The sequence below is a fragment of the Sminthopsis crassicaudata genome, chromosome 6 (genome assembly GCF_048593235.1).
Source record: "Sminthopsis crassicaudata isolate SCR6 chromosome 6, ASM4859323v1, whole genome shotgun sequence".
In the NCBI taxonomy this organism is placed as follows: Eukaryota; Metazoa; Chordata; class Mammalia; order Dasyuromorphia; family Dasyuridae; genus Sminthopsis; species Sminthopsis crassicaudata.
Window position 1 is genome coordinate 41,188,678 of NC_133622.1, and position 72,089 is coordinate 41,260,766.

A 72,089-nucleotide genomic window follows, 5' to 3' on the forward strand; every position below is an offset into this window, starting at 1 on the left:
AGAAGAAATGAAAGCAAGAAACCTTAAATGAATTGGACAAAGTTCAAATACTAGCTCCACTGCTTACTATGACTTTACACAAGTCATATTCTTTCTAAGGGGCAGCTTCTTCATCTGCATAATAGAAGAATTGGACTAGATAGATGACCTCTAAGATCCCTTCCAGATCTAATCTAATGAACAGTATGAATAAACAGAAAGAAAAACCAAATTATATTATATTCAAATTATATTCAGTTAGAGCATGATACTGAAATATGTTGCTCTCTTCATGTACGACTAAGGTAGGTAAATAGGACTTGCCTTTTCACAGAACTCTTTAGAGATTCTCCTATCTCTGCGGCTGGATAGCCAAATTTGCAAAATCAATAACCTGAGCTTTACTCACAAATCTAAACCAGTAATTCTTAAGAGTAATTGGGTGCCTCTCCTAAATGTAAAGTGTTTAGACTTTTTGGCAATTCTTTTCTTCTTACCCACAGGTTTTTTTTGATCATTCCCAAGATTGTGACTATGTTTTAGATAGATGAAATTGCCAGAAGTCTGACTACAAATTTAAATTCAGTTTACTGTTCACTGTTCTGTTGTTCAGTTGTACAGCCATCTCATTACTATCTCCCAAAGTCTGTCCAAGTTCTTTTCCTGGTTTCCATGACATTTTCCACCCATCTCATCCTCTACTATCCCCTTTAGCTTTCAATCTTTCTTTAGGGTCTTTTTCCAGCAAGTCCCATCTTCTTATTATGTGGTCAAACTTATTTAAGCTTCAGTGTCAGTATGTGACCATTCAGTGAATAACTTCTTCAAATATTGACTGATTTGATCTTCTTAATGTCTAAGGAACTCTCAAAAGTCTTTTTAAGTACCACAATTCAAAAGCATCAGTTCTATAGTGTTCTTATAGTTCAACTCTCACAGCTTTACATTATTATAGGCAAAACCATAGCTTTGGTTAATTTGTCAGCAAAGGTAAATGTCTACTTTTTAGTAGGCTGTCCAGATTTGCCATAGCTTTCCTTCCAAGGAGCAAGTGTCTTTTGATTTCATGGCTGCAGTTGCTGTCTGCAGTGCTCTTTGAGTCCAAGAATAAAATCTGACACTGCTTCTATTTCTTCTCCCTCTATTTTCCAGGAAGTGATGGAACCAGTTGCCAAAATCTTAAGATTTTTTTTTAATCTTAACTTTCAAGCCAGCTTTAACACTCTCCTCTTTCAACTTCAAGAGGCTTCTTAAAGCCTTTTTGCTTTTTTGCATCAGAGTGGTATCATCTGCACATCTAAGTTTGCTGATATTTCTCCCAGAAACCTTAATTCTGACTTTTGATTCATTCATCTTGGCATTTCACATGATGTACTCTGCATATAAGCTAAATAATAACATATAACCTTATCATTTTCTTTTTCCAATCTTAAACCAATCAATTGTTCCATGTTTGGTTCTAACTTTTGCTTCTTGGCCCACATACAGATTCCTTAAGAGACAAGTAAAATGATCTGCTTATTCCCATCTCTTTGAGGAATTGCTATGTTTTTTGTGATTCATATAATCAAAAGCTTTAGTGTACTCAATGAAACAGAAATAAATGTTTGTTTGTTTGTTTGTTTGTTTGTTTTTTCCTAGATCTTCCTTGCTTTCTCTATAATCCAACAAATGTTGGCAATTTAGTGTTTAGTTCCTCTGCCTCTTCAAAAAGCAACCTGTTCTGATAATTCTCCATGTTAACTACAATATATAACAAATACTCATTTATATAAACTATTTTTGAAAATACCCATATCACTTTTATTATTTTATCTTTTATTAAATATTATAAATCAATGGGCTTTTTTAGTCTACATATTTAAATCACAAGTTGAAACTTTCCTAAAATACAGAGGTATATGGATATGTATTCTTCCTTCTTCTGTAAATCTCAGAACACATTAAATTTCCCTCAGTGGAAGGAAAGTTTCACATCATAGAATTCCGGAATCACAAAATATCTCTCACCTGGAAGAAATCTTACAGATCAATGAATCTAATTTCTTCTATCATTTAGTACACTAAAACAGCATAAACGTAACTACCAGAAGGTTAAACTTTTTATCAGTTAATAAACATTTATTAAATACTTAACTATATGCTAGGCTGTATGTTAAGCCCTAGGGGTATGACCAAAAGCAAAACAAACAAACAAAAAAACCCAGTCCCTGTTCTTAAAGAGCTCACAGTCTAAAGAGGGAGCAGCACTTTTTGTGATAACAAAGAATTGGAAATAAAGCAGATGCCCACAGATAGGGAAATGACTAAACAAATTTGTAATACATGAACTACATGCAGATATGATGTACATACAAAATAGATATCATTTATATAAGGAAAATCTATCAAATTTTTTTAATGCAAATGGTAATATTAGTAATCCTTTAGCTCAAAGAAATATGTAATTTCTAACCTTAAGGAATATTCTTTAAATATAAAGTCTGGGGGAAAGGATTTCATACCTATGTTTTTGCTTAAACTTTCAGTGTATGCATCTAAGCTTGCCAAAAACAAGGAGTATAAATGTGATTTCAGTTCCCCCACATTATTTACCCAATGTTGAAGAGGGAAAATTGCTTTTAAATAACTCTCCTTTATTTCTGATTGATGAAAAATTATTATTATACAAGTCAAGCAAAGAGGGAATCATTAGGTTCTGAATTCTTAAGAGTTTACCTACATGAAAAATGTTGATGTGAAGCTCTCAGAAATGACAAAGCTGTCTTATCAACACTCTATAAAAATAGCACATTATCTAAAAATCTTACTATGGCTTGCAAGTAAATCTGTTCTCAAAAGCTATGCCAATGGAGCATAAGGCTCTACTAATTAAAAAAAAAAGTTTCAAGGTTGATCTTAATGACACTGATCCTGCTACTTACGGATCATATTCATATGTAATCTGTCAACATTGTGAATAGAGCAGAAAGTAACTGGAGAAGAATAAACAAATAGTCGTCTGGTGAAAGAATAATCAGAAGGACATTACATGTCTTTCAGTATCTCCACTATGTACCTTCCATAGAGTGAGGCAATTTACCATTAGCAACTTTTAATCATGAATATTATTAATAAGAATGTTAGCTCCATGAACTTATTGCTTTTCATTTTGGTATTGTGTTCTAGAGCTTAGCCCATGATAGTTTTTTTTTTTAATCAATGTTTGTTTTCAATAAGAAGTCCTCATATACATCAAACTATTTATAGTAGTACTTTTTTATGATAGCAAAGAATTGGAAACAAAGCAAATGCCCATAAATTGGAAAATGGCTAAACAAATTGTAGTACATTAAAGTAATGGAATGCTTTTTGAACAATTTGTCCAAATTATAATGTAATGAAATATTACTGCATTGTAAGAAATAATTTATTTGTTAAATTTATGGGTAAGGGAAAATTTATGAACAAATGAGATAAAAAGCATTACAAGATTTTTGATTATATTAAATTATATAAATTATATTTTGATTTTGAGTATATTAAATTTTAAAGGTTTGTATAAACAAAATCAATGCAGCCAAGATCAGAACAAAAGCACAATGCTAAGGGGAAAAAATTACAGCAAGTGTCTCTGATAAAGGCCCCCCCCATTTTTTTGCACAAGGCAATTGGGGTTAAATGACTTGTTCAGGGTCACACAGCTAGTTAAGTGTTGAGTGTCTGAGGTCATATTTGAATTCAGGTCCTCCTGACTTCAGGGGTAGTGGTTTATCACTGTGCCATCTAGATGCCTCTTTCACTTTTCAAATATGTTGAAAACTGAGTCAAATTTATAAGAATAAGAATATACATCATTCCCCAATTGATAAATGGTCAAAGAATATGAACAGGCAAATCAAACCTATCTATATTCATGTTTTTTAAATGCTCCAAATCACTATTGATTCAAGAAATGCAAGATGAAACAACTCTGAGGTACCACTTCATACCTATCAGATTGGCTAATATGAAAGAAAAGAAAAATGATAAGTATTATGGGAGATTTGGGGGGGAAAATGGGACAAAAATGCACCATTGGTGGAATTGTGAACTGATCCAACCATTCTGGAGAGCAATATGGAACTATGTCCAGCAATCTATGTATGCCCTTTGACCCAGCAATATCATATATACCAATGTGTATATATATATATATATGTATATATATATATATGTGACTTTTTAAAAATGATTTTATCTTGCTGTTTAAAGTACTTTATAAATGTTACCTAAAAATTATTCAAAAAATCATTTAGATGACAGTGTTTATTATCCATATTTAATGGGTCAGGCAACTGTCACTTAATGGGAATATGCTCTTATGTAACAGTTATACTCCAGTTAAAAAAAAAAAAAAAAAAGATTATGTAGTGATAGAGAGAAAACTGACACATATAGGTTGGCTGACCCTAGTAAGTGATGTAAACTCTTAATGACTTAGGCAACAGTATAAGACTGTACATTGAAGAAAGGATTGTGATTCTCATTGGGCTAGGATATGGTCTTGGCTTGAATTCACAACTTTGTTATTGTTTGTTTTTACCTTTCTTTGTATTCCTAGCACTTATCCCAGCCCTTGGAACATAGTGGATCATTAATAAATGCTTGTTGACTGCTCACTGAAAGAATGAAATTAGAGATTTCTATTTCTACAGAGAAAAAGATAAATCATTTTTCTTCATTTTGAAAGGTCATTCCATAAACCAATAAGGCTTAACACAATATTTACATCTATCTATATATTCATATTTGTTCATCTCGAAATCACCAGGCAAGTCAGGCAAATTTCCATGAAGGCAGCTTGCTGGCAGACAGCATACAGCAGAAAATCGAAAAAATGCTGATTTCCCATAGATCAAATGTCTGACTGTCCTCTGAAGTGATGTGACCTGCTCACTCAACAGTCTGCCAGGACCCTCACAACTCTGTCCAATAGTATGTATTTGTGTATAGTGATTGTAGATTTTTTTGGAGAGAAATCTGCTCTCAGAAATGGTAGAAAAGGCATTGCTGACTTCAAAAATCTTTGCTGTATTTAAACTTCTTGGTCATTTTAAAAACAGGCTCTCTATTCCACTGAATATTAATGATGACAAAGGTATTTAATTTCAAGCAAAAAAGTACAACTGAGGGGATTAGAGGTAGATCTCTAATATCGTTTCCACCTCTAAAATTCTATTTTATCTGTGGTATAATTTACACAAATTTATGTTTTTCATTTGTACAGGAGTGGGGGAGATGTTTTCATAGTGTTCTTGCTTAACTCTACCTTCCTATTTCATTATTAATGAGCAAACAGATAATGAGTACTTAGTTTGGTGTAATAAAGAATATTTGGAGTAAGACTATCTGGGATTAAACTGTGACCTCAATTTTAGTCTTTTTATCTATAAAAGGAAGCTGTTAAAATAACTTACATCTCAAGCCCCTTTAGAGGCTTCCATGAAATAGCTATAGAACTTAATGTTTGCTGCATAAAGGGATATGAAAATAAGCAAGTTTTAAATCAGTCAGTAAAACTAAATCTAATGTTCCTATTTTATGTAGAGCACTAGGGCTACTAAAGAGATATAACACATAAAGGGGCAATCTTGTGTTTATAGAAAGAAGGTTACAATTTCAATAAGGAAAAATCTGAATTCAAATCAAAATAATCTAAATTCAAATCCAAAATAATCTATACAAAACGCTTTGCAAACCACAAAGTCTATATAAATGCTAACTAAATTATAGTTTCTGGCCTTTAAGTTATTTTATGCTGTGTAGAAATAGGTCATTCACTTAAAAAAGTAATATTTTAAGTGTCAAACATCTGTTACAAAGAATAGTTCGACTACTTGATAAAATAATTGAATTAGTCTATTAAAGGGTAGAACTTAGAAGAAAGCACATGAAGAAAACATTGTAGTCCAGGGTCTAGGCTTATTTTTTTTTAATAATAACTTTTTATTTTCAAAATATATGCAAAGATAGTTTTCAATATTCACCCTTGCAAAACCTTGTGTTCCAAATTTTTCTCCCTCCTTTCCCTCTACCTTTCTTCCCTAGACAGCAAGCAATCCAATATAGGTCAAGCATATGCAAATTTTCTAAACATATTTCCACCTTCATCATGCTACACACACACACACACACACACACACACACACACAAAATCAGGTCAAAAACAAAAAAGAAAATGAGAGGAAAAAAGTGAGAGAAAAAGCAAGCAAATAACTACAACATCAAAAAGATAAAAACAAAACAAAAAAAAAAAAAACTATGTTGTGATCCACATTCAATCCCCCAGGGTCCTCTTTCTGGAGGCAGATGGCTCTCTTCATCACAAGTCTATTGGAATTGTGCTAAATCATCTCATTGTTGAAAAAAAAAAAGATAGGCTAATTGTTATTACTGATCTCTGAAAACAGGGAATTCTTCTAATTCTACCATCAAAATAATCTTATGGATAAATAACATTAAGGGTTGACTAGGAGTTCTTTGGGATGTTTGTGTATACAATACACATAAATAGATGAGAGAGAAACCGAGAGGTTGCAGCTGGAAGCATTGGTGGTGAGCCTCCAGGTAGAGCCCTCCCCATTTCAAAGTGATGAGGTTTAGATTGGGGAACCCAAATGAAATTAGGGTTTCTGTGGTCAGGGAGTTAAATGAGGCCTAGTGGAGGCGCAGCGATCTTCTGTAAAGGAATTTACAGACCCGAAAACCTAGATTGATAAAAGAGGTTTATTATGGGGATTGGAAGTAAGGTTCAAGTCTGATTAAGGAAATAGGTGAGGGTAAAGAGAAGAGGGCACTGGAAACAGTATTCCAGTGGGAAGAGGCCCTTAGCATGTCAAGCATAGCATAGCATGACATGTTTGGAACCTCTGCAAAGAAAGGATTTTAGTTTGGCTCTTTTTACAATGAGAGATTTAGCGAAAGGGGCCGGTGGGTGAAGTCCCAAGTTGGCATCTCGATGGGTTTCAGCCAGGGTGCCAATTTGCTCCGTGGGGGTTGAGAAAACTGAGCAGATCATTAGAATGGGGGCTGGGACAGCCCAAGTTGGCGCAGATCCAATGGGGGCTGGGACAAGCCCGATTCTCCTATTGGAATTGGATGCTTTTGATTAGGATTTGTGAATCAAAGACCCTAGATTGATAATGCAGCCAGGATGGGTTGGGAATCAGAAAGGAATAAATCAATCTGAAAGGAATCACAACTGTAGTTTCTTAAAGGGACCACAACCTGCTTCAAAAGCATAAGTGATAACAAATGTTAAGTGATAGATATGCAGTGAGATCCTCTAAATGCAAAGGAGGGTTTTGAATCCCAGAGAAAATTGATCCTTATATCTCAGAACAAAGCAGGAATTCAGCTAACAAGGAAAAATGATGATTTCTGATATCAGGGGAGCTAACTTCTTGGATCATTTGATAGATAAAGCATAGGGTGTTGCCTGAGACAAATAGAGGCTGAGTAATTCAGCATGGCAGTCAACCAACATTAGAGGTAAAATTTGAACTCAGGTCTTCATGACTGTAAATCCCCCTATTTACCCTTTATCTTTTGTATCCTGAAAAGAAATCACCCACCTGACTAAGCAAAAGGAAACTGGTAAAATAAGTGTTTCTCCGTTTAAATCTAAATTTCAAACCTTAGGCAAATGACATTCTAGATTTCAGTTATTACACTGCATTAATGCAAAGCCCATGGGGACAAGAGCATCTTTTTTTTTTTTTTTTTTTAATCTTGTAGACTTAACACCTCACCCAGTGCTTTGCACAAAGTAGGGATAATAGCATTTAATGTTTAGAATACAAAGGCAGACAAAACTGGGCATATTTTATTTTTATTTTTGTAAATAGCCTTTTATTTTTTTTCCAATTACATTGTTTTTATAAGATTTTAAGTTTCAAATTTTCTACCTTTCTCCTTCCCATCCCTCTTCCCTAAGAGAGCAAGCAATATGTTATACATTATTATGTGCAACTATGTAAACATTATTTTCACATTAGTCATTGTTTACATTATCAAAGAAGAAACAGACAAGAAAACCACAAAAATAGTATGCTTTGATCTGCATTGACTCCATAGTTATTTCTTTAGATATAGATAGCATTTTCCACCATGAGTCTTTTGGAATTGTCTTGGATCATTGTATAACTTTTTTTTTTTTTTTTTTTTTTTTTTTTTCCCTGAGGCCGGGTTAAGTGACTTGCCCAGGTCACACAGCTAGGAAGTGTTAAGTGTCTGAGACCAGATTTGAACTGGGTCCTCCTGAATTCAAGGCTGGTGCTCTATCCACTGCGCCCCCTAGCTGCCCCCCATCATTGTGTTACTAAGAGCTAAATCTAACAAAGCTGATCATCACAGGATGTCTACAAAGTTCTACTTCTGCTCAGTTCATTCTCCAATTTTTCCAACTGTCTTTCCAATTTTTTTCTGAAATCCACCTGTTCATCCTTTCTGATCTGGCTACATTTTAAATGAGCCAGTAAATTAACAACATTCTGAATTTCTCATTGAATAAAACCTTGTAGATATCTGAAACAATTAAACTTTAAATGGTTCAAATTTCTTCATCAGAACAAGCTTCCCTACAAAGCAGGCTCAGTGAACTTCAGTTCATTCAATTCACTCAATTGGAAGACTTCAAATCAGTCCATCAACAAGTGTTATAAAATGCCTACTAGGTGACAAGTCAAGGGGAAGTCAGAGTCAAAAAGTAAACAGACCCAACTTTCAAGGAACTTACATTGAGGCGGAGGGTTTTTTTTTTCCCTTAGCAAATTATTTTTCATAATAGCTTTTTGTTTTCAAAATACACGCAACGATAGTTTTCAACATTCACCCTTGCAAAATCTTGTGTTCCACTTTTTTCTCCTTCCCTCCCCCTCCCTTAGACAGCAAGTAATCTAACATAGGTTAAACATGTGCAATTCTATACATATTTCCACATTTGCTAGCAAATTATTTTCTAGCAAATTTAGCCTCTTTAATTATTTAAAATTACAATTCTGAAAAAAAAGATTATTTATATATATACATATACACATACATATACATATACATATATCTATATGTATAATTCTGAGAAGGCGACTGTAGGTTTCACTAGAGTGCCAAAGGAACCAGTTTGGAGGACCCTTCCCGAATTCACCCAAGAACGGGGTGTAGGAAGGACCAGAATTCCAATGGATAGAGGCGGCCTTAGGCCCCGCTCATCCTCACTCCTATTGGCTCTTTCTTCCTCCCTCCTTCTTTCCATCCTCACTCCTATTGGCTCTTTCTTTGTCCCTCCTTTCCATCCTCGCTCCTATTGGCTTTTCCTCCCTGCCTCTGTGTGTCTCGGCCTTCCTCCCTTTTTTTCTCCCATTGTCACTCCTATTGGTTCTCCCTCTCTCTGCCTCTGTCTCTCCTTCCCTCTCCCTGTCTCTCTCCGTCCTTTCCTCCCTCTCTCTGTCTTTTCCATTCGTTTTCTTTCGCTCTCTTTCTCTGTCACAGTCTCCTTTCGCGCTCGCTCTCTCTGCTTCCTTTTTCCGGCACATGACCGGATGTAGGCAATGGGCGGGGCCGACGCTTTACCGGAGGCTCCTTGAGAGACGGGAGAGCCCTTGCTGCCGGTTCTCCCCGCGTCCTCCGCCCCAGCCCGATCCCCTCGCGGAGGAGCCTGCCCGGCGCGCCTCGGGTAAGGGGGAGGCCGCGGAGCCGCCCCGCTCTCGGGGAGATGCGACCGGCTGCTGACCGGCGCAGGCCCCAGGGGAGCGCCCAGGCCGCGCCTTCGCTTCCCGGAGCAGGTCCTGTCCGGGCCGGGACCAGGCCTTAGCTTCCCCCAGCTTTTCCACCCCAGGACACTAATCATTGTTGTCCAGGCTTTTCCTGATCTCCCCTGGGTTTTTCTCGGTGTATGATTGGCCCTTTGCTTCTCCAGCTCATTTTACGGATGGGGAAACTGAGGCAGGCAGGGCGCGGTGGCTTGCCTAGGAATACACAGTTAGTAATCATCTGAGACCCGATTTGAAGGCCCAGTACTCCATCCCATCTGTCCCCACAACAGCAGTGACAATTACTGTACCGGGCCTTGTGCTAAGTCCTTTACAGTTAACACCCAATTTGATCCTCATAACAGCCCTGGGAGGAGGGGACGTTATTACCCACATTTTATGGAAGGGGAAATTGAGTCAGAGGTGAATGTGGCTGGCACCCTCCCCCTCCAAGGGGGACCCTGAACTTGGATGTGGAGAAGCCAAAGAACCAAACCTGGTTATTTCACTGACCTCTTGTCTACAAAGTAGCATTTCCTTCCGTTATAATTTTTTTTTTAATTAGAAGAGGTCTATAGATTGCCAAGGATGTGCAGCCGGAAAGGGTTAAGAATATCTGGGATTTCCCCTGTGGGAACGCTGCCTGCAGGAAATCCCGTGGGGAGTCAGTTCTCCCCTCTGCCAGAAGTAAAGAAGCTGCAGGGAGGCCCCCCCCCCCCAAGACATTCCCTAACAAATAGCCTGGGGGTCAATGGCGCTGACTCCCGTACTCAAGCTAGAGGCTTTTGTTATCTTGCAGGCTTGAACTTTTCTAAAGACTGACTAAGGATTTGTATTTTTTCCATTTTTCCAGCTGGGTAGAGGAGTATTTTGTGTTTCTGTTGCATATCCCCTATGAGATGTTATACATTTATTTTATTATGAATTAGAACAAGTATTATTACAAGTAGAAGACACCTTAAGAGTTCATCTATAAAACCATCTATTTTATAAAAGAGAAAACTAAAGTTCAGAGAGTTTATAAGTTAACTGAGGTGTTACATTGAAGTAGTGGGCAGTTAAGTCTAAAATTAGAGATCTCCTGATAATATTCTTGCTATGGGGAAGCCATTTAGCCTCCTTACCATTATTCATTTTAAATCAACTCAAGTATTTCTTGATTGGCTTCTATATGTCCAATATGTACCTTTGTGACTATGGGTAAATCACTTTCTTCATCTATAAATGAAAAAGTTGGACTAAACTCTCTCAAAGATCCCTTCTAGCTATAAATCTATGGTTCTACTTACTAGAAAGTTTCTGCCTTCACAGAAGGCATGTAATTGAGGAGTTAAGATGAATACAAATGAAACAGAGGAAAATACTTAATGAATCCTCAGTTTAGTAGTGGCAGGCATTCCTCCTTTCAGAGTGAATACAACTTCTCTGTTGTGGTGGTGGTTAAAGGACTGTAGATGAGAAATATATGTGGTGGCTAAGCTGAGACTTGGGATTTCCATAGCTAGCTAAATTGGTCTTCACATGACAAATGTGAGTAGAGGCCTCCATTTGGCGCCTTCCCTGCTGAGTGGGCTTGCCCAAGAGGGCATCCCACCGCAGACAGAGCCTAGTGTCACCTCTGTGTTGTGATGAGGGATCAGACTGAGATTTTAGAAAGAGCACTATGATTAAGAATCAGATTGTACATTAAATACTAGAGAGCTCTAAGGGAAAAATCTATCTGGATTGCAACAGTATTGTGATGTTGGGCAGGTCAGGAAGCATCTCTGGGTCTTAGTTTCCTTATCTGTAAAATGAGAGTGGGACTGAGTGACGTCTAAGGTCTTCCTTCTAGCTCTAAATCTTTGGTTTGTGATCTGTTTGGATGTGGCTTTAGGAAATAGCTGTTTGCAAGTGGATTTTGACAAATGATTAATATTTGAATAGATGGTTGGAGTAGGGAATAAATGAATAAGTACTTAATATGTGAAAAGCTTGAGTTGTTTTTTAAAGATTGCTTAAAATACTGGGGAACACAAAGGAGCTTGGTATCTAATGGGAAACAACATTTTTGGATTTTAGCAGTGTCAGACGAAAAGATCCTATGGTCTTTGGGGTGAAGTGGCAAAGCAGATGGCACTGCCTCTTTGTTATGTCTATTAATATTATTGTTCTATAAGAAACAATCAGAATGATTTCAAAGAGCCTTACATGAACTTATGCTAAGTGAAGTGAGCAGAACCGAGAGATGATTATACACCGCAACAAGATTATATGAAAATCAATTCTGATGTGGCACTTTTTAACAGTGAGATGATTCAGGCCAGTTCCACTGGTCTTGTAACAAAGAGAGCCATCTACACCCACAGAGTACTGTGGGAACTGAATGTGGATAACAACATAGCATTTTCACTTCTTTTGTTGTTTGCATTTTGTTTTCCTATTCAATCTGATTTTCCTTCTGCAGAATAATTTTGGAAATATGTATAGAATTGCACATGTTTAACATTGGATTAGTTGCAATCTGGGGAAGGGGGTGAGAGGAAGGGGAGGAAAGTGGAACACAAGGTTTTGCAAAGGTCAATGTTAAAAAAAATTATCCATGTACATGTTTTGAAAATTTTAAAAACTTTATTAAAAAGAAAAAAATTTTAAATGTTATTTCCATTGATAAAATCATATCATTTTCTGATGATGAGCCATTTGACAGTGCCAAGGGCTTTGGTAGCAAGAATTTTGTAGAAGATCTTTGAAAGACATGAGTTAGCACCTGTAGGAAATAGTCTCAAACTACATCTCCACAAGGGTGGCTTCCCAGAATGATAGTTGTGGCCACTGGGCTGGAAGCATTGTTACTCCCAGTGCCCTTGAGTTGAGGGTCCTATCTCTGTTGGGATCTGGGTGCTGTGGCTGAGAGGGTTTACTTTGCTTGGCATGTCTCTTATCTTTCCTCAGGGTGTCAGACTGCTGTGTGGCACGTGTATCTGAGTGAAAAGGGGATGCCCCCATCACAAAAGTAGCTTCCCTTGGATGATTAAAAAAAAAAAAAAAAAAAAAAAAAGTTGGACTGGAAGTAGTAGTACTGGTCGCCTGGGAACTTTTCTATTTTCAGGGATCCTGTTGATCAGCAGTTGTTGCTAGTAATTATGGGAAATGTAGTCCTCTTCTCCACAAAGTTTTAATATGAATAGGCAAAAGAATGAAATTAGGAAGAGATGAGGATGTTGAAGTTTGTCCAGAACAGAGTTTCCATCATGAAATAGGGAAAAATAAATTTAAATACATAAAGCACGTTGAATTATAGGTGGCTTTAATATCTAGATAAGATTTGCTTTTTTAATGAATGGGAAACCATTGAAGGTTGAGCAAAGGAGGTTTGCGCTGAAAATTGCGTTTTAGGAAAACGTGTTACTATTGACTGCAATAAGAATGGAAAAAGTAGGTCAAGAGTGGGGTAATTACTAATAATCCAGTTTTCCCAGAGTTTTAAGTAAAGTCTAGATCAAGGGTAGAGTTTTATTATTGTTTGTTTAAAAAAAAAAATCTTAGATGCTGCAACACTATAAACAACATTTTATTTCTTTAGGCAATAGGGAGCTACTTAGAAACTTCAAGCAAGGGAGTGACATGAAGACTTGTGTTTTAATATTACTTTGGAAGCTGTATGAAGGATACACTAGAGACAGGGAAACCAATGAGGAAGATACTAGAATAGTTTATTCAAAAGGCAGTGATGGCATGGATTAGGGTAGTAGAATGCAAAAAAGAAGAGTAAATTGAGAAGAATTTCTGAGATAAAATCATCAGGGCTTGATATTTATCTGAAAATGGATAGTTTAGTGAAGAACTTCAAGATTTTGAGGACAGTGGTACCATCCACAAAGATGGTCATTTGATCTCTTGAAAACCTCTAATTAACTTTAAGGCTTTAGAGCTCTCAATTAAGAGACAGCTTCTCATTCTCTAGTAATGTTTGTGACTTGGACGGCTCAGTGAAATGGGTAATAAATAGAAGCACTCAGGAAACTGAAACATGGTTGAGTAAAGGATTCTGAATCATCAGGAAAACCAGGAAATCCTGACTATGCTTCTTCCCAATGAAAACTGAGGAAGAGAAGAAATGGAGCCAGCAATTTGCAAGGGCAGAAGTGCCATTATCTTGTAATTAGGACAGTGAATCCCAATAGGAAATATGAAGGTTTGTTTGGTAGATTCTTTAGACACTGTTTTGAAAAGCAATGATCTAAGCCTATTTTATGTTATTTAAAGATTTTTAACAGTTTAATCATCATGTTTAAAATGATCATACACGTATAACCTATATCAGATTGCTTGCTGTCTTGGAGAGGGAGAAGATAAAGGAGGAAATTTTAGAACACAGAATTTTGCAAACATGAATGTTGAAAGTTAGAAAAACTTGTTTTTAAAAAAAAATTATTTTACAAAATGGCAACTTTAAAACAAGTTTGAGTAAGAATATTTTAGAGTAGCTTTTGATAATATGAAATACTATTATGAAATATTTTCTCTATTGACTTTTAACTGATATTTATGATATCTTGAAATAATATCTATATAAAAACATTTTTCTAAAATTTTTCATTGGACATTCATAGTTTTTATTTTATTCAACAGAAAAACTAAATGGTAAATCAAAGATTAGTTTAAAATGATTCATTGGTATGCTGTATAGTATTCATATTCTGCATTTTTCAGCTAAGAAAAAATGACTGCAATCAAGCATGCATTACAAAGAGATATTTTCACACCAAATGATGAACGTTTACTGAGCATTGTGAATGTTTGTAAAGCAGGGAAAAAGAAGAAAAACTGTTTTTTATGTGCCACAGGTGAGTATTTCAATTTCTAGAAAGTACTCCTTGGATATGCTGTTTCTTTTCTGTAAGGGGAAATTTACTTCATATGTTAGACCTCATTTTCATTATAATTTTTAAAGTTACAGCTATAACCAATTAGTTTTCCATTACTTTGCATAAAAGAAAACCGTCCTTTTCACAGGTTTAAATACAAAGATTTAGAAGTGTTCTGAAGACAATGGTATTAAGTTTAAATTCTTGATTACAAAGTAAAAATTTCAGAAAGTATCACCTTTCCATTTAAAAACATGTACCACTTCCCTAACATACAGGGACTACTTGGGCAATATGTATGTAAGAAAAATATCAGGTCAAAAAACATTTCTAATGAAAATATTTATGTATTTTACTCAACAGTGACAACTGAACGCCCAGTGCAGGTGAATGTGGTGAAAGTGAAGAAATCTGATAAGGGAGACTTCTACAAAAGACAAATTGCCTGGGCTCTTCGAGATCTTGCTGTGGTAGATGCCAAAGATGCCATCAAAGTATGTCTTTATTGTTAGCATTTTGACCTGGATCTGGTTATAAAATGACTTCCACCTTATAAGAAAATTTTATGTCTTCAAGGCTTATCATCTAAGTTTGTCTTTTCAATGGCTCCTGACCCATGAAAATTAAGAATGATCATTTTAAAAAATATCCATTCTTCCATATCTTTTGCTTCACTACTGGTAGTAACAAATATTAACTGCTGTTTGACTTATACTATAATTAGACTTTTTAAATCTTTAAAAATAATTTGCTATCTAGTTTAGACTTTCTAGTCGGATTTTTGTATTAAATCTTTTTTTTTTTTTCTCTTGTCATTCTTTTTCATTCTATCATGTATGCTGTGTTATCCTTTATTCCAAAACATTGGCTTTTTCCTATTTCCTACATTTACTCTGGTTATAACACTGATATTCAGCAAAATTTGTGTAAACTAAAGCAAATGGAACCTTTGTATTCCCAGGACTTAGCATAGTTTTTGGGAAATAGCACTTAATAAATGCTTGTTGACTAATTTATTCATATATTTTTGTTAATCCCATAGTGTTTAAAATTTTAAGTTGTTAATATATATTATGCTAATGTAACAATGTAATAATTTTCACAAAAATATTAACATTGTTACTGTAATATATATGTTCCCCCTTTCAAGCATCTAACAAAAGAGAAAGCATGGAATAGATAGAGGGCTAGTCTGCCAGTCAAGAATCAAGCACTACCTCTGAAACATACTGTGGGGCTGTGGGCAAGTTAATTAACATCTTTCTGAATTTTAGGCAACTCATTGAGATTGAGTTACAGACAGTTTCACAGTTTGCATCATCAGGAGTTTCCACACTAGGAGTTCCTTTCAGGTTCAAATTTTTTTAAAAAATCATGTGCCTCTTAATATATAAATAACATACTTTTTGAGGAGTATCATTAAGGTTTAGGTGAATTTGCGCCTTACTACAAACATATTTTTTTTAAATCACCAAAAAATGACAATTGATAAAACAAATGAAATATAAACTTGGAGATAGTCCCTTGAATAGGGAACAAAAAGAGAATGAGACACATGAATTTCAGAAGGACATGTTTTTCAGTTACATGAATTCTTAACTTAGGAAAATACTGTTCATCTACATGCTTCTTAGAAAAACACAAAGATCTCTTCAGGAGAGTTTAGGAATAGAATAGAGACAAAATTTTTTTAGTTATTTTATATATTTTTTAAAATTTCAAAAGAATCTGAGGCAAGTGCCAGTTTTTGTGGTTTTCTATTTAGATCCTTCTCAGAAACACAACACCCACATTTATTAAAAAGACATATTAATTACTAAGCTATTTTCTCTTTAGTAATTTTGTACTTTGTAAACTCATTGATTTGCACAATTCACTCTCATTGCTGAATTCCTATTTAAAAACTTCCTCACAGCTGACACCTCACTGCTACCATATTTAAAAGATTTTTTTAGTTTTATGTAGACACCCTACACATTCTGGGTATCTGTCTATAAAATGTAAAATTTTTATTTATATGCTAACATTAGCTGTTTGGTATCACTTGATCTATGTGGTATTGCAGCTAAAATACTTAGCTTTTTTATGACATTGTGGGAATCTTACATTTTGCTAGCTATCTTTTCATTGGTAAGTACAAATTTTTAATTTTTGTGACTATCCATCAAGCTTTATCTTTTCTAGTTAATCTACAGATCAATAGTATGTGAATCTTGTATGAAATCAGATTCTATCTCTGATACATCTATTCTCTATCCCTAATACATCTCATAATATATGACTCTATATATATTTGTATGTTCTTACGGCAAGCACTTTATTGGTGAACAAAATATTAAAGATAGACATTGGCTAGATGTTTTGGTTGCTCCTCATGGAGATTCTATGAATGTCCAGATCCAGACAAATACATAATTATATATGTATAATTTTAGGTCTGTAATACCTTGTCAGCTGGAAAACTCAAGAAACAAAAATTATTTTCATTATCCTTCAGGACAAGCTGTCACTCAACAAACGTGTTTTAGTAATCCAAATTAGCTTTTATATATCCAGAGGAGCAATAATTTTAGCTTTGGAGAAAAGAAATGGCTTGATTACAGGGCCTGAAGAAGTGGTTTCTCTTTCCCCAATGTACACCTTTTATATCAGTTTGTGGGTTTAAGGTGTATAAAGGATAAACTATTTGGAGTAGCATGAGTATTTGATAGTTAACCCACAACTTTGGACTCCTCATCTCCCACATGTTCTAAATGACAATTTTTTCATTTTACTTTTAATTCAGTGTCATTCCTGAACTAACATCAACAAATAATTTCTTGGTTTTAAAATGTAATTAATAAGAGTGCTTCCTGCTTAAAGTATTGTTTTTCTTTGTGTTAGAACATATCTTCTCCATTATCCATATAGTAATAATGAAGAAATCAGTGGATCACAAATGCTTTTTTTTACATTTGTATTTATTTGCAGGAGAATCCTGAATTTGATTTACATTTTGAAAAAATATACAAGTGGGTTGCTAGCAGCACTGCAGAAAAGAATGCATTTATTTCTTGTATTTGGAAACTGAATCAGAGATATCTTCGAAAGAAAATTGATTTCGTCAATGTTAGTTCACAACTTTTAGAAGGTAAAGTCCAATTAAAATTTATACATAAAATCAAATGTGTTATAAATATGTGTTTTTCTGTAGCTAATTAAGGAACTGATTTAATTTAGGTAATAGATTTCTTATGTTCAATATGTGCTTCCAGAATATCTGATGTTGATAAAGTATTTGAGTTGTTTAAATAGGTAACACAAAAGACTTAATGTAACTGAAATTTAAAGATATACTAAAGAATATTTTACTTCTAAAAATCTTTTGCATTAAGACATAGTATAAGGAGAAAACAGCTTAAGTTTGAATTATTCTAATTGAAGAAAGTAGTTGAAATAAGTTATAGAAGCGAACAAAGCAAAAGAACAGAAAGCTAGAAATGAAAAAAGCTAAGTCAAATTTGATAGTAGCCTATGCAAAGAAAAAGAACTTATTTCCCTCCCTTCCCCCCAAATTTTATCAGGAGTGGAAATTGGTAACCTCATATTGCATTTTTTGTATTGGACTCTGTCCCTTTCTTTTGAAAACTCTGCTTTTTCACCATTCTTTCTTCTATGAATTTTCCTTGGCATGTAGTAAACTCTCAGCCATTTATTGGCTGCTTTTAGTTAGTGAGATAGAATCTGACTATGGATTTATGGCATATGATAATTTAGTTTTGAAGGAAAGTTTAAGGGGTTCTATACCTGGAAATGAAAGAAATCATTTGAAGTTCTTTCCTAGAAATTCAGTATGGGCCAAGAAGTTCATCTTAAATCTTGAATATCTAAAATGAGCTTTGATCCAACCCTCATTTTACAGATGAAGAAACAGACCCAGAAAAGCTATATAATTTGCCTGAGGCTGCACAGTGCTTTGGTGTCAGATTAAAATTTTTCCTAAAATCTCTTCTGATTTTGAATCTAGAGATCCTTCCATAGTCTTTCTTGGAAGAAGCTAGTAATTCTCTAGGTTGTGGTTTACTTGTTATTCAAAAAGTGTTTTGAATTGAGGATGAAATCTTTCCTTTTAAGTTTTTTCTCACCTTGAATATTAAATCAAACTCTATACCATAGGAATGGAAAAGGTTTCTTCTAATATGTTATTTTTAAAAAATCTAAAATCAACATTTTACTTTTCAATGTGGATTTAATGTCTTATTACAGAATGTGTTTCTTAATTCATTAAACTCTTTAGGTAAATAGATGATATTCTCCCCAGAACAGTGATTCTCAGCTTTTTTCAATTCTTTTAACACTTACCTTACTGTTCCTGTTTAATAGAACCATTGGGAAGAGAGCTATTGACTTTTAATAGGACATTGTCATGGTTCCAATTCTTATTAAAATCATAACCAAATAATGCTACAAACAAAAGTGAAAACATCATAAATACTAACACTATAAGAGACAAGCCTAAAAGAACACATAGAAAACTGTAGGGACATATTTTGAGAACACTCAGCCAACATCCTTAGAGATTTCTATTTTAGTTGAATTTTGGATGTAGTACACACACACACACACACACACACACACACACACACAGTGAAAAGAGAACCAACTCATTGAGAGACTAAAGACACTATTGCTGCCACATGGTAGAGCATGGCTTGAGATCTCAAGGTGCCCAAAGAGGAGATTTTTGCTCTATTCTGCTCAGGCCACCCACCCATGTGTCCCGTCTCTATGTGTCTCTCTTCATCTGTCAGTGCTTGGATATCTCCTGTCTGTCCCTGGCCCCTGCATGTTGCCTATTATCTCCTGTTTGTCCATCTCAGACCTCAATACATTCACCTTCCTGCCTCAACCCTGCATATACCCCCTCTTGTTCTGGTTTCTTGGTCCCTGGCTCCCATGTTCCTTGAACTATGTGTCAGTTCCTTCATCCACGGCACTCTTCTTTCTCCATGTGGGCAGATTTGCATTAAAGGTCCACTTACATAAGCAAAAACTATACTTCTTTTTTGGTTTTGGTAAGTCTTTGTTAAGAAAACTCTCCACTAAGAAAACTCTCCACTCTGGGCAACAGATGATCTTTATAATTGATTTTTTAAAAAAAATATAATTTGTTAAGTTTTATTGATGTTTTGTTTTTTTATACTGTGGTTATTTCCCAAACTGTACTTTCCTTCCTTCAACTGTTTATTTTAACAAAGAAGAACAGTTTGCAAAATGGACCAAGAGATTATGTCTGACAGTATTTGTTACACACATAGTTTCCTATCTCTCTGCTGAGAGGAAGGTTTTAAGTGTTTCATTATCTATTCTCTGAGTCCAAATTGTCTGTTAGCCTACCTTTAAAAATTGTCACTATTTTTTCCATAATCATTTTAACTTATCATTAAAATAGATTAGTGTTCATGCACTTAATTTATCAACACTAAATGAAAATACATAATTTGTTTTTCTTTGAGGAAATTATATAAAAAACTCAGTGGGGAGTTATGACTTCTGAGCAACATAAGATTTGAAAGAGGGATTTGTTAAGAGGAAGAAATTTAAGTTTTCCTGTTTTCTTTAAACTGTACATCTGTTTTTACTTCAATTAAAGCAAAGGCTTTTATTTGTATCCTTAAAATCTAGCCTCATCTAATATTGATTGTGCTCATTAAATTGCCTCAACATTATACTTTCTAAAACAACTGGAATCTGTTGACTAATCCATTGCCAAGGAGATACTATGTAAAGCATTTGTTCTTTGTGTGAAAATAAATGGGTAAGACTCCAAAATAACATAAATGATCTGTTCCTCAGATTTTTCTTCTAAGAACAAGAAGTCCCATATATTTTTATTTCCAAAAGTAATTTGAGTTTCAGGCCAGAAAACTAAGTTTGTGCCCTTTCCATTCCTTTAAGTAACTTCTCCATATGACTGACTTTTAAATTGTCTTTGAAACATTATGTTACCATAAAATTCAAATGAGTTACAGTATAGTATTTTAAAAAAAAACCACATTAAAACCTGTATACTTTGCTATCCAGCTAATATTCTTTGCTTACTTTCCTCTGCTTCTTTCATACCTTTTTATTCTCCAGAACTGCCTAAAGTTACAGAAGGTGCGTAACACCTTTTCTTATTCTTCTGTATAATTTAAACTATTTAACATTTGATGTTATGTACTGTTCATTTCATATTTTATAAAATTGTGTATAGAAACAGTCATTGTTACAGAATCCATAGTGCAACATAACTAATGACAGTTTTTTCATCATTGCCCTCTAAATGATTGTTTCTTATGAAAGAAAAGTCTGCTATAGTTAACCTCATCATTGTAAGAATTTATGCCTGTTTGTATAAAATACTATCTAAAATCATTTAGTCAGTCCTTGTCCCTAGATGCTATTAGTCATGTGTGACAATTTAATTTCCCATTATAAAGTTAAGATAATATCAGTAAAACAACTCCCTTTTCAGAATGTATGAAATCATGTTTATCTAGTGTTTTCCATAATGATTTGTGGCAGAAGCTTTAGCCTTTATGTAGCATTTGCTTAAATTTGTTCTTTTGAGCACTGAAATCTTGTGTTGTTTTAAGCCTGTTTTTGTTTTTTTGTTTTGTCTTGATGGCCAGTATTAAATTCATACTATGTATCAAAGATCATATTTACCCAGATGTACTTCATATACAAATTAGTAGTTTGTAGTTGAATAATTAGCATCAGTCAATTTTTAGTTTAAATTGTAAGTTACCCATCAAATATACAGAAATTAAATACTCCAGTTTTTAATCTTTAAAAATCTTTTATCCCATTGCTTTCCTACCAGGATCTTAGTATATTTCTAAAATTAACTAGAAATAATGATTTCTAAAAATCTTATCTTTATTCAAACTTTTATAAAACACTAGTTACATCTTTGTACATTTTTACAGTTTCTCAAATTTGTGTTATTGTCACTTTTCTTTTGTATATAATAATTGTGGAAGTTTCATCACTAGATCCATAGGAATTTTTTAATTGGGTGTAAAATGCCATTTAAATGTGTAAAAAGAAAGTTCATTTATCATATTCAGAGCCCTAAAATATATTATAAGAGATTGGCACTATATTAAATCTCTAATTTCTTATTTTAAATTGTTTCCAAAAGTAGGCTAAGATATTTTTCATGTGTTCAGCATTTGCAGTGTTTTTAATTAAGGAGTAATAACTATTTGAGCTACGAAAATGAGATTCATTTTCTACATAGTATAAAGGATTTCAGCTCTGGCTTTGAATATGATGACTAAAACATGTAATATTTGTAAATCAGTGACTTTAGTTTTATGGTTTGGGTTTTTTTTTTTTTTATTTGATTTGTGTCTTTTTACATAGTGCTTCATTTCCATAGGATATAAAATGTTTTACAAAAAAATAAGTTATTTTGGTTTGCTTGTATGGACTCTGAATTACTCGTTTATTTTCACTACTAAATATAACCTGTGCTTACAGCTGATCCTATCTAGCCCTCAAGTAAACTACTTTTACTTCATATTTTTGGCTTCCATAATTTTACTTTTTCCTTTACCACTCTTTAAGAATCTGTTCCAAGTGGAGAGAATCAGAGTGTGGCAGGAGGAGATGAAGAAACTGTAGATGAGTACCAAGAGTTAAATGCAAGAGAAGAGCAGGATATTGAGATAATGATGGAAGGCTGTGAATATGCCATTTCTAATGCTGAAGCTTTTGCAGAAAAATTATCACGAGAGCTGCAGGTGCTAGATGGGGTAAGAATTTCTTGCAAAATATGAATTACTATTATGCAGTGGATTGAGAAGTCTGGTTATTTACAAAGATCATTGCCTTTGACCACTTAAGGATTTATAGTACAATTATTACTTTATCTGTAAGTACATTATCTCTTTCATGAACTTAGCCATCTGTTTCAGAGTAGGCAGACAAAATATTTCCTTGGTGCCGTTTATCTATTATTATTATTGTTGTTGTTCTTAAAAGACAAAACTCTTTCTAGGGAACAAGGCCAGGGAGAGGCAGTTGCCCAGGTCTCCATTTTTTGAAGACAACTTTTTATATGTCATGAGAGGAAAAAGGGGAAAGAAGGAAAGACAGAGGTAAAAAGTCAGACTCATCAGAACAGGCCTGTGCAAAAGACTATCTTTTGGGTTGGAGAAAAATGAGAATAAAACTTCACCTGGAAGAGATGAAGGAAATGTGGTAAGAAGGGCATTTGTGAAAAAAGCAAGTTTTGAGGGATCAGGGGATTTGTGGAAAATAGTGAGAAAGACACAGAATTTGGGGTCAAAGGTTTGTTGCCTGTTTTCTCTGTAAGTCACAAAATCTTTCTGAACCTCATTTTCAGTATCTATAAAATGGGGGTGATTATAAAATTTAATTAACACAAAGAGAAATCATACTTGATTTTTCCTCAGCTTGGAGGGTATCCTCTATAAATGAGAACTGTAGGGATCTGTATTTGGTTCCTTCTGTTTTTTTGATCAAAGTAGTATTATCTGGTATTTTCATCTCTTTTGTCATTGTAAGGAACAAACCTACTTCAGGCCACTATGTTCAGGTTTAAGGTTGGAATGAAAAGAGGCACTCATAAGTCATTCACCAGTTGACAAAAGAAGATTAAGAATTCTCCTTTCACTAGATTGGGTAGAAAGACATGATCTTCCTCATTTTTATCTGGAAACAAGCCTTGTCAGCAAAGGAGGGTAAAATGACTTTCTAGGTTTGGGAATGGTCATCAAGCCTGAAGGTCATTAACTACATGAGAATGCCTTTTTTATGTCCTTATGTACCAAGAAACTTTGTCAGGGGCAAACCTGAACCTTGGCCACCTGAGCCAGTTAAATCTTAGGAAAAACATTGTCATCTTTAAAGGAAGAAGCTAGCTTAACCCGTGTAGTAAATGGAAACTCTGGTAGACCATGATCCTCTCACAGTCATTGTGATCTCCCTTTTTGTATTCCTAATTTAGTAACTAGGACTTTCTTTAAAAAAGAAAAACAAAAAAACAAGACTTATTAAATGTTAGTCAATATTTGGATTTTACTTATAATTTTGGTTTTGACCATATTGATTTCAACTAACATCTTGATTATCCCTATAAATTTTGGTTTATTGCTTTTTTTCCCCAAAGTTTATAAAGTATATATCCAGTTCACTAAATTTTACTTTGTTTTCTTGAGATAGGCATTCAACACTGTAACTTTGCCTTTAATCTAATATGTAATATCTGTATTGTCTTAATTTTTAAAAAAATTTTTTCATTAATATTTAATGTTATATTCGTTCTTATGTGGGCCTTTCACTTAACTATATCTTTATTCATTCTTAGCCTTATTTCATTACTTATATATAATTTGGGTATATAAAAATTCTACCTAATTTGTGATTCAGCATATCAATTTTTACATTTGTTCCAAGGAGTTTTTTTGTCGATATTGGAATTACTTTATTTTTTTTTTCTTTCTTTTTTAAAAATGAAAGGAACTGGGAGTAAAAAATTGTGATAGAAATTAGCTTTTGAAAAGAAAAGAACAAAGTATCTATGAATCATGGGGGGAAAAAGAGAGCAGAAGGAAGTTCAAAAGAAGACAAATAGGATACTCTGTTGGAACTGCCATGCTAAATTTGAAATACATTTTAAAATGCCAAGATGTGTATAATGGAGGGGAAAAACAAAAGCAAACACTTAGGGAACATTCAGAATGAAGAACAGTTTAAAATTATAATGAAGAATAAAATGGTAGAACCAGATGGAACCTTACAAATCATCTAGTCCAGGTTTCATTTTAAAAATAAAAAAAATTACAAAGCACAGAGATGAGGTATCATTTTTGACTAAATTTTGCATCAATATCATCTGTCCAAACATGACATTAACTTATGTTACAATGGAAAGAGAACTGGAAAGAATTAAACTCAGGTTGTAGGAATCAGAATCAAAGAAGGAAAGAAGTAAAAAATTTATTTCTACATTGTAGTCTTCTACAGAGAACTCTGCTTGGCTTTGTCAGGAAATGTAGGATGTGAAAGGATTTTACATTTTATTTGGGAAGACCAAAACAAAGATCTGAAATGACATGAAAATAGTTATTGTGCAAAAACAAATGTAATTGGCCAAAATTTAACAAAATTAAAATTACAGTGGACATGGATAATGTTAATTTGTATATTCCTAAGTCAGCCTGTTTCTTTTTGACTTTGATATTACAGATTTAATGAGCCCTTCAAATATGCTCCTTTCTTTATAGGCAAATATCCAGTCAATCATGGCCTCTGAGAAACAGGTGAATATCCTGATGAAGTTGCTGGATGAAGCCCTTAAGGAGGTGGATCAAATTGAACTGAAGCTGAGTAGTTATGAAGAAATGCTACAAAGTGTGAAAGAACAAATGGATCAAATCTCAGAAAGCAACCACTTAATTCATCTTAGTAACACTAATAATGTAAAGCTCCTATCAGAGATAGAATTCCTTGTGGTGAGTAGGCTAATACATTACACCCCGTAACAGTAACAGCTGAGATCCTTTAATAAACATTTGGCCAGTTGCACTATGGGAAAGAATTTTAGATTAGAGTCATGGTTGGATTGATTAATATTTTAAATCTAGTATCAGTGTATTACCTAAAGTTATAAGTTTATAACCTTTATATTTTACATGTATTCCAGAACCACATGGATTTGGCAAAAGGCCACATAAAGGCACTTCAGGAAGGAGATCTTGCTTCTTCTAGAGGCATTGAGGCCTGCACCAATGCAGCTGATGCTCTTCTACAGTGTATGAATGTAGCTCTCCGACCAGGTACCATACTTGTACTTATATTAGTCCACTGACTTGGTAAGAAAAGAAATGATATTTCTTTTTTTTTTTTTTTTTTTAAATTTTTTATTATATATATATTTTTATAATATTATCCCTTGTATTCATTTTTCCAAATTACCCCCCTCCCTCTATTCCCTCCCCCCGATGACAGGCAATCCCATACATTTTACATGTGTTACAATATAGTCTAGGTACAATACATGTGTGTGAATATCATTTTCTTGTTGCACAATAAACATTAGAATCCGAAGGTACATGCAACCTGGGCAGACAGATATTAGTGCTAACAATTTACATTCACTTCCCAGTGTTTCTTCTCTGGGTGTAGCTACCTCTGTCCATCATTGATCAACTGGAAGTGAGTTGGATCTTCTTTATGTTGAAGATTTCCACCTCCATCAGAATACATCCTCATACAGTATTGTTGTTGAAGTGTACAGTGATCTTCTGGTTCTGCTCATTTCACTCAGCATCAGTTGATTTAAGTCTCTCCAAGCCTCTCTGTACTCCTCCTGCTGGTCATTTCTTACAGAGCAATAATATTCCATGACCTTCATATACCACAATTTACCCAACCATTCTCCAACTGATGGACATCCATTCATCTTCCAGTTTCTAGCTACAACAAAAAGAGCTGCCACAAACATTTTGGCACATATATGTCTCTTTCCGCTCTTTAGTATTTCTTTGGGATATAATCCCAGTAGTAGCACTGCTGGGTCAAAGGGTATGCACAGCTTGATAACTTTTTGGGCATAATTCCAGATTGCTCTCCAGAATGGCTGGATTCTTTCGCAACTCCACCAGCAATGTATTAGTGTCCCAGTTTCCCCACATCCCCTCCAACATTCAAGAAATGATATTTCTGTTGTGGTCCAGTGGATAATATCCAGTAGGTTTCTGCTGTCTTGAAGGAATTTTTTTTTTTACACTAGTCCCTACTCTACTTTACATTAACACTGTTAGTCCTGTTGCTAGTCTAGCACAGTGCTTTTCATTATTAGTTTAATTTGATTGATTGATTAGAAGGGGAATAACATTTAGAACCCTTTGTTTCTAGCCTAAATGAGTCATTTACTTTTTTTTAGATTTTGCAGGACTTTGAAAAATCTCCTCGTTAACATTGTATAAACAAATGAGTAGATAAACTAAAGTTTTGGCTCTTTTCAAATCTTGAAATTGTATTACTGCTTTACATTTTGTCATTGTATGTATCAAGTCTCACATTAAATGTTTTCTACAGCTCAGTTTTTTCTGGGATTCCATTTCAGGACACGACATGCTTTATGCAGTCAAACAACAGCAACAGCGTTTTGGTGATTTGAGAGAGCAGTTTGCCCGGAGACTTGCCAGTCATCTTAACAATGTTTTTGTTCAACAGGTAATTTTATTTTAAATCTTAAGTTTCTGAAAAGATTATCATGCATTTAGATGATCATTTGTATACCCCTTTAAAACCACCTTAGCATCCGTCCTATAATGCAGTTACACATTCTTAGATTTTGGTGCCTATATTATACAGACACACATATTTATTTCTCAGAGTTTCCTAGAAAGTTAATCTTTACCTTAGTTTTTCTCATTTGTAAAATGAAGCAATTGGTTGAACTAGATACTCTGTAAGGTCCTTTCCAACTGTAACTTCTTTGAGTCTTTAGAAAGCCAACAAAGAATATTTAAATGTTTATTCTGAGAGAGGCAACAGGGCAGAGTAGATCAAGAACTAGATCTGGAATGACCTGAATTCAATTTCTACCTCTGACCACTATTGGCTTTTGAAACATTAGTTTAACTTAACTGTGACCCAGCAACTCTGAGGGTTTTATGTTGCAGAGAAGGTGCTGATCTTTTTTGGTGGAAGTTCCTTACCTGGAAATCTTTACAACAGTTAAATCACAGATTCAATTAAAAAGAAACACAACTATTTCTGAATTATTGTACATATTGTCTCACTTTTGAGGCATTCTGAGAAATGATAGGAAGGGTCTCATATAGTACTCTGAATTTTCAGAGAAAACTATCATGAGCATATCACTATATAGAGAGATGGTATATACTTGAAAGAGGGCTTTTGCTCATCACTTTTCCAAATCTTCTCATCTTCGGTGACCTAGCTCATGTTTTTCTATAAATCCTGCATTAAGAATCTACTCAACAAACTGGAGATGACCCCTCCCCTTTTTTTAATGTCTTCAAAATGGTGCATACCACTAAAAGTGATCATCTGTTTTCTCTTTTTAACATTTCATAACCAGTCCACTTCTGTTACAGTCATATGTATCCTTAATAATGTTGATCACTGGAACTTTCGTATATATACATATACAAAATACAGCTCTCCTCACTTAAACAACTTTTGTTCCTCGATGATTCTAATTGATATTTTTAGGTAAATAAAATTAGCCAATTTTTTAGATGGGAAAAAATATATAATTGATTGTATCAGTTTTTTTGTGTCATGGACACTTTTGGCAGTTTGTTAAAACCTGTGGAGCCTTTCCTAGAATAATGTTTTTTAATATACATAGTAAAATATATACAATTGCAAGAGAGAAATCAATTATATTGAAATTCTGTTATTAAAATATCTTTTAAAAAAAATTCACAAGCCCCTAAATTAAGAATCTGTGTGCTAAAGGAAGAGGCTGTGAATAAAGATGCACTTAATTTCTAATAATGTAAAGTTCATTGTGTCATTTTGCAACTTAGAAAAATATTTTCAGAAATTTTTTTTAACTTTTTAGGGAATTTGTTCTTTTGTTACCTTTCAGAATATATTATTTCAGTTATTAGGTTCTTTATTTTTTTTTCATCTTTTCAAAATATTTATGATCCTGTATTTTATCTCTACTTAGTTTACTCAGGCCCTTCTTCAACTCTATAGCAGGTCCAACTTTCTTTCAGTTCCTGTGAGTACATGGGGTTTGACTCAATCTTACCTAATTTATTTTGATGTTTTTACTTGTCAAGCTTGCTAAATCTAACTGAAAGCTGGAGACTTGGCTTTATAAATTTGTAACTTGACAGTACTCATATAAGCTACCAAATAACTGCATTTAAAGCTGCCATTGTGTACCTTAGCAGATGATATTTTGGGGGCCTGAAAAGCCTGATTGGAAGAAAATTGCGTCTGAATGCTTTGAGAAATAAACCAATTTTTAAATTTGTTTTGACTTAGTGATTTAAAATTGAAAATAAATGTATTCCTTTGTCATTAGGTCATAATTGTTTTGGGAAAGCAACTTTGGAGTCACAGAAAGTATGAGTTCAAGTTTCTAATTTTATTTGATTCTTTAGAGTCTAAAGGTGATATACTGTACAAAGTGCTACTATCGACATAGATGGATATAACTGTAACCAAGGTAGTCTTTTCCACATTATAAATCTGTATGAAATTTTTTTTGTTTGTGACAAGTAAGTTGGATTCTGCCTCCGTCTTAAAAGCTGCGATCTTTGCTTAAAATGAGCCTTCCTTTTGCTGACAGACTAATACATATTATTGCATGCAATAATAGAACCCTAAAAACAAATTTTATAACAAGTACTTTTAAGAAGTATATCATGATCAAGTTAAATATCAATTATAGAAAAAAATGGTAGAAACCTAATTACTGTTTATGTCATTGATTAATGATTCTATGTTACTTTAATCCAGTATCATGATTGTTAAACGTACAATATATAATCGCTCATTGTCGGAGAAGTTGACTCTAGTGATACTGTGTAAGAATCCCTTTTTGTTTTTGCTTAATCTTGCCATTATGTTCTCTCCCTTCATTTAAAAAAAAAAAAAAGTCAAGAAAGCTATCTTTAACCTGTATTGACAGCAAAGATATAGTGAGTTTATAGAGTCTATAAATAATATATGCCAAAAAAGGATTTATTTTGAAAAATACTATGGATATAAATGGTACATAATTGTGAAATTGATTTTTTCTCTATTATTCCCTTCTCTTTTTTCTAATATTCCCACAGAAACTATTGTCTACAATCAACAATTTCTATTTTTATTAAGAGTTTTTTGCATTTGAGATTTCTAACTATGAAAATCTAGTTTCTTCAACTAATTACAATTTTAACATTAAAGAACATTCATAATAGGAGTAATTTAAATGAGAAGCCATTTCCATAAAGAAAAATACATGTGCCATTTTTTAAACGTTCCTTTGGCTATTTTTGTTTTTATAACTACTTGTTTTACTTTATTTCTATTAAAAAGATTTAATTCTGAAATTATATCTTTGTCAACATGACAAAGAAGCTGTTAATTAAAGCTGTAATCATCCTGTGAAAATTCAGGGAAAAATAAGACTAGAAAAAAAGAGTTTTCCTTTAATTCATAGAAAGGTTAAAGCAGAAAAATGAAATTAATTTTGATACTTACTGAAATATGAAAATCCTTCGTTTGACAATTTAATGTCAAAGGGTCATTATTTCATTATGTGGTAAAAATGAAATCTGTAGAAGACCATCTATTTTCAGTGCTCAACTGTCAAAATGAAGAGTATTTCAGTGAATCAGCATTTCCTGAAAAAAATTTTATAATATTTAACTATTAGATATATCTTTGTTATCTGTTTTGATCGCAGTTCGGCCACACATTACCTCTCATGTGGAGTTATTACCTCCTAATTGGCCTAGCTGGTTCTGTTTTCACTCTTTTCCCATCTATCTTCCTGACAGTTGCCAAAACAATCTTCCCAAAGGTGGATTTACCTAGATCATTTCCATGCTCAAAAATCATCAATGACTTTATATTACTTCTTAAGAAAAAAAAAAAATCCAAACTCTTCAGCTTAGGATTTTAAATTATCCACCTGCCTTTAGCCTGTCTTTCCAAACTTATTTTTATCTTACTTTTATTTATATACTCTAAGGTCATACATAGAGAATTGGAAGAAACCTTTAGAAATACTCTACTTCAACCTCATCATTTTAAACATGAGGAAATAGTTGAAAATGGCAGAGGAAGAATTGGAATTTCAGAGATTCCAAGTTCAATGCTCTTCTCACTGTGATATATTGACTTGACATTCCAACCAGTTTGACCAATTTGTTGACCTAATTCAACTTGGCATCTCTTGCCCTGTGCAAAGCTTTGTGTTAGCTGTTGCCCATACCTGCATTGCTCTCCCTCTTAGATTCTTCATATATTTTGTGCCATCACATAAATTATGTGCTACCTCCTATAGGTATATACAGATCCCCCATTAGAATGTGATGATCTTTTATCTTTAATCTGTCTCGTCCTCATTTATCAAAGGGCCTTGTCTGGTCCTGTGATTGTTTTGAACTTAGTTCACTTAATAAGTGGATTTTTTTTTAAGGACTTATTCTCTGTCAAGCATTGAGGATACAAGTTTTATTTTAAATTACCTGATATTTTTTGTTAAAACTTTGTCTAGATGACCTATTTTTAATTATGGAACAAAAATAAAGATACGTATTAGAGGATAGAAGCAAAAGAATCATTAGGTCAAAAATATTGAGATTATTTTGTATAAACATAAGTATATGATTCCTTTTCAGGTCATTGAGTCTGGTGCATGTTGTAAATGGAAACAGAATTATTTAGCTTTGGAGAAATTTTATTATCTTTCACTTGAATTTAATTTGCAAATGATATAGGAAGATTATTGTATTTAAATTACTGATTTAGCTTTATGCATATCCCTTTAAAAGTATTTTTTCATTTAGAAATTTTAGATGTGTTTCCATTTTAATCTAAAATACAGGCAGAATGAAACTCATAGGAAGTAGAACTTAAATTTCAGGAATTCTTTAAATATTGAGTTATATTCAGACCTGTTTTCAGCTGTTTTCTCTGTAAGTTTTTGCTAAACAATTCAAAAATAATTAAATCTTGTTTGTACATACTAATAAAAATTTGATCTTCATGACAATAGATCTTTTAAAGTGATGTTTAACATTGAATTAGAGATTAAACTGTCAATGTTAACTGATTCTCAAGAAACTTAGTTTTGCTCTCCATCTTACTTTTGTATATATGGATATATATGTATATGTGTGTATACATCTTTAAAAGTTATTCTAGGAAATTATAAAATTAAATGTGATATGAGCTTTATTAAATCAACTAATCATTTAAATTTCTAATGGCTATATTTTTTAAATAATAGTGCATATGTTTTATCAGAATGCCATTTGTGCCAGTAAATCATTGATAATTAATTGGCTGTGTATCGCCTATATGTTAAAAAAGAAAGAAAGAAAATACTGACTTTTCAGTCTTTCATTTTTGCCTTGCAAAATTCCATCATCACTTCAGTGATGCTGTGTAGTAGCAAAGATGTTTCTGTATATATGTGAATAATTTATTCAATTCTACTTTCTTTAGGGACATGATCAGAGTTCTACTCTTGCACAGCACTCCATTGAATTAACATTGCCTAATCACCATCCCTTCCATAGAGACTTGCTCCGATACGCCAAATTGATGGAGTGGCTAAAGAGTACTGATTATGGAAAATATGAGGGACTAACAAAGGTATGGGTTAACATTCAGATAAAGTATTTTGACAATTTATGCAGTGTTATTTACTAGAACTAAGAGGCTATGTATTCCCAGAATGATATTTTAAAAAACTATTTGAGATTATTATCTAAAGCTGAAAAAGAACTTACTTCCAACCTCCCACATCTGAAATTGATTTTTCCAATCTACCATGCATCTTTTTAACAGCTAAATTTAGTGACTCAATCCTAATCCTCATCCATCTTGAGCTTTGTAACTTTTGATACTTTTTGATCACCCCTTCTTCCTGGACGTGTTTCTCTCTTGGCTCCTTTGATATATTTCTCTTCTTGCTGGCCAAATTGCTTTTTCTCTTTCTGCTTTGTTGGAACATCTTTCATCTCCTCTTAAGTGTATGTCCTTCTAAGGCTTTTTATTGAACCTTCTCTGTCTATATTTTTCCCTGGTGAGCTCATCAAATCTTGCATATTTCATAGAAAGTTCCCTATTTTATATAAACAGACTGAATATTATTCCCTTACTTCACATGAAATTCTGATAGAACATCCAGTAGGTGTGTCTAGCAGGCAAATTTGGGGAACAATATGGGGTTTCCAGTACTAATGTTCTTTCTTCATATGTAATGCAATATTTATGAATGTAATTTTAAGTGAAGAGGCAAGTATTAAGCCAACTCATAGATACTTTTGGTCCATTTCATGCTCAGAGTATATTTTTATTGAATGAATTCATACTTTTTACAATGAAATAGACATATTTCCCAGGAACATAATTTGACCTTGTGGTTTGAGCCTCTGACAACTAAATATTTTAGAGTATAATCTAATTTTGGTCACTAAATTGATGTCAAGTAACAGGAAAAAATAAAGATACCAGAAATATTCCTTCAGAAGATATAATAATAATAATAATAATAATAACCAATGAACTCCATTCGTCTATTTTCATGGTTGTACATTTGTCCTTATCTGAAACAAGGACTTGATGTTTATTGTTTAGAATTATAACTTATGGAAATTAATTATGAGTACTATTATATTTTGAATGGATCCAGTCATTCCCAGGTCCACAAACCCTATTAAGATTGTTTGGCTCTGACTATATGTCACATTGATAAGTCCCATTTTTGGAAAATGGTTTGGAAAATGAGCATCATCATCCAATTTTTTAACTTGATTTTTATACTTTTTTTAACTTGATGATCAGCCTAAAATTACATAAGCTCAAAAAAGGCTTCCCCTAGCCTTAATTCTTATGTCCATTTTGCTTCACTATTATTTTTTTAAGAAATCAAATAGCTTACATACACTGTTTATATTCTTCTTGATTAATCTGAAGAGTAGTTGTCCTAGAGTCAATGGATCTAAGTTGCAATCTTAGCTTTGACATTTACTAGCTATGTGATTTTAGACAAGTCATTTAATCTTTGTGTACTTTAGTTTTTTCATCTGTAAAGAGGGGAGTTTTACTATTAATCTCATTATTATTGTGAAGAAAGTATCTTACAAACTTTTAAGTAATATGTAAATAATACATTATTATTCATGTAATAAGTGATGATGTTGGTTTATATTGATGTCTCAGTCACCTGAGGTAAGCTGCAGGTGGCTGTCTTCAGGACTGGATCAAAAATATACTTTAAAAAAATTAATGGATTTAGCAGCCATGTTAATGGTGCTAGTGAATATTTAGGTTGGCAAAATGAGTCAGCATTTATGCCCAGTACTAGATGGTAATATTCCTAAATCCCTTAAAAAATAAAAAACAAGCATCTGACAGATGCTCATATTTATGATCTCTTAAAGTCAGAGAATTATCTTTAAAACCTGAAGAAATGGTAATCACTATGATTATTAAAATAGTTTAATTTCAGTGGATAAATGAGCTCTCCTAATGAAATGGGAATCACTGTTAGATATTTCGTGTAACATAGTAAAGATATACTTTCAACATATACAAAAATAATGTGGAAAGATTGTCTATTTCACTCATTCCTTGCAGATTCTGAGAAATTTATATGAATTGTGTAATGATTATTGATATAAAATGTGCACTGAGAAGACATCATGTTCCTTAAAACTGCATTAAGACTTTAATCATGTGTTTGACTCATGTTTTCTGTAAAAACACACTTCTAAAATTTTAATGAAAATTATCAAAACTTATGCAAATACTTGCTTTGTTTTCATCTAGTCAAAAATACAAATTTTCATTTTAAATCAGTCGAGGCTAACAGAAATCTCCATAATACAATTTTTAAAACCTATCTGCCACAATTCTCCTAGTATCAATTTGACTAACATATTGCGCTGAAAGTATAAAAATATTTTGTGTGTTTTTGAGAAAGTAAAAAATAAAAGTATGTTATATGCAAAATGTTACAGGCATTTAAAGCTAGAATGAATTAATTTTATATTAACAAGTTTCATTAATGATGACCACCATTAGGAAATAATTCATTAGAATTACATTTAAAATTTTATAGCATGTAACAGCTTGTACCAAACTAATTTGGCCATAAATATTGACTAGAATACAATTAATGCAAAGCTTCATAATAAAAGCCCCTAGTAGGAATGGTCTCTGAGAAGGAACCAATATGTCAGTCAGAACCTGTGTTCTGAGTGAGGGACCAGTGTTTAGGAAAAGTAAACCATCTAGGAATGATGAAAAGAGGGTGAGGGGGAGTGCTTTGCTGTGATCTCTCCCTTTTCTCCTCTCCATGGATACTGCTTTTTACAAACCTGTGTAAGGTAGCAGATAGGGAGGGAACTCGTAGATCCTGTACAGCAATTTCCACCCTGAGACAGAACTTCTGCTGTGATGAAAGAAGAGATGAATTCCCCTAGATTGATCTCTAGCTTAAAAATTATCCCTTGGAACATACTTTGGGAAACACTAGTTGGGGAAATAGATAAAACTTCAGACAGTTGTACTTTTAAATCAACTTTTTTTTTATTTTAAGAGCTTTTTTGTTGGTTTTTAAAATTTGTATTATTGAATTTGTTTATATGATGTTAAAATGTACATACTTTTTTATTTAAGAATTACATGGATTATTTATCAAGGCTATATGAAAGAGAAATAAAAGATTTCTTTGAAGTTGCAAAGATCAAGATGACAGGCACCACTAAAGAAAGCAAGAAGTTTGGTAAGCAAAGCTGCCTCAGTTCAATGGCTTTTTCAACTTTATACTTTTAATTGTGAGAACGATTACTGAAGTTTTTTTTTAAGGAACCTGATGTCAGCAAGGTACAAAACAGTAGGTAGAAATGAAGGGGGTAGATTACTAAATTGTTATAGTTACTATAAAAATGAGTTACTTATTGATTATGTGGAAAGAATATCATGAATGTTGAAATATGTAGAATGTGTATAGCTATATACAAATAATGTGATTAAAAATTAGGTAGACTGACAAAAGTACTGAGAAACAAGGAGTCCCAATGTGGATTCATGAATTCCATACTGCCTTTCTTTGCATCTCTTCTACCAGGTTTTTCTCTCTATTGCTCTCATTTGGGAAATGGAGAATATTCCTACTGTCTGTCTATTTTTCTGGCATTCTGAGAATGAATTAAAGTTTATAAAGGGATTTTTTTTTCAAGGAACTAAAAAGATAAACTAAGAAGTGTCTTTTCTAATACTATATATACTTTATCTCTTTGCTTCCTTTGGGGAAATAAAAATCCCTATATTAGTATTTATGACTTCAAAATATATTTAAATGGAAATCTTGGTTGCAAAATTACTTGAAAAGATAGCTAGTAAAAGTATCAGGCTGTGAAGTAAGTTATTTATTTGCTAAGGCCACATTCTGCTCTTGCATGTACCCATCCCTGGAGCTCCCCTTGGAAGGAGTTATGTGCCTATTTAAGTCAAGATTTAGCCTTATATGGCTACAAATGTTCTCAGTGTGTCTGCATAGCTCCCCTTTAGAATAATGAGTTTAACATTTGTTTGTTGGAAGGAGCCTGTGCCCTAACCACCTTTGATCAGTAGGAATTTTTTTTTTAAAAATGGAAGGAAAAAAAAAAAAACTATGAAAATGACTTCATCTTATAGTAGGTCATTTTAAAGTGTTATTTACAGTGGAAAAACCTACCTAAAAAAAACCCAAAACCCAAAAAACCAACAACAACACAAAACCAATTGTTTTGCTATTTACTATTCAAAGGGAAAAAATGTAACATGAATTGAAAATATATTTGTAAGAATTGGATATACTGGTCCAAACATATAATTTTGTTTGCTATAGCATATCCAATTCACATTTAGCATATGAATATATATGGTGCTTTAATAGGAGCATAGTATGAATATGTTGTCTTCAGGACAGCTTGGGGACAATTGGCTTTGAAAAACACAAATGCTAACTCATCCTAAAGGTTAACTGTTTCAAAATAGCAGTGTGTTTATTTCCCAGTTAATGTTTTCACCATTGACTTGTGATGCTTTTTTCTGAGTGAAGAAGTTATGATTTGAACAGTTATTTGTCTGATTGTTGTCATCTAGTATATTTGTCACCTCTTGTTAGCGAACAATTTATTTGGGGGAAAAGGACTCTTTGATGCATTAAAAATTGATATAATACAAAATATTCATATCTTTCAAACAATAAATGATATAACACAAATATTTATATCTTTCAGGCAATCCTTATGGGTTAATCCCAATGGTATGATAATTTATTTTCTTTTGAGTTGCCAAGTATAAGATTTATTTAAAAGTAAAGGAAATAATAAAAGTGAAACACTATGAGCTTCTTGGAATAAAAATGCTGTTCAGTTCAGTTACAATAATATTTTTTAATTGTTAGGCTTAAAATAAGATGGCTATAAACTCTTTTTAAAAGACCTTATTTTTATTTTCCCAAACTTTTCTTCAGATATTCTTCAATGATTGTTAAAAAGATAAAAGAAAATTAACATAGTATAATTTCCAGTAAAGTCTTATATTTTTAAAAAAGGATTAAATTGTCTTTTTTTTAAATTCACCTAAGTTTTATGGCATTTTAAAACTAGTTTTCAAATTGCATCCAAATGATTTACTAAGTTCTAGCTAAAATTAGACTCAAATATTTGAAGATAAAAATGAATACTATAGCTAGAAGCAAAATAATTATTTGGCAAATAGCTGCTATATTAATTTAGATTTGGTAATGATAAATATAATTATTGCTTTTTTATATATTTTAAGTTATCTGTATTTGCCATTTTATTCAAGTTTCAAATACAGTTAAATTTGCTTAGAGCATTTGGGGGTTGCCACATCCTGATGTAAAATAGAATAGCATTTTGTATGTATATTCCAAAGACATTTTATAGTCAGGAATTTCTCCTTTTCATATCAAGAAAACTATTTGTAGTCATTCTTGAAGTAAATATTTATCATGTGCTTAGTTTCAAAATAAATTAAAGATAACTGGCACATGATATTCATATATACCATCTTCTATTGCTATCCCCTTTTGAACAGTAACTATTTAGAAATCCTCAGGGTTTGGTTTTTTTTTTTTTCAGAAGTGATACTTTGTTCTTCTTTATTATTTATTTATTTTTTATATTTCACAGCTTTTTAATTTAGGAGCAAGGAACAAGAACCATGAAAGCAGTTACTTACTCTTTTTCTTTTTAAATCTTAATGGGGTAAATGTATTGTTTTTAACATTTAATTATACAAGGCACCAAATTTGAAATACAATCTGTGGACATTTTATAATTTAATATTCCTAATAGATCATTCATTATTCAATAATCTTACATGTTTTCTTCATACTGAAAACTCCTATTGAATTCAAAGGTACTTCTACAAAAGGACAAAAGAATCAAAAAACATCAATTAAATGCTAGCCAAAGATTTTTGTGGGGGTAGGGTGGAGGGAGTTATAGAGCCCTCTCTTAAGATGACATAATTAAATTTAAAAACCTTTCATTGTGATATATACTAATTCAGTTTATTGGTAAGATCTATAGATAATAAAAAAAATTGTGAGCCCCAAGATTTTTCAGATTTTTTTTTTTATTGCCAGGTCAATCATTGGTAATTTTTTTTTTTTTTTTTTTTTTTTTTTGAGGCTGGGGTTAAGTGACTTGCCCAGGGTCACACAGCTAGGTGTCTGAGACCAGATTTGAACTCGGGTCCTCCTGAATTCAAGGCTGGTGCTCTATCCACTGCGCCACCTAGCTGCCCCTCAATCATTGGTAATTGCATAGAACCACCTAGAATTTTGTTCTTTGATCTTGAACTACAGAACATAGCATTATAGTAACACTGCTCCAGTATAGCAAAAAGTATTCTGCTCAATAAGGCACAACATTTCCTGTGTAGGTTTGCCTTATTCCAACATTTACTCTTCCCTCTTCCCTTTTATAAAGCCATAGTTTTTAAAATTTATATCCAAATTAGTCATATTTTTATTTTCTGTTTCATTTTGTGGTTCTTTTCCTTGCTCTCTTACTTGGTCACTTTATTTTCTCAGGTCAAAATATTTCACAGGATTAAAGTTAATGAAATTAATCAAAAAAGGAAATATAAAAGAGATGCCAAATGATTCAGAGAAGCTCAATTTAATACCTTTACTTGTAAATTGTCAGTGAGCAGCTTCTATTTCTAACTGAAGGATTATATTCTAGAAATAATTTTTTCCCTGACAATTTTATAAAGCCTTCATTAAATTTCATGAAACTGGGTACTAAAAGATTCAGTTTGAAGCCCTCTTTATGTGGTTATATTTTTGGCAAAATAGAAAACCATTTAGCACAGTGGAAACAGTTTTCAGGAGCCATCATCAACAATAAATATTGAATTATGTCTCGTAGAGCACTTGCTTTGTAAGTTGAGCTTTTCTGTCAAATAGAGGATATGTCTCTATCTGTGGTATAATAAAGTACTTTGTAATAGATTTCCACTGCACTAAATGATTTAAATGAACATTTATTCATAGATGATATTTGTCCAAATATCTAAATTTAAGGCTACTACTTTCATCATTATTTTTGTGTTAAATATATACATATTTATATTTGATCATTAAATAGTTTTTTTAAATGATCTATATTTGAACAAAAATATTTAAAAGGATGCATCATATTTGTAGAACTTTCTCACACATAATTTCTAGAACAATAGCTGACAACTAAACCTGTGTTTGCAACTGTAGTTATCTGATTCTCATAGTTCTTTGCATGTGTCTTTCGAACTAGAGCTTAACTTCCTCTTGTGCATGTTTTGTGTGAAATGCAGTTTATTAACTTGTCTTTGTCTTTGATGCTTGCAACCTAATCCATCCCAGCTACACTGCCTCGAAAAGAAAGTGCTGTCAAACAAGAAACAGAGAGTGAGTATGATTAGTGCATCAGCAGGTATTCTCAATGCATGTTTGTTTATGTGTAGAAATTAGTTCTGTGTCATGAAAAAGTTAATAACAGAGCTATGTTGTAAGGTATATGTTAAAGAAACCTGAAATTAAAGCAATGATGATGCTAAGAAATATATAAGATAGTTAAGCTTACTTGTCAGGTGATAGACCATTATGTCCAATATATGCAAAAAAGACTAACTGACATTTCTGTTTTCAGGTTTTACTTCATAGGATGTAATTTAAGTCTCATGGTTGGGGCCAAATATTTCATAGTTGAGATAAGATTTTTATTTAGTTTCCTTCTGTATTGCACTATTTTTCCTTCTGACCCAAATCAATTAAATGAAAACTGTCTGAGAAGAATAAAAAATTGGTTATCTGTAACTTATTTCCCCCCATCAAAGAAAACATCACTTTCTTCTTTCTTAGTCTGGTTTAATTGAATTTTTGTTGCTAGAAAATGGATTTTTCTTCTGGCTGCTTTATTGCATATCTTTATATAGGTATGCCTAATAACTAAAAACTGGGGTCTTCCATGTTATAGTTAATAATATAAGTATTATAGGTTAAAAGAAAATGTTTTAACTATGTTCTCAGCCTTTGAAGAATTTCATGTAAGCATTCCCTTTATGTTGAAAGCATAAATATATTTTTAGGATAAGGCATATGAATATAATGTAGAAGGGAGTGATAGTGAGATTTGTTATAAAGATTGTGTTAGTTGGTACCATAGTAAGGAAACCTGTAAGCTCTGTTCACTCTTAGTTTTGTATTTTTAAAACTTTGAGATGCTTGCTGCAGGGCCAGCCTGGTGTACCACCAGCCTCTTCTCTTGGAAGTAGAACTCTTCTGAACTTGTGAAATGATTGGAAGTAAGAGTTAGAAGCAGGGATTTTCAAATACAACAAAAACAAAACAAATTTTACCCTGGCCCTTGCTCATACAAAGGGAAAAATCAGTGCATTACTACACATGACATATAGCCTTTGCAGAATCAAGACCTCAGAATAGTAAGCTTGGTTTATACTACACATTTTTCCCCCCATGCAGGCCATTCTCTTTCATAGTTTCATTATTTCATAGGTCTTCATGGAAGTTCTGGGAAATTGACTGGATCTACATCTAGCCTAAATAAACTCAGTGTTCAGAGTTCTGGGAGTCGTAGATCTCAGTCATCTTCTTTGTTGGATATGGGAAACATGTCTGCCTCTGATCTTGATGTAGCTGACAGATCCAAGTTTGATAAGGTAAAATAATTTCACATGAAATTTTGCCCTTTGATATGTTTATCTTGAAATATTGAAAAGTTGTTTTTAGTGGATATATTAAAAATTGAATGTAAAAAAAATAAAAATTAAATTAAAAGTGAAAATAAGCACGTGGTAGGTATATTCATGTATATGTGTGTATATTGAGAAAGAGAAAGGAAAAGGAAGAGAGAAGGTGTAGAAAAGGAAAGGAGTACAAGAAAGAGGTAATGTGACATAGCAGATTGGGAACTGTCGACAAACTCAGGAAGACTTGGGATGATTTTGGAATACACTAGTTTGTGATTTGGGGCAAGTAACTTAATCTCTCAGTTTCTTCTGCTGTCTGTAACCGAATTATTGCAGATTTGTTGATCTGAACTGGTAAAGGAGATTTCCTCACTAGAAATTCCTTTTACCAATGAAATTACATTCCAGACCAAAATATCTATTACATACATGCAGTGCATATATATGTATACACACACATATACATATACACACATACCCTAAATATATACACACATATACATATACACACACACCCTAAAGGAATGCATGGCAATGAGTAAAAAGTGAGTAGTCCTAAAAATAAAATTCTGGATTTGGAGTCAGATCCAAGTCCCAGCTTTCATATAATAGCTATAGACCATGAACAAGTCATTTAACTTCTAGGCTTCAGGAAACTCGTTGGAGACAAAAACTGATTTGTATTGGTGGAAGGGGTTCCTATACCAGTACAATCACAGGTCCTTAACTTATGATGATGTCAGAATACTATTTTTTTTTTTTTTTTGACTTAGGATCACAGTTTTATTTTTTTTTTTTATTATATATATATTTTATAATATTATCCCTTGTATTCATTTTTCCAAATTGCCCCCCCTCCCTCTATTCCCTCCCCCCGACGACAGGCAATACCATACATTTTACATGTGTTACAATATAGTCTAGGTACAATACATGTGTGTGAATATCATTTTCTTGTTGCACAATAAACATTAGAATCCGAAGGTACATGCAACCTGGGCAGACAGATATTAGTGCTAACAATTTACATTCGCTTCCCAGTGTTCCTTCTCTGGGTATAGTCATCTCTGTCCATCATTGATCAACTGGAAGTGAGTTGGATCTTCTTTAAGTTGAAGATTTCCACTTCCATCAGAATACATCCTCATACAGTATTGTTGTTGAAGTATACAGTGATCTTCTGGTTCTGCTCATTTCACTCAGCATCAGTTGACCTAAGTCTCTCCAGGCCTCTCTGTATTCCTCCTGCTGGTCATTTCTTACAGAGCAATAATATTCCATAACCTTCATATACCACAATTTACCCAACCATTCTCCAACTGATGGACATCCATTCATCTTCCAGTTTCTAGCTACAACAAAAAGAGCTGCTACAAACATTTTGGCACATATATGTCTCTTTCCGCTCTTTAGTATTTCTTTGGGATATAATCCCAGTAGTAGCGCTGTTGGGTCAAAGGGTATGCACAGTTTGATAACTTTTTGGGCATAATTCCAGATTGCTCTCCAGAATGGCTGGATTCTTTCACAACTCCACCAGCAATGTATCAGTGTCCCAATTTCCCCACATCCCCTCCAACATTTGTCATTATTTGTTCCTGTCATCTTAGCCAATCTGACAGGTGTGTAGTGGTATCTCAGAGTGGTCTTAATTTGCATTTCTCTGATCAGTAGTGATTTGGAACACTCTTTCATGTGAGTGGATATAGTTTCAATTTCTTCCTCTGAGAATTGTCTGATCATATCCTTTGACCATTTATCAATTGGAGAATGGTTCGGTTTCTTATAAATTATGGTCAGTTCTCTATATATTTTGGAAATGAGACCTTTGTCAGAACCTTTGTTTTTAAAAATATTTTCCCAATTTGTTACTTCCCTTCTAATCTTGTTTGCATTAGTATTATTTGTACAGAAACTTTTTAGTTTGATGTAATCAAAATCTTCTATTTTGTGATCAATAATGATCTCTAGTTCTCCTCTGGTCATAAATTCCTTCCTCCTCCACAAGTCTGAGAGGTAGATTATCCTCTGTTCCTCTAATCTATTTATTATCTCCCTCTTTATGCCTAAATCATGGACCCATTTTGATCTTATCTTGGTATATGGTGTTAAGTGTGGATCCATATCTAATTTCTGCCATACTAATTTCCAGTTTTCCCAACAGTTTTTTCCGAATAATGAATTTTTATCCCTAATGTTGGAATCTTTGGGTTTGTCAAAGATTAGATTGCTATAGATGTACCCTTTTTTGTCCTTTGTATCTAATCTGTTCCACTGATCTACCGATCTATTTCTTAGCCAATACCAAATGGTTTTGGTGACTGCTGCTATATAATATAGCTTTAGATCAGGTACACTTAGACCACCTTCCTCTGAGTTTTTTTTCATTAGTTCCCTTGCAATTCTTGACCTTTTATTCTTCCATATGAATTTTGTTGTTATTTTTTCTAGGTCATTAAAATAGTTTCTTGGGAGTCTGATTGGTATAGCACTAAATAAATAGATTAGTTTGGGGAGTATTGTCATCTTTATTATATTCGCTCGGCCTATCCAAGAGCACTGAATGTCTTTCCAATTATTTAAATCTGATTTTATTTTTGTGGCAAGTGTTTTGTAATTTTTCTCATATTATTCCTGGATGTCAGAATAGTATTAATAATAACAATAATAGCTAGCATTTTTGAAGTACTTTACAGGTTTATGAAAGTGCTTTACATGTTCCTCATTTGATTTTCACTATCCTGGGAGGGTAAGAGAGCTTAGGTGATTTCCCTAGGTTCAACATGTTTCTGACGCTAGTCAGGTCCTCCTGGCTTTTAGTCTAGTGTTCTATTCATTTTACCAATTAGCTGCACAATATGAAAGATTGTGGCTGTCATAAGAAATATCATAATTTATCTTATGCTAATAAATTATCAATGAAAAGTTCTAATTGATCTTCTTCCCCTTCCTTTTAGATTTGAAATCAGTAGCAGTTGGGTGAACCTTCAACCATTTTCCCACTTTAAAACAAAGTAAAAAATAAAAATATTATGTTATGTTGGTACAGTTATTTAACTGATTATTTTGGTTTTCTTTAGATCTTTGAACAGGTTCTGAGTGAATTGGAACCCTTATGTCTAGCAGAGCAAGATTTCATAAGTAAATTTTTCAAACTGCAACAACATCAAAACATTCCTGGAACTGTGGTATGGCTCATATTTATTTTGGTTATATTATGTAATGCTGTTAAGTATTTGATCAGAATTTATGTATAACTTTTTAAGAAAAGTGGGCCAGATTTACACTCATGTGTAATTTTATGCAGTATGGATTTTATAAGATGCTAAAAATGAAATAAATAGAAATTAGAGGACTTGAAGCAATTTTTCTATAAGATGTCATACCCCCAATTTTTATACTAGTAAAAACAGTGCTTTCAATTTACTTTACAGAAATTTTATAAAAATATCCATTTGAATTCATCTATGCTTAAAATAAAAATCATGAATTTCAAATTGTATTAATTGGTGGTATAGGGTTCATTGCTGGGATAAAATGAAAAAACTAGGAGATCTAAATCCTTGTTCTGTCTGTGCTGCTACCAAGCTCTGGCACTAGCTAAGTCATTTAACAACCTCAACTTTCTTATCTGTATGATGTGGACGGCAGTAACAACCCTATTTGCCTATTATGATGACTGTGATGAGAACTGAACAGGAAGAAATGAAGATAGCCAAAGGAAACATAGTGAAAACAGTGAACCAATTATTCAGCTCCCAAACTTGGAGTTACCAGAACCATAAATTTGGGTGAGGGTCTAGAGAATATACTTCTCTTTCAGCATATATCTTTTTTGCTACTGTTATTTAAATGAAAAACATTAATAAGAGTTTAGATTATGGCTCTTAAAGGATTACAAAGTAACCTTCATAATTTATCTCATTTGATCATCACAATAATCCGGTGAAATAAACATATAAATATTTTAACCCCATTTTACAGATGAGGAGATTGAAACAGAAAGGTCAGTGACTTGCCTCAAGTCACACATCTGATGAATAGGCTTGGTAGATCTTCTGATACCAAGCCTACCACATTTTCTTCCATGCTGTTATCTTTCTGTGATAACAAAAACATTTTTTAAAGTAATTCTGTTTAGTAACAATTCTGTTTTGAAATTTTAAATGGCATTAAATTCTAATGTCAATGCTATGGTAAGACAGCTAAAAAAAAAACAAAACTAAATTTATTATTTGACATTGTCCAGTTTCTGACTGTTGTAAATTATGTTGTTCTTTTTTCTTAAATGATTCTTGGTTAAAATCTAAGTATAGATTCTTAGATAAAACCTTAAGTACTAGGCAGCATGTTAAAAACAAAACATAAATTATAAATGTGCAGCTTATTAATAATTATTATGTTTTAAAGACTTAACTGTTTTTATAATATATTTTCTTCTAGACACTAATGTTTTAAAGATAGGCAGGTTAGATGATATATTTGATACATAAATGAGCAGTTTATTTGATATATATGAATTAGACTAAATCTTCGTTGTTGCAAGATAATATATAAAATAACTAAATTTTTTTAGACTGAAACAGAAGAATTGGATGGAGGAATGTTATCACGACAATATAGTTCTGGCGTACTACCATCTATATCATCTGAGTATGTGTAATTTTTATCTTTTTTCATTTTAGAGAACAAAATTGTAGTTTTCCTTGAAGTAAAAGATTTTATTTCTTTTCTATAGTGAAAAGAAATCAAAATTAATGTGCTTATAGTCATCAGGTATCATTGTTTAATTTAGGTTTGTAGTTCAGATGGAGGTCATAAATACTTTATTATAATTATTATTTGTTGAATTTAAAGTTTGTACTTCATATAGCATATGCTATGTTATAGCATAATGTCAAGATTTTGGGTCCCTTGAATTCTTAACTTGGAATGGGGACTGAACCTGTGAATTCAGTAATGTGTTGGGATCAGCAAAGTATGGCTTGAGGCCATATCTGATCTAAGCCTGTTTTTGTATGCTGCTGAGCTAGGAATTGTTTTTGCATTTTTAAATAAAATGAAATTCGATTTAAATTTTGAAATGTGTATTTTGTTTAAATTTTAAATATTTCATGGAATTTGGACAGACTTTAGCACTTTAAGCTTTTGCTCATTAACGCAAAGATGTCATTGATTGTGACATAATTAATAACTTCTGAAAGGTATTCAGTTTTTCACTACAGTCACTTTTATGAAGCAGCTTTCAGATCATGAGTGTATAATTGGTTTAAAATTCCTTCATAATCAATAAAATATTTAATGGGAAAATAAGAATTGTTATTCAAATTTGGGAATTCAGTTTTAGTTTGAAATACTTTTCACTGTTTCATGTGACGATAATTTAGTAGAGTTAAGTGAAGAATTAATGTGAAATTTGTGCTAAAATTTCTGTACTTTGTATGTTGTTTAAACAGGAAGGATATGATCCGCCAAATGATGATTAAAATATTTCGCTGCATTGAGCCAGAACTGAACAATCTGATTGCATTAGGAGACAAAATTGATAGCTTTAACTCTCTCTACATGCTGGTCAAAATGAGTCATCATGTATGGACTGCGCAAAATGTGGATCCTGCTTCCTTTCTCAGTACCACATTGGGAAATGTTCTGGTGACTGTAAAAAGGAATTTTGACAAATGCATTGTGAGTTTTCTATTATTTAGATTTGAGTAATCATAAATAACCAAATTAATTCAGATATTGCCAACCTTTTTGAGAGGAGAAACTGCTTTTCATTCCTCTAAAGCCTTGAAATTTTTGGTAAGGATATACAGTGAAACTCAATGACCAACTTCCTTTTACCATCCTCTTAACTTAAATTCCAAAAAAAATAGGATAAGAAGGATTCATAGTAGTGGCACTCATCAAATTTAGGAATTAACTTTTAGGTTGAAAATATAATTTTAGTTATTTCATACATTAAGCTAGCTATGTGGTGTTTTTTTTTTTTTTTTTTTTTTTTTAATTACAAAGGGAGGGGTAGCTAGGTGGCACAATGGATAAAGCACAGGCCCTGACGTCAAGAAGACTTGTGTTCATATCCAGCTTTAGACACTTAATACTTCCTAGCTGTGTGATCCTGGGCAAGTCACTTAATTCCAATTGTCTGGGGGGAGGGGGGAGACTTACATAGGGAATCTACTTTCCAGAGATGGGCTTCTCTGAATTTACCTAGGATGATCCTCAGATAATAATTCTTCACTTGTCCTTTACTCAAAAGTGTATTGATAAATAAGAAGCACCAAGCTTACACTGTTGGTCTATCTTGAAGAAATTCATATATTTCTAGAAGATCCTATTATTTTAAAAGTTGTTGTGGGAATTGCATTTTTTCCCCAGTCTTTAGATACACTTTTCCCCAAAACATTTTTTTTTTTACTTATTCATGTTTTTTAAAGTTCAGATTATTGATTTCTTTTGTGTTTTCACTTAAGGAAGTTGTTAGTTTAAATGAACTTTACAAAATGCAATTTTAGCATGTGTACCATCATGGTTTACTAGATGCTACCAAGAAGTAGCAAAATAAACTTTTAAATAATCCATCTTTTATTTTTCCTACCCACAAGCAGTAGCAATATATGGAAGGCCAGAATACAAAAAAAAGTTCAAAAAGGCCTAGATTCAAAAATTATAGATAATCATTTAAAAGTTGGTTTATCACTGCTTAATGAGCTTCCAAAATGTGATGACTTGTAATTGCATTTCCAACAAAAATATTCCCAATCTTCCAGGATCCTCATTAAAATCCATCCCCTTCCCTTATTTCTCTTCTGTTACTCTAAAGGACCTATATTGTCAAAGTAGGTCTCCCTTCTAACCTTTTAGGGAGAGAAAGGGAATAGACATGTATATAGTTCCTATGATGTAGAAGGTCCTGGGCTCCATGCTACACAAATGTTGTCTCTTTGGAACCTCATAACCTGACAGCATCTCAACAGGGTTTTTCTTATCACATTTGAATAGACACAGAAATACTGTCATATAAATATGGTTTCTGGTTATTTTGAATAATTCACCTGTAAATTTAAAAGTGGAATAACTTGTCAAAATTATACAATGTGAGGACTGGAAAGGTATATTAAAGGGCATCTTAAAGACCCTATTTCCTTTTCCTGAACAGACAGAGGCTGAGCAAAGTTCTGACTGTCTTGATCACACAGCCAGCAATTGGCAGAGCACAGATCTGATAACTGTGTAGAAATGTGTGTCGCCAGTCCACCATACTGCAAAAAAAAATTATCTCTGAAGTCCTTGCCAAGCAACACTGAGAATCTGTGATGTTGGTTTGTGCTGTGAAGAAAGTTTCTGTCTTCTCTGTTTAAGAGAAAGTGTTGCATTCCTTTGGCATCTTGTCACCAGAGTGCCTGATGCTTTGATTTGAATTCTAGTTTAGAAATAAGTAATGGGTACAAAAAAGATAAAATTATTCCTCAAATTTATTATGAAGATTGATTCTCTTTCTCTTGCCCTCTCTTATCAAAAACTGGTAAGCCAGAAATGGGCATCAGAGCCACCTTGGGAGAGTGTTGTTTCCCAGAAATTACTGTAGACAATTAATTAATGTAGTTGTCAATCCAAAATACTTGAAAAAAAAAGGTGCAGCTAGGTGGCGCAGTGGATAAAGCTCCAGCTCTGGAGTCAAGAAGACCTGAGTTCAAATGTGGCCTCAGAAACTTAACACTTACTAGCTGTGGGACCCTGGGCACTTAGCCCCAATTGTGACATAAAAATTTAAAAAGTCACTTGAAGAATAGTTAAGAACATGCCATTTCTCAGCCCTGAGCACAAGGAATCGAGTATTTTCTATTCACAATTTTGCACCAAATCATTTTTTACAAATAATATAAATGGTTCATTGATAATCTCCTTATTACTTTGTTGTTGTTTTTTTTTTTTTACTAAGACAAAGTTTGTTAGTTCACTTTTAAAAGAACCTTATTTTAGATGGTATGATGAATAAACTCATTATTTTTGTTGTGATTATTCATATCCACTTAATAAGAATCAAAAGTGGATTACCATCCCTGCTTATAATCAAAATAGTTGATTGTCAGCCTTTGCATTTTGTATTATTAGTGAATTCCTTTGCCTTACTTTCTACCTGTCTTTAGAGTAACCAAATAAGACAGATGGAAGAAGTAAAGATCTCAAAGAAGAGCAAAGTGGGGATTCTTCCATTTGTTGCTGAATTTGAAGAATTTGCAGGGCTTGCTGAATCGATCTTCAAAAATGCAGAGCGTCGTGGAGATCTAGATAAAGCTTATATAAAACTTATAAGAGGAGTTTTTGTAAATGGTAAGTTTTAATAAGAATTCTTTCAGTCTTTTTGTCATTTTTTGTCTGATTTTGTGCTAATTTGAAGATAATGTTTGCTTTATATTTTGAATCCTGTTTTTTCAGTGAAATGAAAATATTCTCCAATTCTAAAAGCAGTAATGAGTGTCTGTATGTATGTGTGTTTATATACACTTGTGAATTCTGTGCAGTTATCCAGAAACATTTTTTAAAACTATCCATTTGCTTATGATTCTACAAATTTTTTTGGTCAGAATTTGCAAACATGATGCTCATTGCAGCTAGCAACACTCCCAAGTGGGGCTGAACCAGATTAAATGTAATTGGGAAATATTTAATAAAATAAACATGTGATTTTCTAAGTATGTGGCCTGCAAGTTTAGTAGAATTTGATATAAATGTCTTAGGTTCATCCCTAGTATCTTCTCACTTCTACTCTGTAAATTTTCACAGTGGGTTATGAGTTTTTTGTTAAATGTTTGTTTGTTTTTAATTGTTTTAGAAAATTTAAAGGGATAAGAAAAATTGAACACTTTGACTACCAGGAATGTTAAGGAACCAAAAAAGGAAAAAAAAATTGATTCCATAGTAAAGTATAAGAACAAAGAAGTTTGGATTTTTTTTAAATCATCATAATGATAGAACTTTTACTTCTAGTGTTTGTTCCTGTATTTCATTTCTTTTCTGTATATCCAGAAGACTATAGTCATTTAACAGTATCTTCTTTTTATATAAAGCATTTTTTTAAGAGAAGATCCTGTTAATTTGGTAAAGATAAGATCTGTGTGATGATGATGATACATTTAAGTAACAGTTCATCAACATTAGAGCAGTATTTGAAGGTAGAGATGATAAAGACTATATAAGAGAATCTAAAAGTGAAGGTTTTCTTATCTGAATGTTTATAAACTACCTATACCTTTCCACCAAGCTTTTTTTTTTTTTTTTTTTTTTTTTAATGCACACAAAGAACAGTATAATTAGTAAATTTCCTAGGAGAGTTTAGTAGGATGGGACAAATGTAATTATATCCATATTTAATTTAAAGAACACTAACAACACTTTCAGTACCTAGAAACAACTGAGTTTAGCCCCAAGTTAGCAAGAATAATCAATCAAAATAGAAAATTACCAGTATTTCTTGCCCTATCCCTGAACAATCTCTTTTAAACAGCTAGCTCAAGCCTTGATCTCAGCCCACCATGGTACCTTACTTTTCGGATAATAGAATCCAATAGAATTTCCTAGAATCTATACCTAAAAGAAATTGTATCCTGAGGGGCTTTTTCCCAGGGTCTTCCCAACCAAATGAATTTGTCCTAAAAAGTTAATTTGAAGAAGCCATTAATCACATTCTCAGTCTGCCTCCAGGCTACAGAATCACTAATATGCCTCTTTTTTCCAAGCTTTTATTTTATACATTTGTCTTGTTATTTCTTCCTTTTCTTATCTCCGAGTTCAGCACATATATATATATATATATATATATATTTTTTTTTTTTAAACCAGCAACTTAAAATTAGGGACAAAGCAAATTTCCCAATGTACAAATGCAGTTCAAAGGACTATTTTTGAAGATGCATTAGCCCTAGAAAACACTACTGTAAGAGAAAGATGCTGTCAGAGCTGCTATTTTTTTCTGGGTTAATTGGTATCACAAAAGAGAGGCTATTGATTTAAACAGAGATTATACATGGAAAGAATTAAGGCATTTCAGAAAAGAAAAGGAAAAGAGCAAAGCTGAAGGTAATGAAACCAATGCTTTTGGTATATAGCATCCTATAGAATTTTTAAAAATTAAAATGCAAAGGGAAAAGCCAAGGGCTTAGGCAGAATTGCTGCTGTATATATTAAGATTTCTTTAGATTGAAGGCCCATAGAGAAAGCAAATGATGATTTCTGTAAGAATGACTTAGGGAAGTTGTTATTGACTTAACATTTGGGACAGTGCCATTATCAAGTAACGTCAAGAGTTGAATAACTTAAAATTTTGATGCTTCAAAAGAACTTATATCACTTTCATTCTTTCTGTAAAATAAATGTTCAAATAGAAGTAGTGGTCATCTACCCCTTAAAAAAAAAAAAATAACATTTTAACTTAATGTGAATAACTTTTTAATCGATATTCAGAATCATTTTTTGCTCACCCTAGAGAGTGACTTTAGAAGATTTTCAGGTAATTCACCAAAATACTAGACAAAAGATAGGGAATTCTGCTAACATTATTAGGGTTCTGGTCTATGTTATGTTTTAGAGTTTGTAGATTCTAAAATTTAAGGTATAACTAACAGTAGCTAGAGTGAACATTTTCTTCAATTCTCCCTAAAATAAAGTAATGAAGCCTCTAAACCTTAAGAAGAAAGATTTACTATAAAAATTGTTCATGGTTGAGTTACAAAATATACTATATAAAGCAATGTTTTATATACAGACTTTAAGAAAACAAATGGAAGTTGAGTTAAAATAGGTTTTCCCAACATACATTAGTCTTTTAATTGCCAAATCTAAGGATCTTAGTCCTCACTTTCTCACACTGTTAATCATACATTCTTCTTAGAAACTCTTTACTCTCTGAGTTTTCATTATATCGCTCCCCTTTGTTTCTTTTGTCTTATCACTTTTCAAGCTTTTTTGTGGATCACTCTCTATATCAGACTCTGAGTCTGGCCCAAGGCTCTATTCTCCCTATATTCTCTTACATACCCAACTGACTTCATAACTCCTTGTAAATTTAACTATTTTATCTATGCAGATGACTCCCAGATCTATATATCTCCTTTAAGTCTCTTTCCAATCTAGGGATGTACCCAGAAGAAAAATGAAGTTTTTTTTTATCTATATCATTGACATATTCTTCAGCATTTTCTTGAACCTAAACACTCAAGGAAACAACAACAAACCAAGTCCTAAATTTTAGCATTTGCCAATTTCAGAAATGTAAATGTTCACACTCAAAATTGTGTAGTTGTTGACTCTCATTAGCCACTGTGACAAAGTGTCTAGCACACTCTGGCTCAAGTTTCACATAACCATTCCATTTTGAGAATTCCAATATCTTAAACTCAGTATAGCCCAAATAGGATATATTTTCTTTTCTCCAAAATCTTCTTCCCATTTTCCTTACTTGTGAGTAGGGGACCATCATCCTTACTTACCCAAGTTCCCAATCTTCAAAGTCATACTGGATTCTTGCCTTGTTTATCCCATATATCGAGTCCATAATGAAACCTTGTTGGTATTGCCTCTGTCTCACTGCTCAGATCTGTCCCTTTTTTTCTTCATACAGCCATCATACTAATTTGAGTCTTCATTATCTCTTAAATGTACTGTCACCTCAGGCTCTTCCTTTTCATCTCAGCCTCCAGTTTCCAATTTATCTTTACTATCTGCCAAGTAATAAATACAAAGATAAAACAAAAAATCTTCAAGGAGCCTATATGCCCTAATCAGGTATAACCTTTAGAGGAACTGGTACCTTTCTTATCATTTGAGGAAGGAGAGAGAATTTGAAGAACTTGAATTTCAGTGAAAGATCAGAACTGAGTTGAACCTCAGAGAAAGTAAAATCTTTTCCAAAATAGAAGTCAGGAGAAGAACAGATTCCAGGAGCAGCCTGAACAATGCAAATGTGTACAATATGAAATGCTGGTTCTGTGGAGAGGATGCAAATGGGATTCCTGGGAAACAAATTATTGGGCACTAATTTAAAAAGAGAAAAATAGATCAGTGAAAAAGACTAGATGAAGAAAAATCAGGAAATAATAGAGACCCATAACTCAGTGGTTGATAAGTCTGAAAACAAGAACTCTCTATTTGATGATAATTTCTGGGAAAACTAGAAGCAATCTTTTACCATTTCAGTTTAGGTAGTCATCTTACACCATATACCACAATAAACTCAAAAATATACTTAATATGAAAATTATGTATAAACTTCATATATATCATGTGTGATATATTAGATAAGAACCAGATTGGGAATTTTTCAGAGTTGTGACTGAGGAATAAAATTTTTAATCAGACCAGAGTTAGAGGAAATTTAAAAGATAAGGTAAATTATTTTAATCACATGAAATTGAAAAGCTTTTCTGTGATCAAAATACCACTGGGATGAAAAGGGGAATAGTTGACTTGGGAAAAAATTTTTAGCAAATATCTCGGACAAAGTCTGCTGTCCAAGCTGTATGAGCAAGTAACAGAAATATAGATCATTTCAGTAGGAGTATTTGAAAGGGAAGGGAAGAAAAATACTTATTTCTTAAAAACATAAAATAAAATTTTTACCTTTAGGTTTTTATTTTAATTTTTTCTTTTCTGCAGTTAAATATTAAAAGGAGAAGGGGGAAAATTCCCATATACACAGCAGAACCGTGAAAAAAAGATTATATAAAACCGCAAAACTATATTACATTCAACTTGCATTTTTTTTAAAGGTTATATAATTCACCATGTTAGAACTTAATTCCATTCTCATCCTTTTGGGAAAAGATTTTTTTTTTAAATTCTTAAAATTTGTCCTTCCCAATATCCTCTTCCCCAACCAAATCTGAACAATTAATTTTAAATCTTAGTTCTTATATAATAATCCAGCAAAACAGATTCCCATTCTAGACATGTCCAAAAATGTATGTCTCTCTCTTTAAGTTCATCACCTCTCTTGCAGGAAGTGAATGGCATTTTTCAATACCGAGCAGAGTTTTAAAGTTTTTCAAAGTTTTTTTTTCTATAATGTTAGCCTGTTCTCCTAGTTCTCTTCTTACCCTAATTACTTCACAGAAGTCTTTCAGTTTCCTCTAAAACTTTATATTTTGTTTATGGCATGGTAGTATTCAGTTATATTCATAAGACCACAATTTGTTTAGTTTTTCTTCATTATATAAAAACATTCCCATAATTTCTAATTTTAGGCTTCTACAAAAATATCCAAAATACACAAACATACTCATATATGTAATATAACTACTTTTCTTCTTTCATTAATTTCTCAGTTATTTTTAAAAGGAAATATATGTGTGGGTGTATGTGTATATATGTGCATGTACATATGGTGTGCGTATATATACACACACCAAAAACCATTTCCCTGCAGCAAATAATTCTCAAAAGAGAATTAAACTTTTAGAAACCATATAAAAGAATGCTCCAAATCTCTAAGAGAAATAGAAGTGAAAATTGAATTTTCTCTTTATTCCCCTAGGACCAGCAAAAATGACAAAAGATGGGAATAATCAGTGTGGGAGAGGTTATAGAAAGATAGGACACTTAAGTAGTATTTGTGTAACTATGAATTGATCTAACCATTATAGAAAGCATTTTGAAATTTCACAAAGTGACTAAAAGATCTCTTGACCCAAAAGATACAAGATATTCCCCTTGCTTTGCTGAAATGGATGTGGAACAATGCATATAGTCTTAGGCTTTTTTGTGATTTTTTTTTTTTTTAAGTTCTGCTGGACAGGTTGATTTTTTTTCCTGATTTTTCTTTGTTATAAAGGATTATTCTATAAGGGGGAGAGAGGAAAACAACACTTTATGGGGCAAATGATATAAAATATGTTAAAGCAATTTTTAAAATTCAAAATAAATATGGAAAATTTATGGAAATGATAGAAGATCATCTTGAAAAAGTAGGGGAGGGCAGAATGTGATTGTTAAATCTTCTCAGCTTAAAATTATTTCTCTTAAGCAGAATACATGCTTATATCGGGGGGGAAAAAATCCTTAAATTTCACTTTACTCTAATCTTTAGCTTCAACCTGATCTTGTCTACATTGGTAGTAAGTTGCCTAAATGACTAATTTGAGTTTCATTTCTTCTTCTTTTTTTTCCCCTCCCCTTCTGAGGCTGGGGTTAAGTGACTTGCCCAGGGTCACACAGCTAAGAAGTGTTAAGTGTCTGAGACCAGATTTGAACTCAGGTCCTCCTGAATTCAGGGCTGGTGCTCTATCCACTGCGCCACCTAGCTGCCCCCTCATTTCTTCTTTTATAAGTGCTAATAGGCAGAAAAAGAAAAAAGAAAAAGAAAAAAACCTCCATCTGATATGTAAAATGGATCCTCAGTTTCTAAGTAACCAAAAATTGGCATTGCTAATAGACTTTGTAGATAGAATTCACAAGAGTTCCATTTTTCAGGTGTTTCTTTTTTTTTTTTTTTTTTTTAATCATCCAAAGGGTCTTCAAGAATTCTGGTCCTTTAATTTTTTTTTTTTAACTCTTTTCTTATTTTAGTGGAGAAAGTAGCAAATGAAAGCCAAAAGACTCCCAGGGATGTGGTGATGATGGAGAACTTCCACCATATTTTTGCAACTCTTTCTCGTTTGAAAATCTCATGCCTAGAAGCTGAAAAAAAAGAAGCCAAACAGAAGTACACAGATCATCTTCAGTCTTATGTTATCTATTCTTTAGGACAACCTCTTGAAAAACTAAATGTAAGTACTTTTTTAGAATTTTTCAGGTCTAGAACCTAAGTATTATGTGTGCTCAATGCTATAATCAAGTTTTTAACTTTTATGTATATTTTGAAGGAAATGGCATTACCTTTCCTTTGTACTTACATTTAACTTTTTAGTTAAATATACTACAATCCATTCTTTTTTCTTTTCCTTTTCTTGAATGAATATTGTCAGCTTATATAATTAAAATCTAGCTGACCATGTCAAAGAAGGAAATATCATTTTTAGAGAATTTAGAAAGGTAGAAAAATATCCTTTTATTTTCCCTGGCCCATTTTGATTAATTACTGAGTTTTTAATCAAGCTGTGTAGAGAGTCACTATATATATATATATATATGTATATATATATACATATATATATATATATATATAATTTTTTTTTTTTTTTTTTTTTCCCCCTTCTTGAAAAGCTTTTGCAGCAGGGAATATTACAAACCATTAAAAGTTGTAGCAGTTGTTGAAATTTCATATGATGGTACAACAAAAATGTTAGTTTTACTTTTAACTTTTTGTTTGCATTTCATTACAGCATTTCTTTGAGGGTGTTGAAGCTCGAGTAGCACAAGGTATAAGAGAAGAAGAAGTAAGCTACCAACTTGCATTTAACAAACAAGAACTTCGTAAAGTTATCAAAGAATATCCTGGAAAGGAAGTGAAGAAAGGACTAGATAATCTCTACAAGAAAGTTGATAAGCACCTTTGTGAAGAAGAGAATTTGCTTCAGGTATGGATTTTTGTTCCTGTGACTAAATAATCCAAAACTTTTTTTTTTTAATTTAGCATTTTATTTTTCCCCAATTACATGTAAAAAATAATTTTTTTTTTATTTTTTTATTATATATATATATATATATATATATATTTTATAATATTATCCCTTGTATTCATTTTTCCAAATTACCCCCCCTCCCTCTATTCCCTCCCCCCGACGACAGGCAATACCATACATTTTACATGTGTTACAATATAGTCTAAGTACAATACATGTGTGTGAATGTCATTTTCTTGTTGCACAATAAACATTAGAATCCGAAGGTACATGCAACCAGAGCAGACAGATATTAGTGCTAACAATTTACATTCCCCTCCCAGTGTTTCTTCTCTGGGTGTATCTACCTCTGTCCATCATTGATCAACTGGAAGTGAGTTGGATCTTCTTTATGTTGAAGATTTCCACTTCCATCAGAATACATCCTCATACAGTATTGTTGTTGAAGTATACAGTGATCTTCTGGTTCTGCTCATTTCACTCAGCATCAGTTGATTTAAGTCTCTCCAACCCTCTCTGTATTCCTCCTGCTGGTCATTTCTTACCGAGCAATAATATTCCATAACCTTCATATACCACAATTTACCCAACCATTCTCCAACTGATGGACATCCATTCATCTTCCAGTTTCTAGCTACAACAAAAAGAGCTGCCACAAACATAAAAAATAATTTTAATATTAATTTTTTTTAATTTTAAGTTACAAATTTTCTCCCTCCCTCCCTAACTCTTCTGCATTTTCATACCATATACTTGTACATACATACTTGTATAATCATGCAAAAATTTCCATATTACTCATGTTGTATTTAGACACTGTTTCTTTAAAGATAAATAGCATTTTTCATCAGTCCTTCAGAGTTGTCTTGAATTATTGTATTGCTAGAATAGTTCTATCTTTCATAGCTGATCATCTTACAATATTGCTGTTACTTCATGTAAGTCTAAGTTTCTCTGAGAGCGTGCTGCTCATCATTTCTTATAACACAACAGTATTCTAACATATCACATACCACATTACCACATACCACATACCACATTACCACATACCACACATACCACAAAACCCTTACAAAATCCTTTTTTGCCCTCAAAATCTTCCTCGAGTCAGGTAACTTACAGAAGGAAAAGATTAGGAATGTTACTTAATGCTCCCAGATTTGCAGACCAGATTAATGGAGGGGTAAAATAAAGTCAGATGTTTCTGAGTCAGTGTTTTTGCGGTAATCTTAAGAAAATTATATTCCTGAAAAATTTACATTGCTGCCTCTGTTTAGGCAAGAGTACTATTATATTTGGATCATTTAACTTTTATACCATAAACATGGTATAAAAACCATTTAAAATATTTAAAGATTTGTTCACACAGAGAATCCACAATGATAAAATTTTGTTGGAAAATATATTTCTTGAGTCTCTCAAATTTTTTTTATTCATCTGGATTTTTCTAAATTTTTTATCATTTATTTAAAGTGATAATGTAGTGAGGATATATTGCTTTTACACCATGACAATAATAATTGCTCTATAATATATTTGATTTGAAACTACTTTATTGATTTTGTTTTGGAAATATAAGTAGATTAAAAAGAAAATAAAAGTCATGAAAAATAACATAACATCTTAACCAAAAAATAAATAAATAAATAAATAAGGCGACTGGGAGAACATCAGTAACTACCTATCTTTATGTCTGTTTTTCTTTTTCTCTAAAATTTTTATGAAATTAATCTATGCATACATCAAGGACATCCTCATTGAGGGAATTAGAAGGGAACAAGTAGACAAACAATTAGATTTAGACAAGCACCTTCATTATACACCAAGATAAACTCCAAATGAATTTATGACCTAAATATGTAACCAGATTAGAGAATCAAAGATAACATTTCATTTCAGATCTATAGATAAAGACTTCATAAGCAAACAAGTGATAAAGAGAATCATACAAAATAAAATGAACATTTTTTATTTTTTTATTTTATTTTTAAATAAAATCTGAAAATTTTTCACACAAGTCTAATATAGAAAAGATTGCAAGACAAGTAATTGGAAAAAAATCTTTGCAACAACTTTCTCTGATAAAGGATATATAAGGAACTAATTCAATGTATATCATTAAGCCATTTCCCAATAGATAAATGTTCAAAGCATATGAACAGGCAGTTTTCAAAAGAACTAACAAGACTAACAATAATTATATGAAAAGATGTTATAAGTGACTTATAAAAAAATAATAAGGCAGTTTTTAGGTTTCTTCTGTCTCATATCTACTAGACTGACAAAAGAGGGAAAACTGGTACATGATTGGTGTATGTTGGTGGAGCTGTGGTCAGGACAGTCTGGAAAATTATTTAGAACTATGCCCAGAAAGTTACCAGATCTTTAACCAAGCTATACAACTATTAAGTCTATACCCTCAAGGAATCGGAGAAAGAGGAAAAGGATATATGGGTACTACAAAAATATTCATAGCAGATTTTTCTCATGGCAGCCAAAAATTGGAAACTAAGAGGGCATTTTCATATTAGAGAATAAGCTTAAAAAGTTGTGGTATGTAAATAGAATAGAATATTATTGTAATATAATGTTCCAGAAAGGAAATTTAAAAGACCTTTATGAACTAATTAATGTATGCTCAGAAATGGTACAGTGGATAGAGCATTAGCCCCAAAATAACTTTTTAAATTAAATTTTTTTTAAATTTTAGAATGAAATGTATATTTTTGGACATGTCTAATTTTGGTATTCATAAGTTAATCTTCTTTGAGTTTCTAAATATGATTCTTATTTGGAAAAGAAGGGGCTTTTTTAGTAAGGTGTCATATATGTAGATAAAGTTTAGTGATTTTTTTTCTGGTTAGCATTTTTACAGATGAGGAAACTACAGTGAAGACAATTTAATAGAACTAGAATAAATTTTGCTCATATATAATTATACTTGTATTTTCATTTAATTATTATCACAATTTGATGTTTTCTTTCCATCTTTTATAATAGGTGGTGTGGCATTCTATGCAAGATGAATTTATACGTCAGTACAAGCACTTTGAAGGTTTGATAGCACGATGCTATCCTGGATCTGGTGTTACAATGGAATTCACTATTCAGGACATTCTGGACTATTGTTCTAGCATTGCACAGTCACATTAGACTCAACAAAAGAAAAGCTAGCAGTGTTCTAAAAATGCCACACAGTATCCAGATATATCAAACTACATGTTTCATAAACCTGGATTTGTAAATTTACATATTATTAAATGTTGGTAAATGTCAGGTAAATATATAGTACCCAACTATAGATATTAAATGCAACATTACAGATCCTAAGTAGCAGTAACATTGTTCGCTTATTAGGTTATGTACTAATTTAAAGTAATAATTTTCTGTTCCTTTAAATTGCACTTATTTTTCTATCATTGTGCAGGAGATTTACATTTGTGGATCCCTTTCTTGGTAATGAGCATTGTAACCTGGAGTATGTGAAGTACATTGGAAATACAGTGGACACTCCACCTTTAACTCATTCTCTTTCTTGAGAATCATGTAACTTTTAAAATACTGTACAGAAGTTTTATTTTGCAGTTTCATATGTATCTATGTGTGTGTGTGTGTGTGTGTGTGTGTGTGTGGAGAGTGAAGGGAGTTCATTGGAATATTTGTAAGCTTATGTTTTGAGGATTATGTAACTCATTAAAATGTACTGACAGTGAAGTAAAGATTTTTTTTAAGTTACCTTTGTACTTATTTTGATGGGGTTAATTTTAGTTTTACTTCAATTTAAAATTATTAAGTACCTGAAAAAAATCCCGCAATCAAGAAGCTTATGTTCTACTGAGGATCTCAGAAAAGGTTTTGTATCAGAAGTGGCACCTAAGTTGATGAAAAAAAATAAGGATTTAGGAGACCAAGTTGAGAAGGAGATGCATTTCAGACATGAGTGCCTCTAAACATTAAGCTTTTAATAATTACATGATTTACTTGTTCAAAGTAATAGTCGCTATTTGGGGGAACTTAGAAGTTTGGTGATTTCATGGAAGCCCAGGATAGGAAAGGTTGTCATCCCAGAGCTGGGGGCCAAACCCACAAAAAGATGTTCCCTGTGAATACAGCCTCTGCTGGCCTGTTTTCCTGGACCAGGAACACGCCCCTTCACAAGAAATGGACAGTGGATGGCTTCCTCCAGGACTGCCCCTTCTTAAAAGATCATGTGAAGCTGGACTACCAACTCAGGGAGCTAACACACAGGGTATAGAAACATCATGTAAAGAAAAGACAAAAAAAATAAGGTTTTTTAGAAGAGACAAAATTTAGCAAAGACCAAGAAGGATGTAATCCTTAGAAAATAGCCCAGAAAGGATCAATTATTTTGGTGCTAGTAGGTTTTTTGTAGATGTAGTTGTCGTTGTCATTGTCTCGAAGAGAACAGGGACATCAGGGAAGTGATGCAAGTACATCAAGTGAATTGAATACAAGTCAGTTGCCTCATTTTCCCCTCCGGAGCCATGAGGGTCAGTGGCCAGTAATAAGCACTTATTATGTGTTTTCTCTGTGCCCTTTACTGTGCACTAGTAGTTGCTAAGAATATCCAGTGGCTAGGGATACAAGAATGAAACAGTTCGTATTTGCACTGAGCTTTCATTTTCATGAATAATAAAAGCAGAAGTATGGACACTGCCATACTCTACCCTGGTTATACTATATCTGAGTATTGTGTACAATTCTAGGTATTACAGTTTAGGAAGGAAACTGACAGATTACAATTTATCTCTAGGACAGTGGCCATGGCCATGATCCACATGAGTTAATGCCATAAGTAAATGATTAGAATATGGCTCTTGGGGGGGGTGGAGCCAAGATGGCGGTGAAGATACACGTGATTTTGTGAGCTCCCTTCTTCCCTCAATACCAATTAGTTAAATCAGCCTCAAAAATAACGCTGGACTGATAGAAACCACAAGGACTGGAAGCACGACTTACCAGCTGAAGAGAATCTAACTAATGAAAAAAAACTCAGAGAAAGGTGGTCTCAGTGTACCTGATCTAAAGCTATATTATATAGCAGCAGTCACCAAAACCATTTGGTACTGGCTAAGAAATGCTGGAACTCTATCTTTCCAGAAATCAGCAAGAGTCAGGATCACTAAACGTCTTTATTCTAGATCTTTACCGTCGCCTCCAACGCCAGGTCACGAGTGCAAGTGAGCCAAGTGAGCGTGAGTTCCACCACCCAAGTTTCTCTTGCTCCTCCCACACAAGTCACTTCCCTCTCTTTGTCTCACCAATCAAGTCAGCACAGAACAGCTGGGGAGGGTCAACCTTAAACAAGTTAATAGGGAACCATCCAATTGGCAATTAGTCTCACGTGCTTCATCATCCAAGTGCATTGCTCAGTTCTAGCCCTTTACATCTCCCGCTTTCTTTTGTTTTAGACCACAGGAGGTCGCGCCATCCCTGACCTTTCAGGGAGATGAGAACCCCAAAAAGGAGGTGATCACGCCCCCCCTGACTTCTCAGGAGGGGAGATGAAAGCACTAAAAAGGAGATAATCACGCCCTCCCTGACATCTCAGGAAGGGAGATGAGAAGCACCAAAGAGAAGTGGGGATTTGCTAGCGGGTTTCTGGATTGAAGGGCCTTATTAGAGACAAGTATGCACAAACCCATCAGCATGGGAGTTATTACACAAGCACATAGCAATAACGCAGAGGCTATTAGTGGTGACTCTCCCCACAATCAGTGCAGACTCGATGTGGTGTAACAAACAGGAATTGTACATGCAAATAGTGATATAACAAACAATATAAATCAACATGGTATTGTAAGAGATTTCCAGAAGTCCTAGAAGGAGGGTATGTAGACACCAGACACACATACCCCTTCTTCAGCAACCAAGAAATAGTCCAAAACCAATCTATTGTCCATTGCTTCACTGTTAGGGAATCCAATGATCCCCACAAGTTTTTGAAATCCCACATCAGTCTTTTTATATGTTAGGGAATCCAATGATCCCCACAAGATTTTGAAGTCCAGCAACAGTCTTATGATGCCTCAGAGAATCCAATGATTCCTGAGGACTTTCAGTCCTACAACAGTCTTATGATGCCTCAGAGAATCCAATGATTCCTGAGGACTTTCAGTCCTACAACAGTCTTATGATGCCTCAGAGAATCCAATGATTCCTGAGGACTTTCAGTCCTACAATAGTCTTATGATGCCTCAGAGAATCCAATGATTCCTGAGGACTTTCAGTCCTACAATAGTCTTATGATGTCTCAGAGAATCCAATGATTTCTGAGGATTTTCAAGTCCAACAGTTTTTGATGTCCATGGGTCAAACGCCATAACTGCCAGGTTCTTTCAGTGGTGGGCACAGTCAGCAACGGAACCACCCGATGTTTCTTGGGCCTTCTCCTTCGTTTCAAGGGTCTGCTCTGTCTCTCTCCGATAGACAAGGCGAATACGGCTCGTTGGCACCCATCTGATTCCTTCTCCATCTGTAGAGATACAAGCAAACCCTCTCCCCCAAGCAGTTAACCTATCTGGTCCCTTCCATTCACCACTTTCTGGGTCTCTCCACATCACTTGGCGATTATCTAAAGACAGTGGAGCTGCTCGCACTGGACACTGCCCTTCCGGTGAGTTATAAAACCTGTCTGCTGGAGCCAGTGCATCTTTGTCAAAAATTAAAAAATTAATGGTATAGAGAACTAAATTTAGAAGTTCTCTAGGGTTACCCGTGGCTCCCCCTTTCTTTTGTTTTTGGAGGAGTGTCTTAATATCTCTGTTTCTTCTCTCTACTATTGCCTGCCCTTGAGGATTAAAGGGTATGCCCGTGGTGTGTAAAATCTTATACTGTGCACAAAAGTGTGTAAAATGTTTAGATGTATATGCAGGTCCATTGTCTGTTTTTATTGCTTGTGGCACGCCCATAATTGCAAATGCTTGTATAAGGAATTCAGTGACCACTCGGGCTGTCTCTTTTGCTGCTGGTATTGCAAATGTGAATCCTGAAAAGGTGTCTACCACGACATGGATAAAAGATAGACGACCAAAAGATTTATAATGGGTCACATCCATTTGCCAAATTTCATTAGGTCTCAAACCACGAGGGTTCTTCCCTGGAGGGAGTGTAGGAGCATGGAAAGGAAGGCAAGCTGTACAGGCTTTTACTATGCTCCTAGCTTCTTCTCTTGTTATTCCAAACTGCAAACGTAAAGCTCGGGCAGCCTGATGATATTTAGAATGAGACTCTTGTGCTTCTTGAAATAAAGGAGTACTGGCCAGCATGGTTAGAAGGCTATCTGCCTTTGAATTACCATCAAAAATAGGACCTGGAAGTCCACTATGGGAGTGGACATGCAAAATATAAATCTTACCCGGATGCTTTCTCACTTGCTCTTGAAGCTCTTTAAAGAGCTGATATATATTGGAGGCTACAAATTTTATTTGGGCTGTGGCAATTCTTTGTACCACACCTACTGAATAGGCTGAATCAGATATTATATTTATGTCTCCCGGATAATAAGCAAGAGCTAGAATGATTGCATACAATTCATTCTGCTGAGTGGACTGAAAAGGAGTTCTGATAACTCTCTTTATGGTTAAGTCACAAGAATACACAGCACAAATATTATGTTTGGATGCATCTGTAAAGATAGTTGGTCCTTTAAGAGGAACTTTAGAAACCTTTTCTTCAAGAATCCATTGCCAATTATGTAGCAGTCTGGTTATCTTTAATGGAGACCCGTGTGCAAAATTTGGAGCCATGGTTAATAAAATTTGCCACTCTGGGATGGTTTCGCAGCACACATTAACTTGTGCATTAGTATAAAAGGTATATATCTTGTCAGGTCTTGTCCCAGATAATTGTACTGCTCGTTTAATGGCCTTTAATAAAATTCTAGCCACAAGCACTGGGTAAGGAATAAGGCTTTGTTCTGGTTGTGCTGGGAGGTTCACCCACTCTATCACACTGTCTCCTTGATGAAGGACTGCTGTGGGGGCCTCTTGTGTAGCAAAAACTGATATTTCCAAGGGTTTTTGAGTGACTCTTTCAACCACATTGGATAAAGCCAGTTCAACTTGTCTCAAAGCCTCTTGAGCTTCTTTTGTAAGCTGGCGTGGTGAATTTAAAGCACTGTCTCCCCTTAAAATGTCATATAATGGTTGCAATTGACAGGTAGTCAAGCCTAGCACGGGACGCATCCATTGGATATCTCCTATCAATTTCTGGAAGTCATTTAAGGTGTTTAGCTTCTCTGTTCTTAAGGAGAGTTTTTGTACTGTAAGCACCTTAGGATATACTTCATATCCTAAATATTGAAAAGGAGCATGTCTTTGAATCTTTTCTGGAGCTATGTGCAATTTATAATTCTTTAGTGTTTCTATGGTTTTTTTGTAGACATGCTTCTAACATTTGTTCCTCAGGTGCACATCCCAATATATCATCCATGTAATGTAATAACATTACTTTTGGAAATGCTTTTCTTACTGGACTAAGAGCAGCAGCAACATACATTTGACACATAGTAGGGCTGTTTTTCATTCCCTGTGGCAAAACTGTCCATTCATATCTTTTATAAGGCTCAGCTAAGTTAACGCTGGGCACTGAAAAGGCAAATCTTTTCATATCCTCCTTATCTAGAGGGATAGAATAGAAACAATCCTTAATGTCTATAACCCACAGAGGCCATTCTCTAGGCAACTGAGTAGGAGATGGAAGTCCAGGTTGAAGAGTTCCCATAGTTTCCATCTGTTCATTTATCTTTCTTAAATCAGTCAACATCCTCCATTTTCCAGATTTCTTTTTTACAACAAATACTGGGGAATTCCAAGGACTTAGAGAAGGTTGTAAGTGTCCTTGATCAAGTTGTTCCTGTACTATATCTAGTAAGGCCTGAATTTTATTGTTATCTAAGGGCCACTGTTCTATCCACACTGGTGTATCAGTTTTCCACTGGATAGGAACAGGTGAAAGTGTTGGCAGGCCTTCAACAGCAGCCCTGCCTAAAAAACCGAAGTACTCATTTTTAACCCTAATTGTTGTAAAATGTCTCTTCCCCACAGATTGATGGGGATTTTTTCAACTATAAAAGGAGTAAAAACTCCTGTTTCACCTTCAAATACCCATCTTAAAGGGGTAGCACTAACTTCAGCTGCTATTGATCCTCCTACCCCAGACATGTAGGTGTCTGCCTTAGTCTTTGGCCAGTGACTGGGCCAGTTGGCACCTCTAATGACTGTGCGATCTGCACCTGTGTCCACCAGTCCTTCTAATGCTATGCCATTTATATAGATGGTGAGCATAGGTCGGTCAGCTGTCACAGCTGCTGTCCAGTATATTCCTGGGTTTTTCTGCTTGGAGTCCGAACATGGGTGACTGTCACCAGGTTGCTTATTAGGAGTCTGTATCAATAAACCCGATGCTACTACTTCCCCTGGTTGATAAGTCACACATTGTCTCCCTGTGTTAGTGACTGGGATATTATCTACACATTCCCCAGTTTCCCACATCAGTGTATGAATGAACACTGTCTTGTAAGTACTCTCAGGAGGTGAAATGGTCAAGCCTACTGTGCCTGGAGGCAAGGGATCCATAGGTTGGAGAGGAACAGATTTCACCTCTCCAGGGGGTATCTCAATTGTCCCAGCTGCATACAACTCTATCCTCCCTAATTGTAGTCCCTTTCTCCCATCATGTTGCTTCCTGGCTGATTGGTCATGTCTGGGTATTGGACTTGGAGGCACTCTCTGGGTGTGGCATCGGCTGCCATCATGCCCCAAGTGTTTTTTGCTTGGGGCCCTGGAGCTGGGCCCCTCATCCCGTTTCCCTGAATCAGTCTACACTCTGAGGCCCAATGGAGTCCTCTGTTGCATTTTGGACATGGGGTTTTGGGTCTTGTTCTCCCAGCCTGTCTTCTCACTCTGTCTCTGTGCCAACATTGAGCTTTCAAATGGCCTACTTTACCGCATTGAAAGCATTGACGAGTCTCTCGGGAAACCCCTTGCCAAAAGGGATCCTGTCTCCCCATGTTGGGATCTTGGGAAGTCTGCACCATAGCCTGGCTATAAAAGGTATTTGTGCCCATTGCGGCACAGCGTCTTATGATCTCCTCTAAAGGAGCATCCTTACGTAGTCCTAGTATAATCCTTCTACAAACCTCATTGGCATTGTCTCTAGCAAGTTGCCTCACCAAAGTGTCTGTTACTTCATTTTCACCATTTGCCTGTATGACAGCTGTCTGCAAACGTGCCACAAAATCAGCAAAAGGTTCATTTGGTCCCTGTACAATTTTTGTGTAGGTCTCACCCTTGTAGTTTTTACTGGGGAGAGAAGCCCATGCTTTGATAGCAGCAGCAGAAATTTGCTCAAATGCTGTTATGGAGTAATTAATCTGTACCAAAGCGTCTGCATAAGAACCTATACCCATTAGTAGGTCATAGGTGATGGAAGTATTAGCTGCATTTTGACTATTTTGTTGGGCTTGAATTCTACAGAGCTCAGTAAATTCAGAAAGCCACAACAAATTTTGTCCAGGTTCTAAGCACACTTTTGCAATGACTTTCCAGTCACTAGGGGTTAAGGTTTCATAAGCCAAATTGTGTATTAACATTTTAACATAATCTGATGTAGCCCCAAAGACAGTGCAAGATTTTTTCAGGTTTTTAAGGACATCCATATTAAAAGGAGCATATCTTCTACTCTCTTGACCTGCAGAATTACGCTGTTGAATCACGGGAAAAATTTGAAGTTTGAAATCATTATCTACTTCTTTTCCATTTTCAATTGCTTCAATAAGCCCTCTTTCTAATCTAGTTACAGGAGTGGGCAGTTGTTGGGAGGGGGGGCTCTGTGTGGGAGGGGGGGGGGGCGCTGATGAGGTCACCGCCCCTCCCACTACTCCTCCTCCCTCCGTCTCTGAAAGTGGAGTGGATGTGGGCTGATCAATAATCTGCTCTCTAGGTGGGGTTGAAATTTCTTCAGGACAATCAGAGTCTACACCCTCAGATTCCTCATTCAAATCCCCTTGCCCTCTGGCAATGTCCTGAGTTTGCCTATCTTCTATCTTTGGTTCCTCACGCTTCCTTCTCTGAGCCTTTTTAGAACTCTTCCTTCTTCTAAACTCTTCTTGATAGCTTAAGTCTAATAGAATCAAGTTGTATAGGTAAAATACCTCTGGGAAAATTTGACAATTCCCATTTTTTGAGTAAAATTCTTTCATTTCAAGTCCCACTAGCTTCCATTTATCTATACGTAGTTTTTCTTCATTTAAGAACCAAGGGGACGTGCAAATCAATGAGTGTAAGAGATTATTCATTTGTGGGATGGGAACAAGTAAACTTTTCTCATCAATTATCTTTATTATATCCTCTATAGCATTGCTAGATGAGGCAGGGGCTGGGGTTGGAGCAGGGTCAGCTGAGGCCCAGGATTTACCCAACATCTGCCCCATCTCAGTTACTAGAGATTGCTGATTTAGTCCCTAACAAGGTAAGTTCCTTATTTCTATTAGAATACTCACCTAATCTCCTGGTCACAGGGGGACTTCGGTGGAAGTAGGGTGCCAGCCACACGTTGGACGCCAAATGCTGGAACTCTATCTTTCCAGAAATCAGCAAGAGTCAGGATCACTAAACGTCTTTATTTTAGATCTTTACCGTCGCCTCCAACGCCAGGTCACGAGTGCAAGTGAGCGTGAGTTCCACCACCCAAGTTTCTCTTGCTCCTCCCACACAAGTCACTTCCCTCTCTTTGTCTCACCAATCAAGTCAGCACAGAACAGCTGGGGAGGGTCAACCTTAAACAAGTTAATAGGGAACCATCCAATTGGCAATTAGTCTCACGTGCTTCATCATCCAAGTGCATTGCTCAGTTCTAGCCCTTTACAAAGAAATAGACCAGTTGATCAGTGGAACAGATTAGATACAAAGGACAAAAAAGGGTACATCTACAGCAATCTAGTCTTTGACAAACTCAAAGATACCAACATTAGGGATAAAAATTCATTATTTGGAAAAAAACTGTTGGGAAAACTGGAAATTAGTATGGCAGAAATTAGATATGGATCTACACTTAACACCATATACCAAGATAAGATCAAAATGGGTCCATGACTTAGGCATAAAGAATGAGATCATAAATAAATTAGAGGAACAGAGAATAGTCTACCTCTCAGACCTGCGGAGGAGGAAGGAATTTATGACCAGAGGAGAACTAGAGATCATTATTGATCACAAAATAGAAGATTTTGATTACATCAAACTAAAAAGCTTCTGTACAAACAATGATGAATGTTGGAGGGGATGTGGGAAAACTGGGACACTGATGCATTGTTGGTGGAATTGTGAAAGAATCCAGCCATTCTGGAGAACAATTTGGAACTATGCCCAAAAAGTTATCAACCTGTGCATACCCTTTGATCCAGCAGTGCTAATACTGGGCTTGTATTCCAAAGAAATACTGAGGAGGGGAAAGGGACCTGTGTGTGCCAAAATGTTTGTGGCAGCTCTTTTTGTTGTAGCTAGAAACTGGAAGATGAATGGATGTCCATCAGTTGGAGAATGGTTGGGTAAATTATGGTATATGAGTGTTATGGAATATTATTGCTCTGTAAGAAATGACCAGCAGGAGGAATACAGAGAGGCCTGGAGAGACTTACATCAACTGATGCCGAGTGAAATGAATAGAACCAGAAGATCTCTGTACACTTCAATGTTGTATGAAGAGGTATTCTGATGGAAGTGGATATCTTCAACATAAAGATCCAACTCACTTCCAGTTGATCAATGATGGACAGAAACAACTACAGACCCAGAGAAGGAACACTGGGAAGTGAATATAAATTGTTAGCACTACTATCTATCTACCCAGGTTACTTATACCTTCGGAATCTAATACTTAACGTGCAACAAGAAAATGGTATTTACACACATATATTGTATCTAGGTTATACTGTAACACATGTAAAATGTATGGGATTGCCTGTCATCAAGGGGAGGGAGTGGAGAGAGGGAGGGGATAATGTGGAAAAATGAATACAAGGGATAATGTTATAAAAAAAAAAATTACTCATGCATATATACTGTCAAAAAAATTTGTAAAAAAAAAAAAAAAAAAAAAGAATATGACTCTTGTCCTGTGGACTGTTTCATCCCTTCAAAACTAAAAGAAATAAGTGTCAGTGACAACTGCCATTGATCAACAAGAACTAGAAACAATAGGAATATTGACAGAAAGTGACTGTGTCCACTTAAATGTGGAAGAATAGAAAAACACTTTTGTAGAGCTATGATCCCTTTTGTATGATGCTTTCTGGATTGTCATTGGGAAAATGGATTAAAATTGTTCTCTATAAATGGGGGGAGGGCAGGAGAGAGAAGAAGGCAAAAGTTAGTTGGCAGTAGGTTTCAGCTCAATATAAGGGACTTTATTTCTTAAAATGACTTTCATCATGGCATTTGACAGTATCTATCTTGATATCCTTATGGACAAGGTGAAGAATCATCAACTGTGACAGTACAATTTGATATATTCAGAACTTGTTTAATGACCTGACCCAAAGAATGGTAATTAATAGATCCAAGTTGACCTAGAGAAAGGCTCTCTAGTAGAGTATCTTCAAAGCTATGCATTTAGCCTTGTCCTGTGACATATTATTATTAATGGATAAAGATATAAATAGTATACTTATGAAATTTGTGGGCAGCACAAAATTAATAGGAAAATCTAACATATTGATTGAATGTCAGAATTAGGATTCCTCCTCCCCTTCAGAAAAATACTTTGATAAGCAAAAAAAAAAAAAAGGGGGGGAACCATATCTATTATAAAATTCAATAGGGATCAAATATGCACTCTGTAGAAGAATTGTAGTTCATTAGTTCATGTGAAAAGAACCAGGAGAGAGGGAAAATACCTGGCAATTGAATCAGTCCACCTGGTTCAAAGCCCCACATCTGATGCAACTCTGAATTGTATGATCCTAGCAGTCATTTAGCTTCTTAGGAATCCCTGCAACTCTTACACATTGCAAAGCACTTGGTAATCTGCCACCGGTAAAGGAAATTCCTTTGCTTGGAAATTCTCTACATCGACTAAATCACAAGCCACCACCAAACCACAAAATAAGGGAATTGGGGAGTTCCATGAGGTTTTAATATGAGTCAACAGCACTGCAATGAAAAAAAAAAAAAAAAGAAAAAAAAGCACATTAATAGAAACGCTGTGTGCTGGATGATAGTCTCACCTTTAGTCATATATCTGATATCATAAAATTTCCTCTTCTCCATATTAATTATTCCCCAAGTTCATTCAGCTGATCTTACAGGCATCATCCCATGGGTTCACGAAATCCAGGCTCAGTCAAAGGAACTGGAAAATAGAATTTTGTAACTAAATCAGAAGGGCTTCAAACTCAACCTAAGCAATAAAAAGAACAGTTATCCTGTAAAGAGCAATTGTTTCATTCATGTACCCCTACCCATTGGATACTCTCAGTGATTACTGATGCACAATAAATGGCACATAGAAAGTGTCATTGTTGGTGGAGTTGTGAACTACTCCAACCATTCTGGAGAACAATTTGGAACTATACCCAAAAGATCATAAAACTACATACCCTTTGATCCAGCAGTGTCTCTGCTGGGTATGTATCCCAAAGAGATCTTAAAGGAGGAAAAAGGTCCTAGGTGTGCAAAAATGTTTGTGGCAGCCCTCTTTATATTGGCAAGGACCTGAAAACTGAGTGGATGTCCATCATCTGTAGAATGGCTGAATAAATTGTGGTATGTGAGTGTTATGGAATGTTATTGCTCTATAAGAAACAATCAGCAACTAGGTGGTGCAGTGGGTAGAGCATCAGCCCTGAAGTCAGAAGGACCTGAGTTCAAATCTAGTCTCAGACACGCAACACTTCCTAGCTGTGTGACCATGGGCAAGGCACTGAACCCCAATTGCCTCAGCAAAAAAAAAAGATCAGCAGGATAATTTCAGAAAAACCTGGAGAAATTTACATGAACTGATGCTGAGTGAAGTGAGTAGAACCAGGAGAACATTGTACACATCAAGAACAAGATTATGTGATGATCAATTCTGATGGACATGGCTCTTTTCAACATTGAAGTGATTCAGACCAATTCCATGGATGGAAAGAACCATCTGCACTCAGAGAGAGAGCTGTGGGGACTGAGTGTGAACCACAACATAACATTTTCACTTATTTTATTGTTTTTGCTTGCATTTTTTTCTTTCTCATTTTTTTTCCTTTTTGAGCTGATTTTTCTTGTGCAGCATAATTGCGGAAATATGTATAGAATTGTGCATAAGAGGCATAGCAAGTTAATCTCTCTGAAATACTTTCATATCAACTAATGCTTTGATTCTTTTTTTTTCTTATTTAAAGTTAAAAACCTACAAACTTGCTTTATAATGTATGCTTGTCTGTATTAAATGTTATATAGTCTCACTGCTCAGAAATCTTTTTAGAACTGTTTCCTAAGTGCTACAATATTGACTACTCATCATTGACCACCAAGTAGATGCACTATAATCAATATTTGTTGATTATAACTTGGCAAATAATGGGTATTGAAGAGAGGAGGTTTCCTCAGAAAGGCCAAGGAAAGGACATTAGGCTAATTAGAATATCAGATCCAAAAAATTACTCAAAGACTAAAGAGCTTTTTTTTTTTTTTAATGTAACAAATACTATACACATTATTATAAAACACTTCAAGTTCTTTCAAGTATACATAGGGGCACAGTACTCTTTAAAATTTTTAAATTTATTTATTACTAATAAAGCCTTGAAAATGCACAGAATTTTCCTTCCAAGACCTATAGAGCCTTTTATTTGCTATACATCTAATAACTTGTATTATCATGATTTTTGGGAATACCAGCAAGGAACAAAGATTTATTTTTCCTATTTCACATGGGAAAAC

General features: G+C 33.9%; 1 protein-coding gene across 4 annotated transcripts; it reads left to right on the forward strand.

Moving 5' to 3' along the window:
• Nucleotides 1–9,538: 9,538 nt before the first annotated feature.
• Nucleotides 9,539–59,880, forward strand: EXOC1 (exocyst complex component 1). Of its 4 annotated transcripts, XM_074275521.1 has the most exons (20): nucleotides 9,539–9,670; nucleotides 14,442–14,575; nucleotides 14,960–15,090; nucleotides 17,567–17,726; nucleotides 20,714–20,734; nucleotides 22,193–22,380; nucleotides 24,877–25,104; nucleotides 25,296–25,428; nucleotides 26,721–26,830; nucleotides 31,808–31,957; nucleotides 34,991–35,096; nucleotides 39,240–39,284; nucleotides 40,392–40,555; nucleotides 43,666–43,773; nucleotides 45,162–45,238; nucleotides 46,042–46,270; nucleotides 48,739–48,922; nucleotides 55,151–55,350; nucleotides 55,906–56,100; nucleotides 59,146–59,880. In XM_074275521.1, the coding sequence occupies exons 2-20, from the start codon at nucleotides 14,452–14,454 to the stop codon at nucleotides 59,296–59,298; spliced, it is 2,706 nt and encodes a 901-aa protein (XP_074131622.1). In that variant the 5' UTR covers nucleotides 9,539–9,670; nucleotides 14,442–14,451; the 3' UTR covers nucleotides 59,299–59,880. The 4 variants fall into 4 exon arrangements, with proteins under 4 accessions (XP_074131622.1, XP_074131624.1, XP_074131623.1 ...); XM_074275523.1 differs by lacking the exon at nucleotides 39,240–39,284; XM_074275522.1 differs by lacking the exon at nucleotides 20,714–20,734.
• Nucleotides 59,881–72,089: the final 12,209 nt, after the last annotated feature.

Coding starts and splice junctions, on each gene's coding strand:
- EXOC1 (XM_074275521.1), top strand. CDS start 14,452: ATGACTGCAATCAAGCATGCATTACAAAGAGATATTTTCACACCAAAT. Junction 46,271..48,738: donor GGAATTTTGACAAATGCATT/GTGAGTTTTCTA, acceptor ACCTGTCTTTAG/AGTAACCAAATAAGACAGAT. Junction 55,351..55,905: donor AACCTCTTGAAAAACTAAAT/GTAAGTACTTTT, acceptor ATTTCATTACAG/CATTTCTTTGAGGGTGTTGA.